General features: G+C 35.5%; 1 protein-coding gene and 1 pseudogene across 5 annotated transcripts; both read right to left on the bottom strand.

Moving 5' to 3' along the window:
- Positions 1-10524: 10524 nt before the first annotated feature.
- LOC142615842 (putative disease resistance RPP13-like protein 1) lies at positions 10525-16021 on the bottom strand (annotated as a pseudogene).
- Positions 16022-32792: 16771 nt separating this feature from the next.
- Positions 32793-69805, bottom strand: LOC142615840 (putative disease resistance RPP13-like protein 1). 5 transcript variants are annotated; one of them, XM_075788698.1, is made up of 7 exons: positions 41129-41264; positions 36438-40687; positions 36276-36338; positions 35537-35695; positions 34597-35298; positions 34454-34487; positions 32793-33011 (listed from the first exon to the last, which is right to left on the bottom strand). In XM_075788698.1, exon 2 carries the CDS (start codon positions 40673-40675, stop codon positions 36494-36496), a length of 4182 nt encoding a protein of 1393 aa, XP_075644813.1. In that variant the 5' UTR covers positions 40676-40687; positions 41129-41264; the 3' UTR covers positions 32793-33011; positions 34454-34487; positions 34597-35298; positions 35537-35695; positions 36276-36338; positions 36438-36493. The 5 variants fall into 5 exon arrangements, 4 of the variants coding, with proteins under 4 accessions (XP_075644813.1, XP_075644812.1, XP_075644815.1 ...); XM_075788697.1 differs by having other exon boundaries at positions 36438-40684; XM_075788700.1 differs by having other exon boundaries at positions 34454-34484; positions 36438-40684.
- Positions 69806-72089: the final 2284 nt, after the last annotated feature.

Below are 72089 nucleotides of genomic sequence, written 5' to 3'. Positions count from 1 at the left end.
TGGTTTGGCTAGAAATGGTGAGATAATCTTTATGAGATCCTTCTATTTCTGGTACTACAGCTGGAGCTATTTGCAGAAGCTGTTTCTACAGAAGCTATTGCTACTTTTGGTGGAGCTGTTGCAGCTTCTGCTGGGGCTATTGTGGGTATTTTTTTTGCTAAGATTGCTCTTTTGAAAAATTATATGTTTAGTCCATATATAATTATGGTAAGTAAGTAATAGACTAGTTGGTTGATATTTGATGAAGTTTTAGAGATGTAATTATGACTTTTTTGTATTTTAACAAAATCTTGGAGAGTAAGGAGAGCATTTAATGCTAAATATGAGATACTAATATGTATTTAGCCATGTGTTTGGAATTAATTTAAATGAAAATAATAATATAATTAATATAAAATGATATAATTATATTTTAAAACTTATATTGTATGATGGACATTAATTTTTATGTAAAGAGTATGGGGAGTTTTATCATGTTAAGTTTTATTTGATATGAGAGGCTTACTAAATGTTACTTATTGTATACTGACCCGTCAGAGTTCAGGGAATTGGTGAAGACATGCCAAGCAACATGTTTTCCTTTATCAACTTTGAACTATTGGAGTTTTACTAAATATACTTCTTGGCTTTCCAAACCACGACTCTCAAAATTCCCCTAACAGGACTCATGAGCTTGGATCACGACCCAAAAAAAAAAAAAGATGATATGCTATGAGCTTGAACTATGGGCTTTGACACATTTTTGTGTAAATATGGGCTCTTGTGGGCTTTAGAAGAGATTTTCTCAAAATCCACGATAATGTTGACGTGGTGTGAGTTGCTAATGAAATGAAGCCATGCGGTGTGAAAAATTTGTCCTTAACAAGAACGCAACAAAATGTTACAATATTTTCACAATACCTTTATTTTCAGCCATAGTAAGTTTCAGCCTGATTTATTATTATTTATTTTATAGATATGTTATCTCCATAATATTTTCATAACAAATTCTAATTGGCAAGTAGTTACTAATTTTAAAATAGACTCACAACTAATATCATTTTTTTATCCATCAATAGTAACTTTCCTATGATTTGTTGTGAAATTAATGTGAAGATGTTGTGGACTAAGCATTTTTTTTTATTTGATCTATAAGAAACTTAGATCTCAACAATTGTGAAAATGTTGTAACACTTGTGATAACAACAAGTGTTACAACATTTTCACAAAATATTAATTTTTAGTTGTGGTTGGTAATAGTTTCATATTTTATTATTTTATTTCAACTTAAAAAAAATTGACACCTCAATAATTGTGAAAATATTATGAAATTTATTGTATTAGTGTAACAATATATATAATAGCTCATATAAATATTTAAAAGAAGAAAAAAACACAAATTGATGACCAAAAAAAAAAAAAACCAACCGTAGCTAATGTGCCAATTGAACAAACCAAAGAATCAATGTTTGCCCATAGACACTTTTTATATATAGAAATGGAAATTTTATTTATTGTAATTAAAATAAATATGGTAGCATTTCATATAGGGAATCCACATTACCCTTAAGCATCTAGGTTCTTAAGAATCTAGATGCCCACAAATATAAGATTCTTATATTTAGTTTATTCCTATGAATTTTATGTGAATTTTCTTATTCTTTCAAAAATATCCTTCTAAGATTTATAAACACAATATCAACTGTGTTTTCCATCAATATTTTGACTGAACATGTTTTGCCATATTGCTTGTTAGTGCTCAAACTTGGAACTTTAGGCAATTTGACCAAGTCCAATGCATGCTTTGGAACCTTTCGGTAGACAATTGGAAATGGTCATCGTCTAGTAGAACTGTTGGCAACATTGTTGTAGGCAAATTCAGCATGTGCAACTGCGTTTTCCCATTGCTTTGGCTTATCCTAGCAAATACTACGAATTAAATTCCTCATATTTTTGTTCATAACCTCTGTCTATCCATCAGTTTGAGGATGCATTTTACTACTCTAATACCACCTAACGCAAAACAATAAGCTATATATTGTTGTAGCATTATGAAGCCTGGACGAATCAAGGAAAAGTATACCTGGAATCCACTAGATATTTGAGAAATTCTTGGAAAAGTATTTTGTTTTAGTCTATTAAAACTAGTCTAGAAAAAAAAAAAAATACATATAGCCTTTTAGCGTTTTAGAAAAAATTATAAATATTAACAAATAAAATAACTAAATTTGTGTCTCAAAATAGTAACAAACAAGAAAATTTATATGAAGATAAAATATTAGGGAGACATTACCCTTGATTACAAGAGATAAAGTGGCAATTTACTGTTCCCCAAAATAAGGGAAGATATGTTGGTTTAGGCGTTTAGCTGTTGAAATGGTAGATTAGAAGTTTTGGAAATTAGAAAAAAGGAAAAAAAAAATGACATGAAGAAGAGAGCTTCTCTTCAGTTTTGGGGCTACGTAGTACATACGGGTTAAGGACTTTGGAAATTAATATGGTTTTCCAAATAGATAGATTTGTGTTGCTTCCTAGTCCAAGCACAGCAGTAAAAATTATTCATAGCAGAGTTCCATGAATAGCTACGAGCAACAAACTAAGACCTTCAACATATTTCTTCAATTAGTGCAATATTGGTAAGGCACTAAATTTATTTAATACACGTTTATGATTTATATAAAAATTAGAGTTTTAGCTGTTGAATTATCGTGATAAAGAGTTCTAATTGAAAAACTTTTAAACTTTCAAAACATATAGCAAATCACAGTTATAAAGTGTTTTAAAGTTGTAACACACTTACACTTGTAACTTGTTTAGTAACTAAATTGATATAAAGTTTTTAGATGTCAGGAATAACAAAAGACGGAATATTAACAGTAATTTTTTTTTAAAACTATTTAGAATAAAAAATTATATTAAGTATTATTATTGTTCTTTAATTTATAAATTTAAGTGCTAATCATTTACTGGTATTGCTATTTTGTAGTATTTTCATTAATCCATTGTTTTCCTAAAAGTTAATTTATAAATTTTACGTGTGACATTTTTAAATTATAGAGCTATTTTTTATTTTTTTGCCCAATTTAGTTTTAAAATATTTTCTTCTCTGATAAATTACTGATTTTTTCAAGAGCTTAAGTTCTTAAAAAATAATGAAATTAATCATTTAACCATAATTTTAATATCTTCGTATCAAGAGCATCATTGAAAAGTTTGATGTTGCCACGTTAAAACAGGAGAACAATAGATCAAATTGTGCTTATATGAAATGTATCATGTTAAAATTTTATTGTATTAGGTCATATTTTATGTAATTGGCTAATCTTTTGACAAAATGCACTTTAATTAGGAGGAGAGAAAAAATGCTGTTTACACTAAGTTCGAATTAAAGGTCCTTCATGGCTCTTGGAAGGTGTTCTTTTTGTTGGTGGGTTTGTTGAGGTATGAGTCTTATTGTGGTTAGGCGTGCTGGCATGACTGATTGAAAGAAAAAATATTAGGCACATGACTCAAACCCTTGGCAATTAAGCAAAAGCCCAAGAGCCAATATTTGGAGTTGGACCATGATTTGGATCCTAAAGGAAGAAAAAAATAAAAAATAAAGAGATTGACTTCTAGCCCATGTTATGCCCTGCACACAAAAATTAGCATTAATCATGTTTAGATGCCCAGAAAATACAGAGGGAAGGATACCTCAATTTCAACTCTAACTCTAGCATAGTTCTGCCAAATCATGGACACTTCTACGGTTCTACCACCCTACCTACCATCCAACACTTAGTCCAAACGCGAACCATGGACTTGGATTCAGACCTCAATAGGGTTGAAATTAATTTCATGCACCATTAGTTGTGGTTGCATTCTATGATGATCAACAAATGACCTTTAACAGACCAAGGCCTAGCCTCAAAAACCTTCATTTTATTTTTTGAAATGGAACTGGCATCCATTCAATAAAACCGAGATTGAAATACAACAAAGGCCAGAAAACAAAGACCAGCGCTAACATTTTGATCTATCTAGCACAAAAAGACTATGAAGCATAGGGGGCTCAGCCCCAATCCAGGTCTGAGTCGTGGCAGTGTTTCTGGCATACTGAGCTAGCTCATGCGCCACTTTGTTATACTCCATTTTCAGATGAAGAACTTTCCAGCTACTAAACTGACTCAGCAAACTATGAGCACCTTGAATAATAGGGCCCATCATTAGATGGAATGACCTTGAATTCATGGTTTGGACAACAGCAAGGGAATCAGATTCAATAATTATCTCATGAAGGATTAAATCACTAGCCAACAGGATCCCATTCTCTAGAGCAAGAGCTTCAGTAGTCTCCACATCATAGAAAGCATCTAACAGTTTACTTCTTGCAACCACCATTGCACCCCTGCAGTCGTGTATCACCACACCAACACTAGAGGGTCTGCCATCCTCAGACGTTGCCCCATCTACATTGATCTTATATGTATCTGGAGGTGGAGCTGCCCAGCCAACATCAGGAGGTTGCTGCCTGAGATGGTATGCAGAAGTAGCTCCTTTATAATCACACCGCAGCCTTTGTGCTAAACCCCAAACTCGAGAAGATGGAAGGCAAGGATGCTCATGAATTATCTAGTTTCTATTATACCAGATGGACCATGCTGTGGCAAAAAAAGTCTCCAAGTCAAGAGATGTGCCAGCCTCCATAATTCTCAAGGCTACATCCATGATATCTAGGCTGTCTTCTCCCAGATTTATTGGACAAGTCTGCCAATTCCACCACACCTCCCAGGCCTTACTACAATGAATTAATGCATGTTTGATGCTTTCAAGACCTTTCCTGCATAGTGGACAAGAGGCATCAGTTCTGACTCCTCTTTTTTCCAAATTTAGACGAGTAGGCAGACCATTCATGCAGGCCCTCCAAGCAAAAATTCTGACCTTGGCAGGGAGCTTCAATTGCCACATTTTCTTCCAGAGGGGGGTCCTGTAATTCCCCGCCGAGCTCTCAGCTTCCACAGACTGGTCCACTATAGTCAATGCCACATAATACGCACCCTTCACAGAGAATACTCCCCGCTTATTTCCAACCCAAACCATAGAATCCTCTGGCAAGTTAAAACTCAGAGGGATATTTAGGATAGTTTCTGCTTCAAAGGGAAGAAAGAGAGATCTGACCAAGTCAACTTTCCAATGCCTTGTGTCCTCTCATCAATGAGGGAGGAAACAATGGGGAAATCATCAAAAAGTTGTGGTGGGCTGCATATTTTGTAGGTGGTTGGGGTAGGGAGCCATTTATCCTCCCAAATGTGTATTAGCCCAACTCTCCACCTTGTGCCTTTCCTTCTGTCCTCCAAAAACCTTCATTTTATCTACTTCGTGAAAAGAGAGAACAAATTCATTGAAATCCACTTCTGTAATATCAAAGTCATTATACATCTCTCAAGCAGCAACATTATAATGCATCTCTCAAGTAGTAAGAATTTTCACCACTGAATCATTTGAGTCAGGATTGCAAAGACTACAAGGTCCATCATTACCACGATCTGAAGCTCTAAAGTATGCCTAATAAGCCTTGTCGTTAATATACATGCTTAAAGGGATAGATATTACAATTTACAAGCAGGTCAAGCTGGAAAGGTAGATTATGATCCTCAGAACTGGGGCAGGAAATTCAAAGAAGACAGACAGGATTTTGCCATTATGGTGCTTGCTTCCAAAAACTTCTTATATTAATTGCAGATGCCTGTTGAGAAATTCAAGATCCAATCAGTTATCAGAAGTAAAGCAGTGGCACCTTATGAAATGAAAACAAGAAAAATATTTGTAATTATCAGACTTGCAAAATGAGTGGAAGCGCTTTGCCATTTCCTTGTTTTCAATGGTTTAGAATTTCTATAATAACTGATTACAAATAAATCAGTTAGAATGCCTCCTTTAGATTACATAACCAATGTAAAACTTGCCTGAAAATTTACAAATAAAAATTCAGTGACAACTAACACTTTGGTTTTTTGTTCTATACAGCCATGTGACATTTATGGAAATGAAGGTATCATAGCATACATTAATATAAAGACAAAACTATGAAAATGAAACAAATATTAGAATTCATCGCAAATTTCTAGTACTTATCTGCTGCTGTTTCAAAAGATAAATGAAAGGGGGCACTAATATTTTTGTTTGCATGAACACAAAAGAAAAGTCAATTAGGTGTTTGCCCTCTTAGACCTGAATAATTTCTTTCCTCAATCTTTAAGTTCACTAGAGATTCAGATTGGGCACACCATAAAACGGAAAGTAATAAAATCGAGAAGAAAAGGAAAAGGAAAGTAAACAATCAGCAAATAAGTTATACTTCAAAGCAATATACCAGATCTATCAATGATTTTTTATTTCTTAAAGATCAAATAATAAGAAGAAAGGTTGTTCCCACAGAAACACAATCAGGTGAACCATCTTGTCATACTAAAATTAACTCAAATCAAGACCAACAAACAGAAATAAGAATTTATAGTTTCCCATTTCTATCTAAATTTCACGTCTATCCCATAGTTCGTTTGTTTTGAAAAACATTGAATGTCAGCAAGATAAAATTCAGGTTCTTGAGTGTTGTTTTCAATATTATACCTTCTGTTGGAAGATGTATTCTTACAAAAAGGCTGCTCCGTTTCATTCAATACCTGCAACAAAGTCCCTCCCAAATAGCATAAGTCAGTCAACGCGTCTTCCTTACTGATTAGCTTCAGCTGACCTTCACAGTTAACAATGGTAGAAAACCAAAACAAAAGCTTTTACTACCAGATGCTAGAATTTTGCTAATGTCACCATTTTTGCAAGAATCCAATAATTCAATCTAATGCTGGATTACTGGCCCGCTTTGCATCCAACCATCAGTGATAAAGCTGAAAATTTGAAATGAAATTGAGTTAGATAAACTACAAATCTTTCTTCTTTTTTAATGAAAAGATAAACTACAAATCAAAGCTAAAATTTATGCACTCTCACTATCAAGAAAAATTCCAAAAGAGAGAAAATGATGGTCTTACTAGCTAGTATACTTAAGTATACACCATAGTGGTATATCTTAAAGCTATGATTTCGAGCACAATGTGCAATGCTGTCCAGATTATTCTTCAAGCCAGGATTTGATGGCTGAAAGTAAAGTTTCAACAACAATTTTCAACCCATTAGTCAAAATGGTGGTAAGTCAACAGCATCCTTAACTATACTTTTTAAACTGTTGAGCTTGAAATTTATCATCAGTACATACAATGTTAAACATAAAAGTTGCATACGAAGAAGACCAGGCTGTGTGCAACAAACAGGACTGAAGAATTAACAAGCTGAGAGCTTAGAAAATCGCAAACACAGTACATTAAGCAATGTCTTACTTAATAGCTTTTACCTCCTAGCTTGGTATTTGCTTTCCATAACAAAAGCTGCAAACCTAAGAGCTACTTTTAACTACAAGTGCAACCACTTTGCCTTTCATAATACAAAGGAAAAGGCTTCACAAATTGTCTGATAAAGGACTATGGATTTCAACTAAGCCATTCAACCATAGCAACCTATTGCAATTTGGTTCCCCATTCAATCATTGCATAGAAAGCTTGAACCTCACCAGCAAAATTCTCTTTTAGTATTTACTTACATTGAAATCAGCACTTGCTATTCTTGACAATCAACAAATCATGTCCAGTTGCAAACAGTAGGTTTACAGCATCTTAAAGAATGATTCCCAGCCATTGCTTCTATACATATCATGCCCATGAGCTTGCAGTAGTTAAAAGCTTGAGAAGTATTGATAGCCTTCCCTTCAACCATGCCCTCACTCCTGCATTTCCAAATTTCCCAATAGAGAGCCAATTAGTAATGGAATTTGATTCAATAAATTCAGATCTAACTGTGAGATCTTATTTAAACTAAATGGTTCTTGGAATTCTAATGGAAGGGTAAAAATATGCAAATTTGATGGAACGGTCAAGATCGTTAATAAGGTTGGTACACATTTTACAAAAACTACTATATTTCATTTTATACCATAACTTCTTAATGAAATACCTGTTAATCTGCAGTGCATTAGGGACAAAGCTTCGATCATATCTGCAAGGCATGATCTCTGATTTAAATGACATTCTACTCAGGCATAATGTTAAAAAGTCATTCTGCCATTCCATGCATACCCACTGATATACACGTTCCACAACATGATATATATATATATATACACACACACACACATACATATATATAACCTGCAATCATCAAATTCCATGTTACAATATTTCTTTCCAGAATTTTATCTAACAGTTATTTGCCTTAGGCATAAAGGTTCATATAATTTAAATAAATGGAAAACTATAAGATATACTGATGAGCTAAATCTTCAAAGTGGAAGAAGCACAATTGTAAGAAGAAAAAATGAATACGTAAATATATGTGTGTGTGTGTGAACACATACAAATATAAGCACTTCTTTACAACTATTTTTCACGATGAATAATGCAAAAGAAATTCCTAACTACACAACTGTTGCCAAAGAGTAAGGAGCCACACAAATGAAGACACAAGAAAATTTTCATGCAACAAAGAGAAATTAAAACCAACATGGCAGTATAAATACACCAGCAGTAAAATAGACTCGTGGCGTTTGGTACAGGGTAATGTTTTAGGATTCCCAAGAATGTTTAACGATTCTCATGTTTGGTTGCAAATCACGCTAGGGAATTAGATGCCAGGGGAATCTAGATTCCCCCCTTAAACCCCTCTCAGTAGGAATGTGGATTCCCTTTAAAACAGGTAAGAATCTAGATTCCCAAGCTTAAAAGAAATTGTATTTTTTATAAATTGACAATTTTATCTCTTTTTCCTTATCATTTAAGCAATTAAGATAAAATATAAAACTAATTATTATGAATTAAAATCTTTTAAAAATTATTATTAAGAATAAAAACATTTGAGAATTTAAATAGTTATTTTTGTATTGTACCTGTCATTTTGAAATGTTAGACTATAATTTTAATGAATTTGTCATAATTAATAGTTTATATTTGGTTTTTCATTATTTATTTAGATGAAATTTTTTTTTAAAAAAAGGCTTAATAATTCACATTCAAATCTAAGGATAGAATGAGAAAAATAAATAATTTATTTAAGATTCCTAGAAATAAACCAAACATTATCATCTCATATTCTTAGGAATCTTAAAAGATTCCTAATAAAACCAAACATAGGAATAGCTACATTCCTGGGAATGTGATTCATAGGAATCACATTCTTAGGAATCTGAATGCCGAAAGTAATGTGGATTCCCTCATACCAAACGCCACATTAGATTCTTAATAGATTTGGGATCAGTTTACCTAATAGGCTAATGTGAATCTAACACTGGCCAAGTTGACATGATTGATTGGACTAATGCCGTTTTACTTTTTGCATTCTTGCCTAACCAGCTGAATCACATAGTTGCAGTCCAAGCCACTTTACTTTAAACTCTTACCCTTCAAAAAGTTTACTGTCTAATTGATATCATCATTCCAAATTTGCATCTCTTCTGTTACCAAAGGAACATCCAAAGCAAATATGATCTCCATTACCAGTTTTACAGTAACTCCATCTTCTGTACTTTCAGCTCTCTGTTTTGCCCAATTATTGCTTCTCCTCCTCCACCTCAAAGATGGACCTCCTATCAATCTCAACGTGAGGCCTCTGCCTTTCTTGAACCACTCTCACCCTTTGCCTTTCTTGCAATTTTTTTTTTTTTTTTTTTTTTGGCACTGGACAGCCGTCGTTATAAAGTTGCAAAATTAGAAAGCTGAAAGGTTAGAAATCGTGAATGCAACACACCATGCAATGACTTTCTTAACAGCTTATATCTCCCAGCTTGGTGTTTGCTTTCCACAACAAAAGCTATAAACGTCAGAGATATTGGTAAATGCAAGTTCAGCCACCCTGCATTTCATAAGTACAAAGGATAAGGCTTCCCAAATTGTCTGAGGGACTATGGATTTCTCCAAAGCCATCAAACCATAAAAGCCTATTGCAATTTGGTTCCCCATTCAATCTTTACATAGAAAGCTTGTACCTCACCAGAAACTCTCTTGGTACTAACTTCCATTGATTTCAGCACTTGACGTTCTCAACAATCAAGAAACATGTCCACTTGCAAACAGGAGTTTACAACTTTTTAGAGAATGGATTCCAGCCATTGCTTATTGACAAATTATGACGGTTGAGGTAGTTAAGAACTTGAGAAGCCTTGACGGCCTTCCCTTCAAGCATGGCCTCACTCCTGCATTTTAAAATTGCCCAAAGAGTAATTAACCCAAAAAAAGAAAAAGATCCCTAAGAGTGGATTAATAACGGAATTTGATTCAATAAATTAAGATCAAATTGTGTGATCTTATCCAAACTAAAGGGTTCTTGCATTCTAATAAAAGGGAAAGTACATGCATAAGTTATGGAATGGTCAATATCATTAATAAGGATTTTACTAAAACTACTATATTTCATTTTACACCATGCCTGCTTAATAAAATACCTGCCCATCTGCAACACATAAGTGACAATGCTTCGATCATCAATGCAAGGAATAATGTCTAGTTGAAATAACATTCCAATCACAATTAGTATTAAAAAGCCATTCCTCCATTCCATACATACCCACAGATAAACATGTTCCACAGCACAATATATAACCTGCAATCATCAAATTCCATGTTACGATTTCTCTTTCAGGAATTTCATCAGACAGTTATGTGCCTCAGGCATAAAGATTCATTTAAAACTGTACAAGATATTGATGAGCTAAACTTCAAAGTGCTAGAAGTGCAATTTTTAGAAGGGAAAAAAATTGAACGCATATACATCTAAGCACATCTTTACAAGACCAAAATTCCTCACCACACAAAAGTCCAAAATTTATATCATGAAGGTACGTTCTAAACGGTCCCCAATGAAAATCACAAAAGCAATTCCTTTATATGGTTAAAGAATCTTGAACACACAAAAAAAAAAAAAAAAAAAAAAAAAAAAAAAAAAAAAATCTTTAAAGTTTGATTGCCTCTTAAAACTAGACCAAATTTCTGACACCCATTACCACGAATATGAATACCCACTTCAATGAACAATATAAATGCAAAATCTGAAGCAGCGCTCACAAAAACTTACAACTTAAGACCTGAGTTCCATTATAACTCCACACATTCATAAAAAGTAAAACCAAAACTAATAAATTAAAATGTATTGTGGAGTTGAGAAGATACCCTCTTCTGCAACACTAGAAGAATTAGCTTAAATTAGGGTTGGATATTTAAAATTCATATTGCATAAATATACACACGACAGAAGAGAGGTACCAATATCTAAATGTTGTACCTTGAGGGAGTAAATATGTATATTTCTGTACGTTTTGCTCTCTCTGTTTTACACATTTATTGTTGCTCCTCATCTTCTAGCTCATAGATGGACCTCAAATCAATTTGAACGCAAGGGATGTTGATGATATTCTTTAACCACTCTTTCCCTTTTCCTTTCTTGCAGTGTTGTTTCAACACTGGACATCCATAAATATGTAGTTGCAAAAGCGAGGGAGGCAGGCCATTCTCTGGGAGGGATGCGAGTCTAGGGCAATCCCAGATCCACAGTAGTTCAAGTGAAGAGAGGTTTTGAAATAACTTGGAGGATAGGAACACTATATCTGGAAATCCTGAGATCCACAGGGAGGTTAGAGAGGTAGGTAGCAGCAGCAGCATCTTCCCATCTTCCTCCTTAGGAAACGACTGCCAATCCTCAAATCCATTACCATAAATGGTGAGATCTCTAAGAGACGTGAGTCTGTGCAATCCCCATTCAAATACTTGCTTACAGATAGTCATCCCTCCCAACCTAAGTTCCTTTAGGTTTGTCGGCAAGCCCTCTTCTGGTAAGGATACTATGCTTGGACATTCATATATTTCAAGAGTAGTGGTGATATGCATTTGGGGCAAGGCCTCTAGTTTCTCACACCACCGGATCGAAAGATTTGTCAGGTGAGTGGGGAGAAACCCTCCATCTGGAAATGAATCAAGACTACAGTTTGATATGATTATGTCGTTCAAGTGGCAGAGTTTTTGGAGGCCCTCCGGTAAGAATTTGATCTCTTCACAATCACTGATTTCAAGACATTCAAGAGACAGATTATTGTGTAAGTTGTCCGCCAGTGACTCTAACTTTGGGCAATTACGTACTTCAAGTTTTTTAAGGGCAATAGGTAACTGATTACTTGATGATAATGATGTCAGCTCCGAGCAATTCCAAATCTCAAGGAATTTAAGCTTCACAAATAGGTCACCTCTTAATGGTACACATTTTAGAGATGGACAATCACTAATAACCAAGTGCTCAAGAAGAGATGTATTACTGTTAATACTCTCCTCTTTCATTAATAAAGAAGAAGCGTCTCCCTTGTCTATCAAAAATTGCAAATTCTCACAATTTTTTATCTCTAGCCTTTTCAAAGTTGGAGGCAACTGGCATTTTGAAATGAACATCAAAGAACTACATTTCTCAATGGTTGCATATTCCAAACATGTACAACTGGACATTGGTAGGAATTTTAAAGCACCCCAACCTTTAATATACAATGTCTTTAATGTAGACGCCAAGCTGATGTTGATGAGACTCGCGCATGACTGGATTCCTAGCATAACAAGGAACATGAGACTATCTTGCCACAAAGATGTTAGCTCATTACAATCATCTATCTTTAGATTTTTTACCTTTGCTAACCCTTCCATGAAGTCCTTTGATAAGCCTTTAAGACCTGGAATAGAAAAAGTAATTGACTCCAGCAAGCATAACTCTTCTATATTTTTGCTCGCAACCTCTTTTCACCCCACAATTTTTAATTCATGGAGCATTGGAAGGCTTGGAATTGAAACAACCAACTGTTCACAATTACTAATAGAAATTTTTTCCTATAATGGGAGATGGCGTGGCAATTTTCCTTGCAATTTAGGGCATTGAGAGATAATAAGCTCACGCAAGCAAGGGAATTCTCCGTGCTCAACTCCACAAGGAATCCAATCTTGCCATTCTTGCATATCCTCAAAGTGAAGATTTTCTAATAATTGAAAAGGTTTCAACCAACCTTCCCCATAAAACTCAGGACCAATGGTTTGCACCATAGACATACTCTTAATGACAAGGAATTTGAGGGAGGATAGATGTCCAATAGCAGGTAAGGATATGCATTGTTCACGTCCGACAATCTTTAGGTCCTCAATCTGAGAAAAGGAATGGTCTCCTAACCATGTTGGGAATTGCACACCAATATAGCCATCAATTGAAAGTTCTTTCACCGTTGTCGAAGGTCGTAGCATGTCGAGAACATTTATTGCAATGCTTGCATCTTGTAAATCACTAGGTGCAAACCCCCATTTGATCTCTAGTGCGTCTAAATTCTTCTTACCATTCAAATTGGCCAGTCTTGCATCCTTAGCATCAAACACATTCTCCAAACTTGAAATGCAAAGTCTTCCTTGAAGAAACTCCAAGTTCATCAAGTCTCCAATCTTGGATTCATTATCTTTCCCCACAACAAAATTAGATAGTGTTTGTACGTTCTTTAATTCTTCAATTCCCAATGGCATCTCTCTAATTGAATTCACATTTTTAATGTTAAGATGTCGAAGATTGACTAGATTCCTAATTTTCTCTGGTAACTTTGTGAGATTCCTACAATCTTCCAATATCAATGTTTGCAAATTGTATAGAGAACTTGTTGATTCTGGTAAATTTCTAATTGGAGTCTTAGAAAGGTTGAGATATCTTAGATGTTTTAGATCACTGATTGAGCTTGGTAGCTCAGTGATTTTATATCCACATAAAGATAATACTCTTAAGCATCTTAATTGTGGCAACAAACAATTAGGAACATAGTTTGTTAAGTAGCCTTATGACTTGATTGATAGAGGTAGGAATGTTCGTAGATGCCTATTTTTGGGGAAGTTTTCAAACTTTTTGATGCCATCATAATAACATCAAATGTAAGAGAAATGTCGTGCCTTTTTTGAAATCTCAAATTGCTTATTACTTCCCAATGTATCTTCTAATCTGTAGCACAAGTCTCTTGCTGCCCATTGAGCTAAATCATTGATAAGATCATGCATGACAAAGAATGGTTCATTATTGCTTGATTGTTGAAAGAATGATCTCCTAAGTAGATCTTGAAAGTATTCAACACCAAGATCTTCCATCTGCTTGCCTCGTTCTGTTTCTCGAACCAAACCTTTTGCCATCCATAACAAGACAAGCTCATTCTCCTCAAATTTATAATCTTTTGGAAAAAGTGAACAATACGCAAAACACCTCTTTAAATGTGATGGGAGGCATTGGTAGCTCAATTCAAGAACTGGAATAATACCGTTTTTTTCATTTGGAATATCCCAAATCTTACTATTTAACACATTTTTCCATTCATTAGGATTCCGTTTAGTGCGTAAAGCGCCTCCAAGTACTTTTGCTGCCAAAGGTGACCCCTTGCACTTGTCTAAAATTTCTCTTCCAATTTCTTCAAGTTCTGGATGCGCAACCGAATCTGTTAACCCCCATGCATGTTGGATAAATAGACGCCAACAGGCATCATTTGATAACTCTTTCAACTTGTAAGGCTCAGTAGTTCCCATTGTTGTTGAAACATCATGATCTTGAGTGGTGACAATAATCGTACTTCCAAGAGCCCCAAATTCAAATGGACAACGTAGTTTAGTCCAATCATCATAGTCTTTGTTCCAAACATCATCTAGAATGAGCAAAAACTTCTTGCCATATAATTTCTCCTTCAATTTGACTTGTATTATGTTTAAATCATTAGTATTACAATTCTCATCAGTGATAGATTGTAGAATTGCTTTTGTCACCCTTACAATATCAAAATCTTCAGAAACACAAACCCATGCTTTCAAATCAAAATAAGTGTTGACATCACAACTAGTTGGGCAAGAGTTGTCTTACCCAAACCTCCCATACCAACTATGGGAATCACAGAGAGTTTAGCATCACTAGATTCAAGCAACAATTTGAGGATAGCCTTTTTGTCCTCATCCCTGCCATAAGTATGGTTTTCATTCACCAGTGAAGTTGTGGGCACCCTTGATCTTTCTGTTCCAGTCCTTCCCCCAGTGCTTCCTCTCAAATCCAAATCATTCTTTTCTGTCACAATTCTTTGTAGTCTTGAGCCAATCTCTGCAATCTTGGACTGCATCAACCAAGCAAAACTTTGATTCGAACCAACCCAATCATCGAAGATCTTCCGGACCTTACTTTTGTGGGGTTCTGGGTTCAACTCACGTCGCAATTCTTCAGTATCAAACTCATCCAAGATGTCGTCCACATCATAAGCCAAGTCTACCAGCTCGTCCAGCCAGATCTTCACCAACTTGCTTGTCTCTCGCTTCTGTTCTGCGTCATCCAAAACTGCATTTATTTTCAGTAACGTTTTCTTCCAGTTGTTGAGGTCAGCATGAACTTGCTTTTGCTGAATGATCTTCGGCAAATTGGAGGAGGTTAATTTGTCAAACAACACCCCAAACAAAGAAGATAAAGCAGCCTCTCCGATTACGAACATGATTTGATCCAGCTGGGAAGGAAGAAATTATGAGAAATGAAATTAGCAGACACACTTCTAAAATTTGAATTAGGAGTGAAGAGGATTTCTTTGTTCTGTGAAAGTCATTTTTATTTATATTTTCATTTTTGATTTCTTCTTTTTGTTGCTTTATTGGTGATATGGCTGTATACGATTCATCTTCACCCTAAGCGATTCCAAACATCATAAAAAGTTGCATCTATCCAATTACAAAGAAAGTTTTCTAATACAAAAAGTATATAAAGAAACAAAATGAAGCACGCCAAAGGTAGACTCTGCAAATTCTTTCTGGAACTAATTATTAAATCACAAACTAAGCTCTGACGATTATTTTAATTAATGGAACCAAAAATAAAAAGGATAGATATACCTTTCTCAAGTCTGGTTGTTCGAAACTTTGAGGAGAAGCGTGGAATTGAGAGAGTGAGAGCAACTCTGTATCTGTAACACAAGCACCGTCCGGGATAGAGACTTTTTTTTTAGTAAAAGACAAAAGAATAGTTCGCTCTGTGCTTAAGAGACTAGAAACTAAAAAAAGAGAAAGAAACAGCAAAAAGATAGAGAGAACAAAATAATAAGTGCAACAGGTATGGGCGTTGGTTGGAGTGATTGCAACGTGGCTGTTGCCCGGTCGTATCTCATACATCTTTAAGTGGACTTCATTGAGGTTGACTTTTGAATAATAAAGATTAAAAAAAAAAACAAAAAAGTTAAAATGCTATATTTATCTTTTAAGTTTCATCACTTTTTATTTCAGTCCTTCGAGTTTACATTTTACCATCTTAATTCTCTAAATTTCAATAATTCTTAATTCAATTATCTGTTAACAATCCATCTAATGTTGCCATTAACTCACCGTGCCATTTTGCACTTTATTTTTCTATTTATTTCTTAATTCAAAAATTTTTTTAAATGTTAATTAAAAAAAAAGAAACCAGAAATTTAATTAGACTCCTCACATTTGAAGAACCCAAATTCTAACCCCAACCACCCAAATCCACAACTTTTACCAATGAATCACACGAACTGTAGAAAAAGCACTGATAGATGCAAAACGCCAAAACCCCATCCCTCTCACTCAACACCAACAACAAAATTCAAACCCCCATTAAGGAAAGTTTTAATCTTTATGTACAAAGGACCATAAAAATGAAATACCCAAATGGCAAAACCGATCAAATCAAGCATTAGAACAAAAATCACCCAAAGACAATCACAAATCAGGACAAAAAAAACCAAAACCCATCAATGTTTTGGACTTCAAATCAAACCCTAATAATATTTTCAACATCAAAAAATCAGTCTTACATTGTCAAAACCTCTCACTCAATCTCTCTTTTCTCCACCTCGATTTCTCTGTCTTTCTCTTTCTCCCGCTTTCTCCCTCTCAGCCTCTTATTTATTGGGTGGGTGGGGTTAGAATTTGGGTTCTTCAAATGTGGGGAGTTGTTTGTCTAATTAAATTTCTGGGCTTTTTTAAATTATTATTTATTAACGTTTTTTAATTAAGAATTAAATAAATAATAAAATAAAATATTAAATAAAGTGCGAAACTGCATCATTTAGGCGAGTTAACAGAAAAATTACCAATTGTTAAGGGAGGACTGAATTGAGGATGATTGAAATTTAGAGGTATAAAATGATAAAATGTAAATTAGGACCACTGAAATTAAAAATTGTAAAATTTAGAAGGTGAATTTTGTATTTTAATAAAAAAATTATGATTTTCAATCCAATCCACAGACCTTTCAATAATTCTATGTAGGATCCCAATCATGATACCCATGATCAATAAGCCTTTAGTAGGAGAAAGTCTTTATTAGGGGGAGAATTTAAACCTCTCCTTTTAATTAGGGACAATGGTTTAATTAATGATCCTCATGACATGATACTCTATAGATTGTTAGATCTAAAAAATAAAATCTGAATTACAAAGTGGACTCTCTCTCCATTTTAATGCAATGGAGAGGATCTTGTTCTAACATTAGAAAGATCATTCCTTATTTATAGGACTATAAATAAACCAAAGTATTTCTCAGCATTTTTATGTTTTTTTTTTTATTTACTATATAAGCCAAGCTAGCTAAGTTTTTTTTTTTTTTTTTTTTTTGAGGGTGAAAACTCAAAATACTTTAAATTAAATTAGCTAAGTCAGCCTGTAATACAAATTGTAAATTGTGGTGGAACATCCTCCATCCACACAATAAAGTCTGGTATGTCTATTGTATATCTTATCAGACTGTGAGCACAAAGCTAAGTTGATTCTCAAAAAAAAAAAAAAAAAAAAAAAAAAGAAGCTCAAAGCTAAGTTTAAGCTCAAATATTAAATAAGCTAAGCTTAAATATAATAATATGTTCATGAATAAACTTAGTAGCATGAGACTCGATCTAAGTATGCATATATAAGTTTGGTGAATCTAATTTTTATGAGTTCAGAAATATAAATAATTCTATTTAATTAACTCAAATTATGTAATTTCACCTATATTTTCATTATGGCTAAAATATTATTTCTGTTCCTAAAGTTTCTAGATGAAGTTCGCTTTTGATTCTAAGACATTAAAAAGTTCATTTAATTCACAAGCTATTGAAAACATTATATAGCTTTTTTTTTTTAAAAGAGCTTTTTATAATAGTTTAGGGGGTAAAATAAGGTTTTAAAAAAAAGACATTTTAAAGTTTAGAAGTGAAAAATTGAGATCCATGCAAATTTTAATGACGGAAACAACATTTTAACCTTTAATTATTAATTATTAGCATTGATTTCTGATGAGACAATCTTTTACGGATGTGAACAACCTCACATTTGTTCAACAAAAAATAAATGAGATTGAATAAAAAATTAATTTGTTGAGGAATTCAAAATTAATTTGTATTTGAAATAAAATTAGATGAACAATTCTAATTGAAATTGACTACGCTCGACTCATTTACAACTTTAGAGAGAGAGAGAGAGAGAGAGAGAGAGAGAGAGAGAGAGAGAGAGAGAGAGAGAGAGAATAAGAATATAACAGTCACCATTGGCAAAATTGGCAAAATTTGTAGTTGGATAATCAACCTTGTGTGATGGGTCCAATTTTCTATGATTTCTAAGTCCAAAACCATTGTGAGATATGCATGGATCAATTTGCAGAAATATTAGCAACGGAAATAGCTGTTTAAATTGTTTTTGTTGAGGAAATAATTGTTTAAATCAAGGAAGTCAATACCGTACCGGAGGCTGTACCGGTTTAGCCACCGGTACGATATATTTCGGATACCGGTCAATACCGGTGTACCGTTTCGGGTTTACCGCTATTTTATATATATATATATGTACACACACACACCAAAATCTCTAGAACCATATTTATAAACATATAATATTTTACTTATTATAGTAAATATAAAAGTTTATTATAAAACATTACCTCAATTCAGAATAAATTATTCATAATTTTAGACTTTAGTATCAAATAAAAGAAAAAAAAAACACAATATAAAAAATAGAAAACTTAGTTGTTCATTGCATACTAAGAAAACAAATAATACTAAGAAATTAATGTAAATAAGTTACCATTATGCTTTTACAAAAATTCAAAAATTATAAAACTAAAAATAAAATAAAAAAGTTTTTTTTTTTGTACCGGCCAGTATTGCCCGAAATTGGCCGGTATGGCCGGTACGCGGCCGGTATAACCGGTATTTTTTTCGGTACAATATAGAAGTATACCGGTACCGGTGCACTGGCCGGTACCGGTACGGTATCGACCACACTGGTTTAAATTGGACAAACAAGTAGGTCTACCAACAATAATTTAATTATTCTCATGTGGTAGCATATTTTATCTCAGCTTGATCTAAGGTGTTTTTTTTTTTTTTTTTTTTTTTTTTTTTTTGTGTGTGTGTGTTTTAAGGTTAAAAGGAAATTTTATTGATTGTAATAAAAATAGAAATGATAACATTTGGTATAGAGAACTCACATTACCCCTTGACATTCATTCAAATTCCTCGAATCTAAATGCCCGCATATATGAGATTCTTATATTTAGTTTATTTCTAAGAATCTAATATGATTTTTTTTTTTTACTTTTTTTTTCCCCAAAATATCCTTAAATTTATAAACACGGTATCAACTGTGTTTTTTATCATTATTTTGGTATATTCCTACAAATAAATAATGAGAAGTAGAACTAATTAAATTCAAGCTATGAAAATTAAAGTAAATAACCAATAATTTATTTGACTTAGAAGTGGAAACAAAGAACAGAACATTAGAAAGTCTAATCCTTGTATATTTAGCACCATTAAGGGCTCGTTTGATAAGAGATTTCTAGTAATGTTGCTTAAGTTTTGTGGAAATACGCATGAGTAAAAAAATATATGAAAATACGTGTTATGATGTTTAAATAATAGTTTTCGTTATATAAACACTCTTACCAAACGAGGCCTAAGCTTGTTTTAAGTGCCAATTGAAAACCTCTCTTTACAACCATGAGGGTTGTTCCCATCTTGAAAAACCTTATCCCTTTGATTTTTATCAGTTGCTGCCTTAAACTTTGCATTGCTTGAATTGACTAATCATGTTACGCCATATTGTTTGTCACAATTAATGCTCAAACCTAGAACTTTAGGCAATTTGACTATAGTCCAATGCATCCGTTGGAACCTTTCAGTAAACAATTGAAAATGGACATCATCCAATAGAACTGTGGACAACATTGTTGTAGGCAAAATGGCAAATTCAGCTTGTGCAAATGAAATATCCCATTGCTTTGGTTTATCCTTGCTAATAATACTACGAATTAAACTCCTTAGAGTTTAGTCATAGCTTTATCTGTCTATCTTACTGAGGATGCTACTTCGATATTATCTAACACAAAATGAAAACGCAATAATCTAAATGTTATTTTGCAGCTAAACGAAGCCTAAATGAATGAAGGAAAAGAATACCCTTGAGAAATTCTCAAAGAAATATTTATTTCAATTTATTGAAAACTAATTTAGAAAAATACTTATAAGATATAACCCTTTAGGGTTTTAGATAGTTTTCACTTAAAATAAAAATTAGGGTAACTTGTAAATTACACCCCTAAAATTAGGTAGTGTTTAAATTTTATACCCTTAAATTTCAGAATTTAGAATTTACCTCCTGAAGTTTGAGGGTATTTGAATTTTACACCTTGACATTTCATAATTTGGATTTAATCCCTTACAGTTTGGAAGTATTTGGACTTTACACCCCCAAATTTCAAAATTTTAAAATGTAAAGTCTAAACACCCAAAAACTCTAGGAGGTAAAATCTAAATACTTTTAAAATTAAGGGGATAAAATCTAAAAACTTTAAAAGTGTAATTTACAATTTACTCTTCAAAATTATAAAAATATCCTTAAATATCATATGACATCATAAAAGCCTAAAAGGCCATATTACACATATAAATTTTTTTTTTTTTTTTTTAGAAAAAACCAAATAAAATAGTTGAAATAAAATAACTAAATTTGGGTCTGGAAATAATAGTAACAAACCTAAATTATTTTATTTTATGTTTTTGATAGGACAGCCTAAATTATATATATGAAGACAAAATGGGAGTCATTACCCTATTATCACAAAAGATCAGGTGGCAACTTGTATTGGTTTAGATGTTTAGGGGCCCTTTGGTATTAGATTTTTTTGAGTAATAATTTTTAATTTTTAAATAGTATTATACATATTTTTATTTATTTTTTCACATACACGTATTTTATAAAAATACAAACAACGTTACTAAATCAACGTCATCAATTAGGCCCTTAGCTGTTGAAACTTGAGATGAACGGATGGCAACTTTCTTTTTTCATAAAAAAAAATAAAAAAACAAAAAAACTATTGAAAATGGTAAATTAGAACTTTTGAAGAAAAAAAAAAATTCCATGAAGAGGAGAGCTTCTCTTCAGTTTTGGGGGCTACGGCTTACGAAGGTTTTGGAACAATGGTATTCCAAATAGATAGCTTTGTGTTACTTTCTAGTCCAAGCATAGCAGTAAAATTATTCATAGCAATAGCAGAGTTCATTGAATAGCTACGAGCAAACAAACTAAGACCTTCGACATATTTCTTCAATTTTTTACTAGTACGTTCAGTACTGCTACCCATTTCGTTTTTCCATCAAATTCTATTCTCTTCTTCTTGTTGTTGTGTTTTTTCTTTTACTTTGTGGATCAGTTGGTGCTGTTTGATAATTTTGTTCAGTCATGTTTGTTTCTTAAGAATTTGTGACCCCAAAAAAAAAATCATCATTTCTTTTTTTTTTTTTTTTTGATGCTGCAATCACTTTTTTGGGTTTTTTTTTTTTTTTTTTCATAGAGAAAATGTTGAAAGAGATAAAGAATTCAATTAGTCTCATGTTATATGTCTTTTTCATGCTTTGTGGATCACTGTTTTCAACTTTCTTATTTCTTCTTTGTGTTTTCATTTTCTTTTTTTAAAATTTATTTTTGGTTCTCTTGAATCTACTTTTGTTCTCATAACTTCCAGTTCACTTACAAATTGCAATTTGTATGCATCTGTATATTATATATGCATCTGTTTAGTTGGTCTAATTCCTGACTACAAAAATTTTGGAACTAAGGCTTGGTTGTTGTAACTTGTAACACCTTATATAGGAAAATAGAAGTCACCTCATCTGTGTTGTATTTGCACCCATGACTTCACCCCTTCACTCCTAGTTTGTGGGACAAGGAGGTTCCATTTGGTCCATAGACTACTGGCATACAATTGCTACAAAATCTCCTCATAGAATTTTGGCACATGTGACATGATCTCCAATGGGTTTAATTTTGGAGACTAACAGACCACCCTCTTTGGTTGGTGGTCTTAGACAACGATTTTGGAGACATTTCCATTCTCTCAAGTCAGTCTGATGTGTTTTCAGCAGTTAAAAATCAAGAGATGAAGGATACTACATGGATTGGTGAACATTGTCAAACTCAGTTCTTTGAAAATGAATGATGCTAGTGTAATCACTGTAATGTATGTTAATGAGCACACCAGTAAAAGCAGTGCAACCCGAAATGTCTCAGTCCTTTGATTTATGTTTTTCATTTTAGTTCTGTTTCAATGGTTGAAATATTCATCTCTCTCTCTCTCTCTCTCTCTCTTACTTTTTTTTCTTTTAGGTGGACAATTAACTTAATATTTTTAAAGAAAATCTATAGGTTTGAATTTGATTGAGCTTTACCATGGTATTATATTATTATTCTTCATCAATCAACTGGCTAGGATCAGTATGAATGCATCACATTCTTTTCTCATGGCTTGAGGGTATTATATCTTGACATTCATTTTAATAATTTGTTTTTCTAGTTATCTCTTCATGATTTGGTTGTGATTTGCATATTCTGTCTTAATAGCGGGTAGAGAAATTGAAGGACTGTTCTTCCTGTTGCACTTTAGTTATATTCAGAGATCAAAACCACAAGCTTCAAATGGAAATACAAGCTACCAAAAAACACAAAACAGAGCTTCGATAGTAACACTGTATAAGTTTCACAGTAACACATACACTAAGTATACGTTCTGCATTTAGAGAAAGAGGTAATACTATTGCATTTGCTTTTATTCTATCTTCAGAAACAGTATATAAAATACAGGTGCAAAGGAATTGCATCTCACTTGCGCTTCAAAGAGTCTAAAAGTTTCCATGAAGTAGTTATTCCTCATTTTCAGAATTTGAGGTAACTAGGCAAGAGCAATTATATATGATTGCATGAGAAACAAGGAGAAACCGGAAGGAACAACCACGGTTGTAGAAAATGCATCAGTAAAATTGATTCATTCATTTCAATTTTGAACAAACAATACCCAGCCAGACTACTCTTTTGGAATAATGTTCATGAACATTAAGGATACATTTGTAAATAAATTCATATAAGGATACATATGTAACCAAACAATACAAGTCACATGGGCGCCAGTGCTCACAGTAGGTGAATAATACCAGTTTGAATGGGACCCTTAAAGATAATTTGTACCATTTTCTCACTGGGTGGTGTGGTAACAATTTGCCATAATGAAATATTTACTGAGTTTTCTTGCATTATCCTATGTGATGTTGTCTGTCATCTTTAGTTATTAGATAAATTTTGAGGGTGAATACTATTGAGTTTGAAAAGGTCATTGAGAATACTGTGTACCATTATCTCACTTGTGGTGCATTGTCAATTACAGTACCAGAACATTTATTTTTCTGATTTGCGATGCACTATTATATGTGATGTTGTCTACCATCCCTACTTAATGACACAGATGTCACCTGAATGTCTTGTGTAGTTCCTATGCCTAGTTGCTATCACCATCCATTCTTTCTCTACTATAATGATATTTATTTCTTCTTTATTTACAGCTTGGTTCATATGTAAAACATGTCGCTGCTTCAACAAGTTTGCAGGGAGCCTCTACTTCGGGTTCTCATACTGGCCAGATTAAGTAGTATTGGGGCATCTATGCAAAAGGAAGATTCAACCGGTGATTTGAAAAATAATCAGGGGTATATGGTGTTTCTATGTTAATAACTTGTATTCATAAATCTCTCTCTCTCTCTCTCTCTCTCTCTCAATGTGCAATTTTGTACATGAACATCTACATTTACTTCTTCAATGTGCTTGTAGAGTAGTCATTGTTTATATGTGCATGCATACTGTAAAGTTGTAATTTACAACCATTTTGTATTGATTTTAATTCCGTGCTAAATTTGGTTGTAATCTTGTTCAATCTTTTATACCCTGAACTTTATGTAGGATTTTATTATAAGGGTTGTGTGATAGAGAGAGAGAGTGTGTGTGAAGACTCAAGCATATGAAGACAGAAGTTTTCTCGCGGGTAGCTCACGACTAAGCATCCCTCGAAATGATGTATGTGCCCTGCACATGACTGGGATGCGAAGAGTTATGACAGATGGTGACAGCTGGTTTTCGTGAGTGTCTCGCGAGTAAGGCCTTCCCGCGAGATACCCGCAAGTAAGGCCTTCCCGCGAGATACCCGCGAAACAGTCTGTTTGTTATTTTGTCCTATCTGCTCCACTACATTCTCAATCACACTATATACCATCATTACCCACATATTGAATAGGGAGCTTTTCAGAAGAGAAAACTCTATCCTCAACCCTTGAGAGTGTGAGATTGTCATATCCACAATTCTACACACCATCCATTGTGATTTTCCTCTACTCTTACCTCTCCATTTCTAAATCCTTAAGAGGTTAATAGCCCAAACACTTACCACACCCATACTGAGTGTTGAGTGAGTTTTGATGCTGCTGGGAAGTATTGGAAGAAGCCAAGTTTTGGCAGATGCAATCGGGTGCATTGTGGGATCTGGAAAGCTAGACAAGACACGATTTTGAGAAGCCTTGTTGGAGTAGGAGCTTGGAGGGTTTAGGTGCATTGGGTAGACTAGGCTTGGAGGGTCTTTTGCTATTCGTGTATTCCAACTTATTGTCTAGTGGATCGATTTACCGCTTGGAGCGTGGTGGAGAGGTTTTTCGCCGAGTTCTTCGGTTTCCTCTTCGATAACACATCGACGTGTTATCTTATGTTTGCATCTCTCTTTCCTACTCTTATAACTTTCATTTTACTGCCATGCTTTATTGAATATGGCTTAGAGTAGTTGTTTTGTTTGTTCGCTCGCATTTACTCTATTTCACACTTAATTTAAGTTAGAGTAAAATCAACCGAGCCGTAATTTTTTATTTTGGGGTCTAAATAGCTCTTGTGTTTTTAACACAATTTCGAGCTTTCACATACAATGTACTTAGGTACTAAGATATCTTATCTATCTCAGGTGTAAGGGTCATGGTATGCTTGCACCTTTCACAGCTGGGTGATAGTGTGCTGATTTGAATCCTTTGGTTATAGAAAGGTCTGAGGTATTGTCAAATATTTGCCTACGCTATTAATAAGTACTATGTTCTTAGTTTGAGCTTCATGATTAAGGAAAAAGGACTAAGTAATCAATGAAACATTCGCTTCTCAGTTAATCTGTTGCTCCTGCATTTTGATGGTTAGTCTTTTCACTCTTTGCAGTGAGTTGGTCATGTCCATTTCAGTTGTTAAATCGTTACTTTCTCGGGGTAAAAAAATTGTTAAAGAAAGAAGGGGAAAAAAATGGGGGGGATGGGGGTGGAAAGCATTCTTTGTCTCGTATTACATGGGGATTTTGGTTGGAGAGAATCAATAGGGCTTTAGAAGGTAAAGAGATGTATTGGCAAGATTCAACTGAATCTCCTGCAAATCTGTATAAACAGGTTTTTCGATCATCCTTCTCTAAAAATTTGTATTGATGTTTAAAACTTCAGGAAATGATTTGTATTCCACTTCATTTTTCTTTCTTCCTTGTTTAGTTTGTTCCCTTCTGTATACTTCCTGTGTACATGGGTTGTTCCCCCATTTCTGGCACTTTCTAATATCATTTTTGCTGTTCAACTATGAAGAAAGGTCTGATGTGTAAAAAGAGCTGAGACACCTAATTCTGTTCATGTACATAAAAATATTCATATACACACATGTTATTCCTCATCTATATGATCAACTTGATTGGCAGTTTCAGGGTTGCTATGTTTATGACATCAATGGGAAAAAAAAAATATCTTGATTCTCTTGCTGGTCTGTGGTGCATTGCATCAGGTAAACATAAAATATTTGAAGTTATTGTTTCTCCCTTCCCCCAGTCATGTGTTGGAGGTATTTTCATATGCTTTTAAGACGTTGCAATGATTCAATATTAAAAAGGTGATAAAAGGGTCATAATAAGAACCAAATATGTGTTTAACAGTGCTGCTTTGACAGTCCCTTCATATATTACCATTTCATGATGAAGTTAAGGAAAGATAGGTAAATTGCTGAAATGTTGAGTTCTACATAAGTAGAAGTGAAATTTTTGTGTAACAAAGCATGTTGAACAAGATCATTGCAGTGACGTAACAAAGTAGTAGCAAGGTACATGAAGTGGTGAGTGCATTGGGGGTATTTATACGATCATAAAATACCAATTAAGTTGATGGGATGGAATTCTGGGCTTTAAGAAGCAAAATATTTAGAAAATGAACTTTGTCAAATTGAGTATTTAGATGGATGAGTGAGAATCCCAAGATGGATACGATAGGAAGCATAGTGGTTGGGTGCCCTTTCTCCACGTTTCTCTCTTCTTTGCTCACCCTGCTTATAGTTAGGAATTAACTTATGCTAGTTTCATACCATTTAGACACCTTCACCATCACCCTCCTGTTATTTCCATCAGAATCCCCACGTTGCTAATAGGTAATAACCTTTCTGACCTCACTCTAAGTTTTTTTTGATAGATAAAGACATTTCTGCCCATATCATGGCCTGAAAATTATTTTTCTTCAAAGTTTGAGTAAAAAAAAGGACAATGAAAGAAAAGAAAATATTTTTACTAAGAATAAATTTTAAGTAGTTATTTTAGTATACAATTGAGTAAACATAAGGTTCATCCAACAAATACTAATTCTAAAATTGCTTTTAACTTGTTTAGGGCTGTGCAATATTATTGTTTTTTTTTTTTTTTGGTAAAATAGTAACAGGGGTTTCACTCATTTTGCTCCTATTTCATAGTATCACTCCCCAACGTCCTCTTGAAAAAGAAAAAAAGCCGGGGTTCCACACTGGAAGTTGGATATATGTGATAAATATCCCATGCCCATAACCATTTTGCTTCTTACATCAAGACATACAGTCATTCCTCATTCGTACCTAATTTCACTTTGCCCATATGTGATTTGCCCGAAAACACTTTATCTACTCTTTGATTTAAAAATTGACATTTTACCTACCTGTGATTATGTCCATTAACAGTTGGTTGCTCACCTATCCACTTGCCGTTACTCTAACACCTTCTAACTAAAAAACAGATTACAAACTGAATCAAACACAATGAATCCTAGAGAAAAAAACCTGAGGCCACCCCTTCACCCTTTCTTCAATTGAGCCGCTCCATCAGGATCACCATGTGAAATATCCATCATCAATTTTGATTACCATTCCAATCAAAACTCCTGTGATAGATTTTGAGGAATTTCCCTCTCTAGTTAAATTCCAGGTACGTTCTCTAACCTAGATTTTAATTTTTAATTTTTTGAAATTGCAGTAATTGATGATAGATTACAAACTAAAATTTGAGGAATTTGTACAGGACAAGGTAGGAAATGTTAGAAACACAGCTTGTTTCTCTAGCTCTGTGAGGTTTTTAATGGAGAAGATGTTGGGATAGGCCATGGAGAGGAGTGCTGCAACTTCGTTGTATGTCTGGTTAGACCACTTTTGTGGGGTTCGGGGCTTTTGGGTTGAGATTGCAAGTGGAGAATTGCTGGACTCGGAGAGATTCCAAGAAGAAGAAGATGTATGTGAGTATGAGTATGAGTGTGAGATGTCCATGTTGATGTTGTCGATGGGGATTTCATGATTTCTAGGTCCAGTGCATAGGTTCTTCCACCCACTCCGGTTAAACACGAAGACATATTGGTGGACCCCAAATTTCAAATTGGAAGACAGGAATTGAAGAAAATCACTAAGAATTGTAGGTCTTTGTCTAAAATTTTAGATTGAATTCAATTAAGAAACTAGTGAAATGAATGAAATCAATAGCAATTGGAGGTCTAGAACCCAAAAAGCAGATTGAATTCAGGGTTTTCATTACAGAGAGATTGAGCAGGTACCATTCCTAGAGCTAGAAGAGACCAAACCCGTGAAAAAAAAAATAATTCAACTTCTAAGCAAATTCATTTGAGAATCAGACAGTAATTTAGAGACCCAATACCTGAAAGAGCTCAAACTTGCTGCACTTGACAGATAACTAGGAACGAACATATGGGGAAAAAATGTACAAAACCCTAAACCCTTAATCTATAAGCCTTATTTATTTATTTATTTTCTTTTTTGACATGAATCCAATCGTCCTTTAACTGGTTTTATTGCAGCCTTCTTGCTTTGCCTAAAAAAAAAAAAAAATGATCTACTAGCTCCATTTGTATTGCATACTGACTGCTCTCATTACTAGCGCTTTCATCTTTTAGGTTATTGATGATGCCGAAAAATCACCAGTAAGCTGCACGCACTCCCAGATCGAAACAACACCTACAAAAGAAAAAGAGAAGACCTAACAGAGAGCACCGGTGTGGTGCCGGCCAACAACCCTCCGAAGGTCAAGTTAAAGCTTTTCACAACCCTAAAGTGCCAGAGTTGAGTCAATTATGCGTACCTTGATTTATGAGGATTTTAAGGTATTTATAATAGTGTAGGGTTTTAACTTTCGTGCTTTGTTCATGAAGTCCTTTTCTTACAGAATTAAAACTCTTTCCTTTTACACATCTCCCAGAATTCTTTTCCTTGTAGGAGTCCCTTGATCAAGGCTTAAACGTGTGACGCAAGGATTCTTCTCCTGCACGTTTTCGCGGAGACCAAGCAAAGCCATACCAGACTTAGTCATAAAGTGAAAACCCTATTCTAGAATTAATGGAACCAATGACTAATTTGCTATATCTATCCGTCCACTGTGGATCCAAGCTCCCTGGCTGTTGACCATCAATTCGTCATCCCCGTGTCATCACATCCACCACGTAGACCCGTCGTGCTCATTTTATTCCTCTTCAGTTGCCCCCTCATTCCTTGAGACCGACAACTTTCCTCTGCGGTTTCATGGAATGACGGTTAATTTTGACACTTGATAGGTGTGTTTTGACGAACAGGCTGGAACGATATCATAAATGCGCCAGGGGCATGTGGTGGTACTCTACTGGTAAAGAAGTAAAGTTTTCCCATTTAAAAGTTTTTGGTTATGTTTCTTATGTTCATATTGATTCTGATGCTCGTAGGAAACTTGATGCAAAGTCTAAAATATGTTTTTTCATTGGCTATGGTGATGAGAAATTTGGCTATAGATTTTGGGATGAACAAAACAGGAAAATCATCAAAAGTAGAAATGTGATATTTAATGAGTAGGTTATGTATAAGGACAGGTCAACTGTAGTGTCAGATATTACAGAGATAGATTAAGATAAATATGAGTTTGTCAACTTAAATGAATTGACTGAAAGTACTCTCCAGAAAATGGGTGAAGAAGATAAGGAGAATGTAGATTCACAGGTAGATCAGAGTACACCTATAGCAGAAGTTCGCAGATCTTTCAGGACCATTAGACCTACACAGCGTTATTCACCCGCTCTAAATTATCTCCTATTGACTGATGGTGGTGAGCTAGAATGTTATGATGAAGCCTTGCAAGATGAGAATTCAAGCAAGTGGGAGTTAGCCATGGAGGATGAGATGGATTCCTTGTTGGGGAATCAAACATGGGAACTAACTGAATTGCTAGTAGGAAAGAAGGCTTTGCACAACAAGTGGGTATACAGAATAAAGAATGAGTATGATGGTATCAAACGTTACAAGGCCAGATTAGTTGTTAAAGGGTTCCAGCAAAAGAAGGGCATTGATTACACAGAGATGTTCTCTCCAGTTATGAAGATGTCAACAATTAGACTGGTACTGGGTATAGTGGCTGCAAAAAATTTACATCTTGAGCAATTAGATGTGAAGACAGCTTTCTTTCATAGTGACTTGGAGGAAGACATTTACATGATTCAGCCAGAAGGGTTCATTGTTCAGGGACAAGAGAATCTAGTTTGCAAATTGAGAAAGAGCTTGTATGGCCTAAAACAAGCTCCTAGACAGTGGTACAAGAAGTTTGACAGTTTTATGCATAAAATTGGGTTCAAGAGATGTGAAGCTGATTATTGTTGTTATGTTAAATTTTTTGACAATTCTTACATCATTTTATCGTTATATGTGGATGATATACTCATTACAGGGTCTAGCATTGAGGAGATTAATAATCTGAAGAAGCAATTTTCAAAACAGTTTGCAATGAAGGATTTGGGAGCTGCAAAGCAAATCCTTGGTATGAGAATCATTAAAGACAAGGCTAATGGTACATTGAAGCTTTCATAGTTAGAATATGTGAAGAAAGTTCTCAACAGATTTAACATGAATGAAGCTAAACCAATGAGCACACCCTTGGATAGTCATTTCAAACTGAGCAAAGAACAGTCACCGAAGACAGAAGAAGAAAGGGACTAATGAGCAAGGTGCCCTTTGCCTTAGCTATTAGCAACTTGATGTATGTTATGGTGTGTACAATGCCAGACATTGCACATGCAATGGGAGTTGTGAGCAGATTCATGAGTAGGCCAGAAAAGCAGCATTGGAAGGTAGTCAAGTGGATTATGAAATATTTGAAGGGTTCATCAGATACATGTCTTTGCTTCACAGGTGCAAGTTTGAAATTGTAGGGTTATGTAGATGCTGACTTTGCTGGTGATATTGATAGTAGAAAGAGTACTACTGGGTTTGTATTTACTTTGGGTGGTATAGCTATATCTTGGGCCTCAAATTTGCAAAAAATTGTTACTTTGTCTACTACAGAAGCTGAGTATGTTGCAGCAGCTAAAGCTGGAAAAGAGATGATTTGGCTACATGGCTTCTTAGATGAACTGGGTAAGAAATAAGAGACGGACATTCTACATAATGATAGTCAAAGTGTAATTTTTCTTGCTAAGAATTTAGCTTTTCATTCAAAGTCGAAGCATATACATACAAAATACCACTTTATCTGATACCTTGTTGAAGATAAGCTGGTAATACTTGAGAAGATTTGTGGACCTAAGAACCCAGTAGACATGTTGACTAAGGGTGTCACTATAGAGAAGCTGAAGTTGTGTGCAGCTTCAGTTGGCCTTCTAGCTTGAGGACAGGAGGATGAGTTACAACAAGTTTACTTGATCGTGTGTTTACTTGTTACATTATACTTGTCCTTTTATCACTTGATTTACCTTGAGGGTCTAATGTGTTTTGTGCAAGTGTTTCAAGTTATAGGTATATATGCTCCAAGTTCATCATAGCTTCTAGATTTAGGTGTGAATGAGTTTTACCATTGTTCCCAAACTCACATTTAAGTCTAGAGTCTATTATAGGGTGTTTTGTCACGGAATAGCCAAATGAGGAGATTGTAAAGTTGTGATTTGCAACTATGTTTTATGTTGGCTTTATTTCATGACAAAAAGTGTTGTATTTTCTTTATTTTGTTCCTTGTATTTTCTTTATTTTGTTTCTTGTATTTTGTGGGATTTTATTGTATTGAGTTTAGCATTTAGTTGGTGAAGAATCAAGCATAAAATGAAGAATCAGTGTAGTTTCGTGATTGGCTCGCGAGAAGGGTTCCCGCGAAAAGGGCACGTAAGAAGCACATGCTGAAAGCTGAAGAGTCATGCTAGGCTATCAATTTCGCGAATATCTCGCGGGTAAAGCCTTCCTGCGAAGTACTGGAGAAACAGTCTGCCTAGTCGATTTTTAAGTGTGACTTTCTTACCCTTTACCCATACTATATATACCATCATTACCCACAAAAGTATAAAAAGACCATTTAGAGAGGAAAACCATAGATAGGTTTTCTACAACACACACACACCCATCTTTTAGAGAGAGAGCTACTCATTCTTAGTGAGAAATCGTTCTAGCCTCTTCTCTTTCCCTCTTCCATTTTCATACCTTGAGAGGAGATTAGTATCCAAATACATCCCACACATTTTCAAAGTGTAGAGAGTGTTTTGGAACTTGAGAAGTTTTGGAAATTTGCCAAAAGAAGCCAATGAGGCTTGGAGGATGCAATCGGGCGTATTGCGAGATCCAGAAAGCTAGAGAAGACAAAGTTTCGTTAAGTCAGTTAGTAGCAAGAGTTTGGAAGGCTCAAATACATTGGGTAGACTAAGCTTGGAGGGTCTTTTATTATTCGTGTACTCCAACTTTATTCTCTAGTAGATCGATTTACCGCTTGGAGGGCGGTGGAGAGATTTTTCGCCGAGTTCTTCGGTTTTCTCTTTGATAACGTCTTGATGTTCTCTTATGGTTGCATCTCTCTTCCCTACTTTTTTAACCTTTATTTTATTGTTGATATTTGTTAATTATAGCTTAGAGTAGTTTTATTGTTTGTACGTTTGCATTTACTCTATTCCGTACTTAGTTTGAGTAAAATCAACCAAGAAGTGATTTTTAATCTGGGGGTCTAAACAAACTCGTGTATTCACACAAATTCAAGCTTTCAAATTTTAACTAAGACATCCAACCATAACAGCCTATTGCAATTTGGTTCCCCATTCAATCACTGCATAGAAAGCCTTAACCTCACAAGCAACATTCTCTTGGTAGTATGTACTTCCATTGAAATTAGCACTTGCCATGCTCGACAATCAACAAATTGTGTCAATTTAAAAGCAGGAGGCTTACAGCTTCTTAAAGAATGATTCCCAGCCATTGCTTCTTTACAGATCATGACCATGAGTATAATTAAAAGTTTAAGAAGCATTGACAACCTTCTCCTCAACCATGTTCCTAGTCCTGCATTTCCAAATTGCCCAAAGAGTTATTAGCCAAAAAAAAAAAAGGCCTAAGAGTAGCCTCAATAATAACAATAATGGAAGAAAAAAAATCAGCATCCATTACCAATAGTGAGCAAATTCATTATGTGACTTAGGCATAAAGGTTCATTTAATTGAAATAGATTGAAAACTATAAGAGATATTGATGAGCAAAAACTTTAAAGTGCTAGAAGGAAAAAAAAATTTAACACTTACTACTATATATATATATATATATATATATATAAAATTTTTTTGACAGGTGAACAAGTACAAATAGAAGAACTTCTTTACCACTATTTTCCCCCAAAGTAATTTTTCCCAAGGAATAATACACAAAAAATTCCTCACCACAGATCTGTTGCTAAGGAGCCATGCTAAGGAGTAAGGAACCACACAACTGAAGACACGCAATGTTCTTTCTTTCTTTTTTTAATGATTAAGAAAATTTTCATTCAAGAGAGAGAACTACAACCGACTTAGAGTATAAACACACCAGAAGTAAAATGGACTCAGATTCTTATAAGATTTGGGATCAATTTACCTAACAAGAATCTAACACTGGTCAAGTTGCCATGATTTACTGGACTAATGCCTCTTTACTTTTTGCATTGTCTTTATATACTCGAGCAATCCTGTCTAACCAGCTGAAGAACATTGTTACGTCCAAGCCAATTTACTTGAAACTCTTACCCTTCAAAGAGTTTATTGTCTAATTGATATCATCATTCGAGCTTTACATCTCTTCTGTTACCAAAATAACATCCAAAGCAAATATGATCTCTATTACCAGTTTTATAATAAGTCCATCTTCATACTAACTAGTTACTACGTTTTCAATGAACAAACTAAATCTGAAAGAAAAAGAAAAATGATATGGAAGCACAAGAAACTGAGAAACAAGCAAGAAGAAAAACAAGAGGTGGGGTTATAAAGTATAAAGTATTACGTATGAGATCATTATAATCCGGTGTTGGGACCAAAATTTACCTTACTAAGGCACATTCTAAATAGTCCCCAATGAAAAAAACAAACGCAATACCTCTTACAGTTATAGAATCTTCAACAACAAAAAATTTATTATATATATATATATATATAGATGGAAAAAAGAAATTGCTCAAAAGTTTGATTGCCTCTTCAAACTGACCTAATTTCTGACACCTATTGTCATGAATATGAATCCCACACCATATATATGCCCCCACAATACCCACTTTAATAAACAGTATAAAAACACAATCTGAATCAGCACTCACCAAAAATTACAACTCAAATTTCTTTATGACCCCACACATTCATAGGAAGTAAAAGGAAACCAATAAATATAATTGTTGAGCTGAAATTCAAAGTGGCAGAAGTAGAATAGTAAAAGGGAAAAAAATTAAAATTGAACATGTACAACCAAAAATTTTAACGTACCTCCAAATTTTGTAATTTGAGAAGATAGCTTCTGCTGCAACATTACAAGCATTTGCTAGGGTTAGGGATCAGATATTTAAAAGTCATATTGCATAAAGATAAACACCCGGAGGATGAGAGGTACCAATTTCTAAATGTTGTACCTGGAAGGAGTTAATATGCTTATTTTTGTACATTTTTCTCTCTGTTTTACCAAATTATTGCTGCATCTCCTGCTCCACTTCATAAATGGACCTCCTATCAATCTCAACTGCGAGGCCCTTTGCCTTTCTTGAACGACTCTCACCCTCTGCCTTTCTTGCAGTGTTGTTTTGGACTGGACAGCCGTCAATATAAAGTTACACAATTAGAAAGCTGAGAGCTTAATAATTGCAAATGCACCACATCAAACAATGTCTTTCATAACAGCTTATATCTCCCAGCTTGGTGTTTACTTTCCAAAACAAAAGCAACAATCCTCAAAGCTACTGGTTAGTACAAGTGCAACCTCCCTGCCTTTCATAAGCACAAAAGATAAGGCTTCCCAAATTGTCTAAGGAGGGACTATGGATTTATCCCAAGCCATCAAACCATAGAAGCCTATTGCAAATTGGCTCCCCATTCAATCTTTACATAGAAAGCTTGCACCTCACCAGCAAATCTCTCTTTTGGTACTAACTTCCACTGAAATCAGCACTTGGCGTTCTCAAAAATAAAGAAATTGTGTCCACTTGAAAACAGGTGGTTTACAAATTTTTAAAGAATGAATCCCAGCCATTGCTTCTTGACAAATCATGACCATGTGGTTGTAGTAGTTAAGAACTTGAGAAGCATTGACAGCCTTCCCTTCAAGCATGGCCTCACTCCTGCATTTTAAAATAGCCCAAAGAGTATAAAATGAAAAAGATCCCTAAGAGTGGATTAATAATGGAATTTGATTCAATAAATTAAGATCTAATTTTGGATCTTATCCAAACTAAAGGGTTCTTGCATTCTAATAAAAGGGTAAATATATGCGTAAGTTATGGAATGATCAATATCATTAATAAGGATTTTATTGAAACTATTATATTTCAATTTACACCATGACTGCTTATGAAATACCTTCCCATCTGCAGCACATAGGTGACAATGCTTTGATCATCTATGCAAGGAATGATGTCTAGTTGAAATATACATTCCAGTCAGGCATAGTATTAAAAAGTCATTCCTCCATTCCATACATACCCACAAATAAACATGTTCCACAGCACGATATATAACCTGCAATCATCAAATTCCATGTTACTATTTCTCTTTCAGGAATTTCATCGAACATTTATGTGCATTAGGCATAAAGATTCATTTAAAACTGTAAGAGATATTGATGAGCTAACACTTCAAAGTGCTTGAAGTACAATTTTTAGAAGAGAAAAAAAAAATTGAACACATACACATCTAAGCACCTCTTTACAACTGTTTTCCCTGAAAACAATTTTCCTAAGGAATAATACAAATGAAATTCCTCACCACACATGTGAAACCACACAAAAGACCAAAATTTATACCATGAAGGTAAATTCTAAATAGTCCCCAATGAAAATTACAAAGAGACCAAAAAATTGCTTCAAAGTTAGAATACCTCTTAAACTAGGCCATATTTCTGACACCCATTACCAAGAATATGAATTCCACACCATATACATGTCCCACAATACCCACTTCACTGAACAATATAAATGCAAAATCTGAAGCAGCACTCACAAAAAATTACAACTTAAGTTCCTTTATAACTCCACACATTCCTAAGAAGTAAAAGAAAAAACTAATAAAATAAAATGTATAACCCAAAAGTTTAACGTACCTCCAAATTTTAGGAATTTGAGAAGAACTTTTTGGAGTTGAGAAGATAGCCTCTGTTGCAACACTAGAAGAATTAGCTTAAATTAGGGTTGGATTTTTAAAATTCATATTGCATAAATATACACACAGAGAGAAGAGAGGTACCAATATCTAAATGTTGTACCTTGAGGGAGTAAATATGTATATTTCTTTACGTTTTGCTCTCTCTGTTTTACACAATTATTGCTGGTCCTCCTCCTGCAGCTCGTAGATGGACCTATCATCAATCTGAACGCAAGGGATGTTGATGATATTCTTCAACCACTCTTGCCCTTTTCCTTTCTTGCAGTGTTGTTTCAGCACTGGACATCTAATAATTTGTAGTTCTAGAAGTGAGGGAGGCAAGCCGTTCTCTGGGAGGGATGCGAGTTTAGGGCAATCCCAGATCCACAGTTGTTCAAGTGAATAGAGGTTTTGAAATACCTTGGAAGATAGGAACACTATATTTGGAAATTCGTCAATCGACAAGTAGGTTAGAGAGGTAGGTAGCAGCAGCATCATCTTCCCATCTTCCTCCTTAGGAAACGACTGCCAATCCTCAAATCCATCACCAAAAATGGTGAGACGTGAAAGAGACGTGAGTCTGTGCAATCCCCAATCAAATACTTGCTTACAGTTAGACATCCCTTCCAACAAAAGTTCCTTTAGGTTTATTGGCAAGCCCTCTTCTGGTAAGGATACTATGCTTGGACATTCAACTATATGAAGAGTAGTGAGCATTTGCATGCGGGGCAAGGCCTCTAGTTTCTCACAGCGACAGATCGAAAGATTTGTTAGGCGAGTGGGGAGAAACCCTCCATCCGGGAATGAAACAAGACTACAACAGTCTGATATGCTTATGTCATTCAAGTGGCAGAGTTTGTGTAGGCCTTCCGGTAAGAATTTAATCTCTTCACAATTAATGATTAAAAGATATTCAAGAGACACATTATTGTGTAAGTTGTTCGCAAGTGACTCTAACTTTGGGCACTTACGTACTTCAAGTTTTTTAAGGGCAATTGGTAATTGGCTATTTGATGATAATGATGTCAGCTCTAAGCAATTCCGAATCTCAAGGACTTTAAGCTTCACAAATAGGTCATCTCTTAATGGTACACATTTTAAAGATGGACAATCTCTAATAACCAAGTGCTCAAGAAGAGATGCATTACTGTTAATACTCTCCTCTTTCATTAATGAAGAAGAAGCCTCTCCCTCGTCTATCAAAAACTGCAAATTCTCACAATTTTTTATCTCTAGCCTTTTCAAAGTTGGAGGTAGCTGGCATTTTGAAATGAACATCAAAGAACTACATTTCTCAATAATTGCATATTCCAAGCATGTACAATTGGACATTGGTAAGGATTTTAAAGCACCACAACCTTTAATATACAACATCTTTAATGTAGACGTCAAGCTGACGTTGATGAGACTCGGGCACGACTGAATTTCCAAACTAACAAGGGAAATGAGACTATCTTGCCACAAAGATGTTAGTTCATTACAATCATCTAACTTTAGATTTTTTACCTTTGCTAACCCTTTCATGAACTCCTTTGATAAGCTTTTAAGACCTAGAATAGAAAAAGTAATTGACTCCACAAAGCATAACTCTTCTATATTTTTGCTTACCACCTCTTTGCACCCCACAATTTGTAATTCACGGAGCATTGGAAGGCTTGGAATTGAAACAACCAACTGCTCACAATTACTAATAGAAGATTTTTCCAATGATGGGAGATGGTGAGGCAATTTCCCACGCAATTTAGGGCATTGAGAGATATAAAGCTCACGCAAGCAAGGGAGTTTTTCGTGCTCAACTCCACAAGGAATCCAATCTTGCCATTCTTGCATATCCTCAAAGTGAAGTTGCTCTAATAATTGAAAAGGTTTCACACAACCTTCCCCATAAAACTCAGGACCAATGGTCTGCACCATAGACACACTCTTAATGACAAGGGATTTGAGGGAGGATAGATGTCCAATGGCAGGTAAGGCTGTGCATTTTTTACATTTGACAATCTTTAGATCCACAATATTAGAAAATGATTGATCTCCTATCCATGTTGGGAATTTCACACCAATATAGCCATCAATTGAAAGTTCTTTCACAGTTGTCCAAGGTCGTAGCAAGTCAAGAACATCTATTGCAATGCTTGCATCTTGCAAATCCTTAGGTGCAGACCCCCATTTGATCTCTAGTGCATCTAAATTCTTCTTGCCATTTAAATTTACCCTTCTTGCATCCTCAACATCGAGCACATTCTCCAAACTCGAAATGCAAAGTCTTCCCCGAAGAAACTCCAAGTTCATCAAGTCTCCTATCTTGGATCCATTATCTTTCCCCACAACAAAATTAGATAGTGTATGTAGGTACTTTAATTTTTCTATTCCCACCGGCATTTCTCTAATTAAATTGGCATATGTAATGTCGAGATAGCGAAGATTAACTAGATCTCTAATTTTCTCCGGTAACTTTGTAAGTTTGCGACAACCTTTCAACATCAACGTTTGCAAATTGTATAGAGAACTTGTTGATTCTGGTAAACTTCTAATTAGAGTATAAGAAAGGTTAAGATATCTTAGATGTTTCAGATTACCGATTGAACTTGGTAGCTCAATGATGTTATATCCAAGTAAAGATAATACTCTTAAGCATCTTAATTGTGGCAACAAACAATTAGGAACATAGTTTGTTAAGTAGCCTGATGAATTGATTGGTAAGGGTAGGAATGTTCGTAAATGCATATTTTTGGGGAAGTTTTCAAACTTTTTGATGCCATCTAAATAACGTCGAATGTAAGAGAAATGTCGTACCTTTGCAGAAACCTTGGATTGCTTATTAGTGCTTAATGTATCTTCCATTCTATAGCACAAGCCTCTTGCTGCCCATTCAGCTAAATCACTGATGAGATCATGCATGACAAAGAGTGATTCATTATTGCTTGATTGTTGAAAGAATGATCTCCTTAGTAGATCATGAAAATACTCGCCACCAAGATCTTCCATCGGCATGTTTCTATCCGTTTCTTGAACTAAACCTTCTCCCATCCATAACAAGACAAGCTCATTCTCCTCAAATTCATAATCTTTTGGGAATAGTGAACAATACGCAAAACACCTCTTCAAATGTGAAGGGAGGTATTGGTAGCTCAATTCAAGAACTGGAATAATACCATTTTTTTCCCAAATCTTACTATTTAACACATTTTTCAATTCTTTAGGATTGTGTTTAGTGCGTAAAGCACCTCCAAGTACTTTTGCTGCCAAAGGTAACCCCTTGCACTTGTCTAAAATTTCACTACTAATTTCTTCAAGTTCTAGATGCACAACAAAATCTATTGACCCTCGTGCATGCTGGATAAATAGACTCCAACAGACATCATTTGATAGCACTTTCAAGTTGTAAGGTTGAGTAGTTCCCATTATTGTTGACACACTATGATCCCGAGTGGTGACAATAATTGTGCTTCCTAGAGCCCCAAATTCAAATGGACAACGTAGTTTAGTCCAATCATCGTAGTCTTTGTTCCAAACATCATCTAGAATGAGCAAAAACTTCTTGCCATATAATTTCTCCTTCAATTTGACTTGTATTAAGTTCAAATCATTAGCATCGCAATGCTCAAAAGTGATAGATTGTAGAATTAATTTTGTCAACCTTACAATGTCAAAATCTTCAGAAACACAAACCCATGCTTTTAAACCAAAATAACTGTTGACATCATCATCATTGTACACTAGTTGGGCAATAGTTGTCTTACCAATACCTCCCATACCAACTATGGGAATCACAGAGAGTTTAGCATCACTAAATTCACTACTCATCAATAACTTGATGATAGTCTTTTTGTCCTCATCCCTGCCATAAGTATGGTCTTCGTTCACCAGAGAAGTAGTGGGCACCCTTGATCTTTCTGTTCCAATCCTTCCCCCAGTGCTTCCTCTCAAATCCAAATCATTCTTTTCTGTCACAATTCTTTGTAGTCTTGAGTCAATCTCTGCAATCTTGGACTGCATCAACCTAGCAAAACTTTGATTCAAACCGACCCAATCATCGAAGATCTTCCGCACCTTACTTTTGTGGGGTTCTGGGTTCAACTCACGTCGCAATTCTTCAGTATCAAACTCATCCAAGATGTCGTCCACATCATAAGCGAAGTCTACCAGCTCGTCCAGCCAGATCTTCACCAACTTGCTTGTGTCTTGCTTCTGTTCTGCGTCATCCAAAACTGCATTTATTTTCAGTAACGTTTTCTTCCAGTTGTTGAGGTCAGCATGAACTTGCTCTTGCTGAAAGATCTTCAGCAAATCAGAGGAGGCTAGCCTGTCAAACAGCACCCCAAACAAAGAGGATAAAGCAGCCTCTCCGATTACTGACATGATTCGATCCTGCTGGGAAAGAAGAAATTATGAGAAACGAAGTTAGCAGACACTCTTCTGAAATTTGAGTTAGGAGTGAAAAGGTTTTCTTTGTTCTGTGAAAGTAGTTTTATTTTATTTATTCTTTTTGTTTCTTTATTGGTGATATGGCTGTATATGATTCATCTTCACCCTTAGCGATTCCAAACGTCATATATAGTTACATCTATCTAATTATTAAATTACAAACAAAGTACATAAAGAAACAAAATGAAGCACGCCAAAGCTGAACTCAGCAAATTCTTTCTGGCGTTGGTACGTAATTAATTTGTTTCATCCATCTAATTATTAAACCACAAACTAAGCTCTGATTATTTTAATTAATGGAACCTAAATAAAAAGGGTAGAAATAGTGCTTCACTGCACAATCCCAACTCAAAGAGCGAAAGAAAGAGTGAGAAGATCAAGATGTACCTATTTCCAGTCTGGTTGTTCGAAGCTTCGAGGAGAAACGTGGTACTGAGAGAGTGATCGAGCTACTTTGTAAGATAGAAACTAGAGAGGAGAAAGAAACAGCAGAAAGATAGAGAGGAGAAAGTAGTAAGTGTTGGTGGTTGGGGGTAGTTGATGAATTTGCCTTTGTATGGGTGTGTTCAGATAGTGTTTATTTGTTAAAAATTGAAAACTAAAAGCAGAAAATACTGTAGTAAAATAATTTTTAAATATGTGAATAGTACTGAAAAATCTGTTTTTAATGAAATATTTGATGAAAAAAAAAAAAAAAAGGTTTGTGAGTCTCGTGAACAGTGCACGAGAGCCACTGAAAAAGCATAAACTCTCTTCTTAAAATAAAAAAAAAAAAAAGGAAGAAGAAGAAGAAGAAAACGTGAAACGTAGCCACTATCCAAACGGGTACTAAGGTAATGTTTGGATACGGATGATTCAGCTAGCGTTTGCGTTTTCCTTTTTCTTTTTTTCCTTTTTTTTTTCATGTTGCACGCGTATCAGCTTTAGAGGACAAAGTTACTATTCACGCATTGTTCACATTGTTCTCGTACTATTCACGCACTGTTCATGCACTATTCACGCACTTTTCATCCACTTTTTCATTAAAAATGGGTCCCATGACACTATTCACACATTTAAAAATTTGTCTATAGTGTTTTCAATTTTCAGCTATATTCAAACGAATCCTAAAAGTGGAAAGTAATGACTTTTGAATAAATCTATATTGAAAAAATATATAAAATTGTATAGTTAGTAGGTATATATAATTTTATCCAATCTTGATTCCTAAAGACCCTTCCGATGATTCTTCAATCATGATATTATGACTAAAATTACAAGATCAATGGTTTTTTTATTTTAATAAAACTTTTTAAAAAAATTTGTAGTATATTGGAAACCCCTGGGCCACCATAGGATACTTTTTAAAGAATAAAAATGCTAACGGATACCTTTAGAGCAATGACTAATAATCTATTTAAAAAAAGTTTTATGAGGAAAAAAAACAATTAATATTTTGACAGCTTTTTCCATTTTTCATAAAAGTTGTGTCAAAACTTTCCTAAAATAAATTGTTAACTATTACCTTAATTAAGGACACCTATTAACATGACATTTTAAAGAGATAGTCTCATACTCCCATTGTTAGTTTTATACTAATACAAGTTTCTTTAAAAGTTTTTTTTTTTTTAAAGATTAGTAAGGTTCCCACAAAATGTAGAAACTTTCGTAATTATTTCACTATTACTCTAATCATAATTATTTCAGTAGTACTCTAACATTCAAAACAAAATTCTTTAATATTTTTACTTGTTTTCATGTTTTTATATTTTAAAAATAGTATGTCTTCCACATGTTTTGGTATTCAAAATTAGGGGTTCTATTTTCGCAGCACCTAAAATATTTAAAATGAATCAACCTAAGTGACATGGTATTACTATTACAGCAATTTTCATAATTATTTCACTAATACTCTCATCTTTATGTCAAATTCTTTAATATTTTTTTGTTTGTTAATTAGTTAATGATTTTACATTTTTAATATAAACTATTTCACATTTTTAGTATTTAAAGTTAGGGATGTTATTTCGTCCGCTATAAGATTTAAAATGGATCTACCTAACTAACATAGGGGTACTAAAGCAGCAAACTAAGAATTTAATCCTCTTCTTTTGATTAGGGAAAATAGTTTAATGATCCTAATGACTTGGCACTCCATAGATGGTCAGATCCAAAAATAAAATAAAATATGAATTATGAAATGGACTCTCTCTCCATTTTAAGTGAAATGGAGCGAATCTTGTTCTGACATTAGAATGATCCTTCCTTATTTATAAGACTATATATATATAAACCAAACAATTTCTCAACATGCTTATGTTCTTTTATTTACTAATATGAGATGATGTCAAAGTTAAGTTTAGGCTCAAATATTAAACAAGTCAAACTCAAACATAATGATGTATTTATGAATAAGTTTGTTAGCATAATACTTGATCTATATATATATATATATATATATATATATATATATATATATATATATATATATATATATATATATATATATATTGGAAACAAATACGCACACACACAAGAGATAGAGAAAAGAGGTTTTAACACAAAAGCAAACTACAAACTCCGCTCAAAAGTTATGGTATAAGTTTGAAAAATGAGTTTATAAGATATCAAATTATTATTTAAAATTTATTGATGATATAAATAGTTTATTTTTAGTAATTATATATGATTTTTAAAAATATAAGTTTGGTGAATTTAATATTCATAAGTTCATAAATATAAATAATTCTATCTAATTAACTCAAATTATGTAATTTACCTATTTTTTAATTATGGATAAAATATTATTTTCATCACTAAAGTTTGTATGAAGATCCTAAAACATTAAAAAAAATTATTTTTCATTCATATACCATTGCGAGCATTATACTGCTTTTTTTAAAATAAGGTTTAAAAAAAATTTCAAGATTTTTAGGGATGAAAACAGTTATATTTTTAAAGTATAAGGATAAAAAGTATAATATTTTCGATAGTTCTAAGGACAAAAAATATATATTTTAAAGTTTAGAGGTGAAAATTGAGATTCATGCAAATTGTAATGATAGAAATAACCTTTTAACCTTTAATTATTAATTATCATTGATTTGCGATAAGATAAGAATCGTTAAAGATGTGAACAAGCTCAAATTTGTTCAACAAAAAAAAAAAATGAGGTTGAACATTAAATTAATTTGTTGATGAATTCAAAATTAATTCGCATTCGAAATAAAATTAGATGAACAATTTTAATTTAAAATGATTAGGCTTGACTCATTTGCAACTCGAGAGAGATAGAGAGAGAAGAATCAATATAACAGTCGCCACTTACAAAATTGGTAGTTGGGTAATCAACCTTGTGTGATGTGTCCAATTTCTATGATTTCTAAGTCCAAAAAAATTGTGAGATATGTATGGATCAATATAATGTACAGAAACATTGGCAACGGAAATACTTGTTTAAATTTTCTGTTGAGGAAATAATTTTTTAAATTGGACAAACAACTAGGTCTACCATTACCAACTGTAATGTGATGTACTCAATGATGCGGACAGATGCAACCCCTTGCCCTAAATTTCTTTTATTACCAAACCTCTAGCTCTAGGACATATAGAAATGGCCTGCATATTTAATTATTCTCACAAGGGCTGAACAGTGATGGGTAATGAAATCTTTAAGCAACAAAAGAAAAGTGGCCATTGCCAAGCTTTTTACCTGATGATGCAAGGAAAATCAGTAGGCTGGATGCTCTGGGCTTCAAAAGGGCTAGTGATTATTTGGAAGACCCGAAAAAAAGAACACATGATCAAAGGTGACCGGGATGGACCAGCTAAGAACTCTCTGATGCCAAAGTTAGTTTCTCTCTTAAATTCTAAAGTTCCAACTTTTCGGGAGTTGTTAAAAACTTACCTTCACTTGATGTGAATGAGTATTTATATAATGTGATCTTGGAGCGGTTATTTGTCTCATAACTTCCCCTACAAATGAGAAAGTCAGAGGTTTCAAGGTTAACTTCCATAATTGCTATTGGAGTTAGAATATTCTATCTTCTGAAACTATCGTGGAAGTGAAGTATTGACGAGTAAGTTATAATGATGAACTAGGATTTAACTCAGGCCTCAGGATAATAACACGTGGTTTAATTTAGCCCTTGTAAATAAGTTTCTGGAATTTTTCCCAAGTGTCAGGGGTTGTCCAAGTGTTTTCCTCATGGACGACCCATATGCATATGGACGACCGCCCTGATAGGTGAAGCCATTTCTATCTTCTTGACCTAGACAACTTCTATGGACGAGTTGGAGTTCAATTTTTAAAGTATAAGGACAACTTCACCGTCACTACTTATCGCATGTTTTATCTCAACTTGACTTAGGTTTTTTTTTTTTTTCTTTTTTTGGGTAACTAGCTAGTAAGGGTTGCACATGCTACCCCTTGACTGAGAAAATTTTATATAAATTTTTTCATGAAGTAGTATCAAACCATATATTTAAATTTAAAATAGTTATTTAACATATAACTATCTATTTAATACGATAATTTCTTAGGATAAGATATTTGGTATAAAATGATACCATGTCAACATTAACCAAATCCAATAAATGTGAGACATGTTAGAAAAACATAACTAGTCCACTAACAATTGAAATACATGTGTTAGTAGGTAGTTATTTTTGCACACATATATCTCGTATATTGGATTTTAATACAAATGACGTGGTATTATTTGATACAAAATACTTTTTCATTTCTTAGAAACTATTTACTAAAGACAGTATTTACTCACAAAAACAAATCTACTAAGAATGATAACAAATTAATGTCGTCATCTTCCAACAATTAACAACTAAGTTTTGATAAAATATTGTCACAATATTCAAATTTTCCCAATAAATTATGACATATGTTATAATTGAAACTCTTCATCAAATTAAATACCAACAACCATTTGCAATGAATATTTTTTTATTCATATTTACTTCTTTATCATTTTATTTTATGAGCCTAACTACGATGCTTAGTTTACTTAATTTTCAATAAACACCTTTTTAAGAAAGAAAACAAATAAAAAAAGAACAAACTAACAAAAGACATACATCATTGAAGTTTCAATTAAATAAAATTATAAATCTAGAAGATTTAAACCACTAATAAATTAGTGTTCTCTAGGTAACATATAGGATACCATACATCACCATCTTTACTTTCTAAGTATGACTAACACATAAAACTCAAAATACACAAAGAAAATTTTTGGGACATTAAAATTTAATAAGGATTTTTAGATATTGCACAATGAAATATTCTAAGAATCATAAGATTTTGTTAGGGTTTAACTAAGAGAGTAACAGTAGGGACTATATAATAGTCTACAAAATATAAAGAAGGAAATTATTCAACTTTAAAGTTGGGGGATGAAACTATCCCAAACATAAAGGGAGAAAGTACTTTTTTCCATAATATTTTTTTGTTGGTAAAACTATGTGTTCAAAAAAAAAAAGTTAGCCTAAGAAAACTGTCTATAAAACTATGAATTTTGACTCAACAAATTGGCTAAAAAAAAAAAAAAAGGCAGGAACACAATAAACGTTACAATATTTTCTCAATACCTTTATTTTAGCTATGGTGGGCCCTGATATGATATTTTATAATTTTATTTTAGAGTAATGCTACATCTACAATAATTTCACAACAAATCCTAGATGGTAAATTGTTATTGATTTTTAATTGGGACAACCACTTTAAACTATGCATTAAATAAAAAACAACAAACAAAAAACAACAAAAGAAATTGTGCTAAAACAGTGAATTTTTGCTTACCAAATTTGACTAAACCAAAAAAGAAGTTTTAGAACTGTCGGGGGCAATTTTTTGCGCGTAGGCACGTGTCTTCTACTGGAAGTGTGACTTTGCTAAGCCCGAATTTGTTTTAGGGAGTTCAACCTAGAACTCGACATTGGGCTGCATAGACCAATGGCTTCTGGTGTATTTTTAAACCTACAAAATAAATAAAACCCAAAGTTTTAGAATCATGATAATGGTTGAAATAAATAAATAATATATTTAATTGAATAGCATGATAGCTTTGATTAAATGGTGAGTTGATATTGAAAGTTCAAAAACGTGTAAAAACACCCTTAAACGTTTAGACCCCCAAAAAACAAATTATCAATTCAAGCTCATAAACAAACAATGTATGTGCGGAAAATGTAGACAAGCTAAAACAAAATTGATAACACAATCTAAACCAAGTAAAACCACATCCACAGCAGAAATTAAATGGCAAAAATTAAGGGAAGAGAGATACAAACACAAGGACAACACAGCAATGTGTTATCGAAGACGAAACCAAAGTCCTCGGCGTAAAACCTCTCCGCCACCCTCCAAGCGATCAATAATCCACTAAAGAATGTAGTTGGGATACATGGATAACAGAATACCCTCCAAGCCTAATCTACCCAGTGTACCTAAGCCCTCCAAGCTCCTACTCCAACGAGGTTGCGCCGAACCTATCTCTTATTTAGCTTACCGGATTCCGCTACAACCCATAGCATCAACCAATATGAAATTGGTCCATTCTTAACTGCTTCCCAAAGCACCAATCAGCCTTCTCACAGATACGGGTATGGTGAGAAAAGGTTTTGGTAATGTACCTCTCAAGGATATAACAATGGAAAGGAAAAAGAGTAGAGGAATTTGAAGAGTCTCTATATGAAGATTGTGGATGAGTCAATCTTGTTTTTTTCTAGGGTTTCTCTCTCAAAATTCTCTCTGGAAGCTCTCTACATTTCGTGGGTATAAGGGGGATTTATACTGAGGTGAGAAAGGAATGTGAAGAGTCAGATTTTCCCAAACAGGGCTAGCTGGCGACTTGACCTCGCGACTTAACTGAGTCACGAGTTCAAGTCGTGAGCAAACAGAATGGCCAGATTGGACCTTTTATCCTGTAGTGCTACAACTGGCGTGACTGTTCACCTTCTCAGCATGCTTCACTCGTGTGCGTCATCCGGCGGCTTGCAAGCCGCAAGCCACCCGCGAGATCCAGACGCGAGTCCCTGCTTTACAGCACATTCTTAAGCATTTCTTTACACTCTCTCACACACTACCCTTACATGAATCCCACCTAAATACAGGGTTTCTAAATACTGAATTACAAGCAAATTGGCACGGAAAAAAGTCAACACAATGGTTGATAAATTTCAACCTTACAGATACGTTATTATTATGTTTATTAAGTGATGTCCAATATTAGAAAATAATTAATTAGGTATCAAATGTCCAATAATGGGATGAGTCCAATAGTCCATATCCAACTGCGGTTTATGGTTCATGTTTAACATAATAAGGTATGTCTAGCAATGGTCCATGTCCAAATAATATATGTCCAACAGTAGTTCATTTCCAAAAAATACATGTGCAACGGTGGTAGATCGATTCATTAATATGTATGTTCATTAATGAAGTATCAGTGAGATCATGTTTATTAAATAGTGAGATAATACTAAAGTAACTTGCATCCAGCGGTGCAATAACAATGAATTAACATGTACTTAATAATGTAATCTTGAATATAGAGAGATTTTGACTTATCTTGACAATTTGTAGCTCTAGTCGTAGAACAACAGTGGACTTATGACATTTCAACAGCACGATAAAATGAGTTCAGCGGTACAATATGATATTATGAGTCCTTCCATGGTGACTCCATGATTGAAGGGGAAAAATGGGTGCAATTGGAGGAAGAGAGAATATGTCTAGCCGTGTGATAGGTTAGTTAAGTTTATCCCCTTCTGTCATACACTTAAATTACTTTCCCCATGTAATGCTCTTTTAGTTTTTTAGTCAAATATGAGTGATGTTGCCTTCCATGAGAATGACTTTTAGTATTGTAAGTTTTTGCCTTTCATAAGAAGGGGTTTTAGTATTATAAATATATGTCTTCCATTAGAAAGGGTTTTTAGTAATAAGTTCTTGAAAGAGTACTTGATATGTTTTAAGATATGTGGAGATGGTAAGAAATATACATATATATATATATATATATATATATATATATATATATATGAGTTCTTGAAAGAGTACTTGATATGTTATAAGATATGTGGAGATGGTAAGAAATATATATATATATATATATATATATATATATATATATATATATATATATATATATTGTGAGATATGGTGTTTGTAATATGTATAGGAATTATATGTAGATACTTTGTTGGACATGGATCTTGTATATGTATACTTTGTGAGACATGGAGTTTAAAGATATATGAGAAGTATGTATGGGTATTTTGTGAAGAATGTGTTTGTAAAATATATGGGAGTATAAGGTAGATAATATGAAGGTTAAATGTAGTAAAAGTTGCTACTGAAGTTGTTTTTTTGTGTTATGACATTGGTTATGTTGCTTTCTAAGAAGTGAGGTATTGCAAGAAAAATAGAGAAACAGGTGAAGATGTGTTTATGAGCAGCAAAATGATGCTATTTCAGAATAATGGAGGGTGGGAAAGATGGGTAATGGATAATGGTGTGTTGTAATATGTGTGTTATGTTGTTATCTATGAAGAGAGGTTTTGTAAGAGAGATGAAGAAGTATGAAAATATGTATGTGGCAGCAAAATGAATGAAGTTTCAAAATAAGGGGGTGAGTGAGAGATGGATGGTGTGTTAATATGTGTGGCTTGGTCCTCTTTATATAGAGCCAAATATGTAACTAGATTAGAATTAGTTGAAGGGAAATTCAGCAAATAAAGAAATGTCTTTGACAAAGTAAGTGGTTTCATTACTGGGTTTTTGTTTTTTAGCCAAAAGAAGAAAATTTGAGATTTTAATGCTTTGTCACAGCTATTACAGCTAGGTAATGTCATCTGAATAACATCATTTGGTATTAAATTCATGGTTTGGCTAGAAATGGTGAGATAATTTTTATGAGATCCTTTTATTTCTGGTACTACAGTTGGAACTATTTGCAATTTTTGCAGAAGTAGTTTTTGTAGAAGCAGTTGCTGTTTTTGCTAGAGCTATTGCTGCTTCTGCTGAAGCTGTTGTTGGTATTTTTTTGGTTAAGTTTGCTCTTTTGAAAAATTATATGTTTAGTCCATATATAATTTTGGAAAGTAACATAGTTTTGAAACTCGGACTAGACCGGACCGTACGGTTCGACAAGAAAAACTGTGAACCTCTCAGTTTTGCGGTTTTTTTAGTTTCAAGAACCACTCTATGGGAAAAAAGTAGGGACTTGTGCGAACCGTAGTTGGATCGTCTGGTTTTGAGAACCGTGATCGGTTTTTAAGGTTCGGACAGTTTCTTTTTGCTTTAGCTTTTTCGTTGAATTTTGGGTACACTGGTATGAAGTTATGATCAGATCTAGAAGAAATGAAAGAACAAGACGAAGAGTAAAGATCAGAAGGAGACCTGATAATTTTTGGAGGTGCTTAAGCTTCACTGATTCACAATCTTCAAATCTGTTGCAGAGACACAAACACAAATACAAAGAGACCACTGATGAAAGAGCAAATTATTGATTGTGGAGAAGAAACCCAGCAAATAGATGTAGGCTACTCTAGGACGAAAACCAAAGTAGAGACAGAGAGCTCACAGAAGAACAAAAATGAGAAAGATTGAATAATGAATTATGGCTTCACTGCTTCAGGGGCCAAAAGTAAAGAAAGAGAAGTGGTCATGATAGTAGGTGGGGTAGGTGGGAGAATTTATTGAGTTGCCACGTTTTGCTTGGCTAGTGGTTGAAGTTTTTAACTTTTTATGTTTTACTTTTATTTTAAAGAAAATAGTTGATTCTTATATCCATAGTGGGCCACGTTGTAGACATGCAATGCAATACAAAAATCATCCGTTCATCACTTAAAAAAAAAGTGTTACATTCACAATATTTTCACAATAAATTAATAGTGGTTAGTTGTTATTGGTTCAAATTTGAACTTAACGCTAATATTAGTTTTTTGCTCTAACAATAACAACTAGTAACAACCTGCCACTTAGGATTTTTTGTAAAAATGTTGTGAAAATTTTGTAAACATATTATTTCTCTTAAAAAGAGGTGTTACGTCCACAACAATTTTACAACATTCTCACAACAAATCATAGGTGGTTAGTTGTTATTGTGCAAATTTGAACTTAACGCTAAGATTACTTTTTTGCTCCAACAATAACAACCACTAACAAGGATTTGTTGTAAAAATGTTGTGAAAATGTTATGGACATATCATTTCTCTTGAATAAAAAGAATTAATGCATTCGTAATATTATAAGTGCCACGTTGCTGACATGCAACACAAATACCATTATATATATATATATATATATATATATATATATATATATATATATATATATTATTCTAATTATTATATTATTAGATGTTATCACAAATTTAACTAATCAACGTAAAAAATACTAGGATTTAATATTTCTTAAAGTTATGAATTATGATGTAGAAAATACATTTGAAAGATAGATCTCTTTGTTTCTATAAAGGAATAATAGATCTCTATATTTAATTGCACTATTTTAGTTAATTTTTTAAATATTTGTACTAATTCAATATAATTATTTATATTTTAAATAATTATTAAATTAATTATTACGTCATCACAGTTCGACTCCAGTTCAACCTCGGTTAGACATCAAAAACCTTGAACCTCTCCCTTTCACGGTTCAATGAATGGTCCGGGTTTCAAAACCTTGGTAAGTAATAGACTAGTTGGTTGATATTGTAATTTAACCAAATCTCGGAGAGTGAGGAGAGCATTTAATGCTAGATATGAGATACTAATATATATTTAGCCATGTGTTTTGAATTGATTTAAATGAAAATAATGATATAATTAATATGAAATGATATAATTATATTTTAAAACTTATATTATATGATGGACATTAATTTTTATGTAAAGAGCATGATGAGTTTTATCATGTTAAGTGTTATGTGATATGAGAGGCTTACCAAATGTTACATATTGCACACTGACCCGTCAGAGTTCAGGGAATTGGGGAAGACATGCCAAGCAACATGTTTTACTTTATCAACTTTGAACTACTAGAGTTTTACTGAACATACTTCTTGGCCCTCCAAACCACGACTCCCAAAATTCCTCCAATGAGACTCATGAGCTTGGATCACGAGCCAAAAAAAATGAGATGATGTGCTATGAGCTTGAACTATGGGCTTTAACACATTTTTGTGTAAATATGGGTTCTTTTCGGCTTTGGAAGAGATTTTCCCAAAATCCATAATAGTGTTGATGTGGTGTGGGTTGCCAATAAAATGAAGCCATGCGATGTGAAATATTTGTCCTCAACAAGAACACAACAAAATGTTACAATATTTTCACAATACCTTTAATTTCAACCATAGTAAGTTTCAGTCTGATTTATTATTATTTATTTTATAGATATGCTATCTCCATAATATTTTTATAACAAATTCTAATTGGCAAGTAGTTACTGATTTTAAAATAGACTCACAACTAATATCACTTTTTAATTTATCAATAGTAACTTACCTATGATTTGTTGTGAAATTAATGTGAAGATGTTGTAGACCAAGCATTTTTTTTATTTGATCTATAAGAAACTTAGATCTCAACAATTGTGAAAATATTGTGATAACAACAAGTGTTACAACATTTTCATAGTTTCACATTTTATTCTTTTATTTCAACTTATAAGAAATTGACACCTGAATAATTGTGAAAATATTGTGAAATTTGTTGTGTCAGTGTAACAATATATATAACAGCTCATATAAATATTTAAAAGAAGAAAAAAACACAAATTGATGACCCAAAAAAAAAAAAAACCAACCGTAGCTAATGTGCCAATTGAACAAACCAAAGAATCAATGTTTGCCCATTGACACTTTTTATATATAGAAATGGAAATTTTATTTATTGTAATTAAAATAAATATGGTAGCATTTCATATAGGGAATCCATGTGGGGGGTAAAAAGATCTTAATAGGGATATGGGCCGTTGGGCCTTACTAAGGAAGGCCGACCTGCTCTTGGGTTTAGGGCTTGTTGGTACTTTAGGTCGGCCCATGCGCCGAGGATCCGAGGATCCAGCCGAGGATGTTTTTCTCCTCGGACTAACACCAGAGAACCCGGGACTTCATGGTACAGGTTAGTGAATGACACGGTCAAGACCAGTGGTTAAAGGGGGTGAACCCTTGAATGTCCTAGAAGCACCGATGTTGGGAAAGTGTCAAAAGTAAAGGCTGCTACCTCCACATTAAAGACCCTGCACCTACCACCCTGGCCGCATTAATGGGGAGGTGACACTTGAACAGTGGAAGGGAAACTTCTAGTTACTGTTCAAAGGCACTAAGAAAAGAAATATCTAGGCTAAGGGAGGAGTTGGGGCAACACGTGTATAAAGTATTAAAAAGAAGAGTATTTAAGGGGAGATCTAGAACAGAAATGACGACGGACTTTTTGTAACCTAAAAAGAAAAAGGACAAAGAGAGAGAGATAATATAAGAACAGCTCTCGGCCTACGTCCGAGGAGACCTATTTATATTACTTCTTGCTGTTTCCAAATACTGGCAATCTTTAGTTTGTCATTTAATCTTCACTCACTTCTAACCTGGGTTTCAAGCCCACTCTCTACAAATTTTTATTGTTTAAGGCTCATTGGGCCTGAGCCCATAACTGTTCTTGGGTCCAGGTGCAATTGTGCACTTACAATTGGCGCCGTCTGTGGGAACCTAGTCTAGAAGTAGTAGGGATATTATGGCAGGTTTAGGCTCTCACCATGCAGAGTCACAAGGATCACAACCGGAAGATCATTTCGAACGTCTTGAACATCTTAGGGATCGTGAGGGAAGCGTCCATACAGAATACCCAGGGGCTAGCCATACTCAAGGAGGGGGTAGCACTACCCACTATGAGGGCTCTAAATCCATGCAGAAAGAAATTAATCGTTTGAAGAGGAAGTTACGCCGTGCTAAACGTAAGGTTTCCCCGTCCTCATCTAGTTCTTCCTCAGAGAAGGATAGGGGAGTTGGCTACAGTTCAAGGTCATATTCCCCCACTAGCGCAACATCCTCCGGCGAGGAGGACGACCAATCAACTCGCAGACGTAAGAAGCTTCGTTCTAGGGGCTTAGGCAACGATACCATGAGTAGAGCGTTGCACCAACTCTCTAAATCTCCGTTTTCACGGAGGATTGAGAGGGGGAGGCTTCCCAGGAGGTTCACCCAGCCCACCTTTACCATCTATAATGGCCGGACTGATCCGGTGGAACACGTGAGTCACTTCAACCAAAGGATGGCAGTGCACTCTCATAACGAGACTTTGATGTGTAAAGTCTTCCCCTCCAGCTTGGGACCTGTGGCTATGAGATGGTTTAACGGTCTCAAATCGGGGTCTGTGGGCTCGTTTGGGGAGTTAACTAGGGCATTTGCTTCGCGCTTCATCACGTGTAGCAGAGTCCCTCGGCCATTGGATTCGTTGCTATCCATGGTCATGAAGGAAGGGGAGACACTGAAAGCATACTCCGACAGATATTGGGAGATGTTTAATGAAATAGATGGCGACTTTGATGAGGTGGCGCTTAATACCTTTAAGGTAGGCCTCCCTACTGATCACGACCTAAGAAAGTCTTTGACGAAAAAGCCCGTCCGCAGCGTACGCCGTCTTATGGATCGTATTGATGAATATAAAAGGGTAAAGGAAGACCAGCAGCAAGGAAAAGGAAAGGAGAAGGTTATCCCGCAGGAGAGAAGGGATTTCAGGTCGGACAGATATCACAACAACAAACCAAGGAGGGATTACTTCGGACAATCCGGCTCGGCAGCACCCCAGGCTGTAAATACTGTGTTCCGAGAACCAGTGCATCAGTTATTAGAAAAAGTTCGTAAAGAGCCCTTTTTCAGATGGCCCGGCAAGATGGCAGGGGACCCTGCGAGAAGAAATCAAAACCTTTTCTGTCAGTACCATCAGGATGTGGGCCACACTACTGAGAACTGTCGGACCCTGTGGAACCATTTAGAGCAGCTCGTCGGTGAGGGAAAGTTGAAGCAGCATTTGTGTCAGCCTACTGGGCAGGTCAGTCAAGTTGGTTCAAACAACCAGAGGAACAGTTCATCTCGGCCAGCATTGGGAACAATTAATGTTATCTTTGCCGCACCTGGTAGGACCGGCTCAGGTCCCACTAGGGTCATGGCGGTTTCCCAACCTCAGGCCGAGGATGTGGGTGGCAGGCCGAAGAGATTAAAGAGCACTTTACCTGTCTTGGGTTTCTCCGAGGAGGATAAAATAGGGACTATCCAGCCCCATGACGATGCTCTTGTGGTTACCCTCAGGATAGGGAATTATGATGTGAGAAGGGTGATGATAGATCAAGGCAGCGGTGCAGATATCATGTACCCTGATCTATTTAAAGGACTGAGGTTGGAGTTGGAAGATTTAACTCCTTATGATTCTCCACTTATAAGCTTTGAAGGAAGGGCCGTTGTGCCGAAGGGACAAATCCGTCTACCCGTTCAATCCGGCACAGAAACGGTTGAGGTAGATTTCATTGTGGTTGACGCGTACTCTCCATATACAGCCATCCTTGCCAGGCCATGGCTGCACGCTTTGGGAGCTGTTTCTTCCACCTTACATGTTAAGGTGAAATTCCCCTCGGGGGAGCATGTTGAGGAAATCCTCGGCAGCCAGGTAGTTGCTAGGCAATGCATATCGGCTGCGGTGCTTCGTCAGTCAGAAATGGAGTCATCAACCTTGCCCATCCAGGAGTCATAGCAATTAACAGCTCCAGAGGCACCTGGAGCGATGACAGAGGATGAGGCTGTCTGCGAGGAGTTAGAGAAGTTTGTAATAGCAGATGATCCAGAGAGGTTCTTCCAAGTTGGCATACTTTTGCCATACCAAGAGAAGATGGAGTTGTTGGAATTCCTGAAGGACAATATAGATGTCTTTGCGTGGGACCCTTATGAGGCTCCAGGCGTAGATCCGAGCTTTATTTGTCATCGTTTAAACGTCAATCCGGCCATCGTTCCGAGGAGGCAGCCACCTCGGCGATCATCCCGAGAACATTCTGAGGCTGTGAAGGAAGAGGTTCTTAAGCTCAAAAGGGCGGGGGCTATCAAAGAAGTTTTCTACCCTGAATGGTTGGCTCATACTGTTGTCGTTAAGAAGAAGAACGGCAAGTGGAGAGTATGCGTAGACTTTACTGATCTGAACAAGGCCTGTCCTAAAGATTCGTTCCCAATGCCACGGATTGATCAGCTGGTAGATGCTACTGTCGGACATCCTCGGATGAGTTTTTTGGATGCCTTCCAGGGTTACCACCAAATTCCCTTGGCGCTAGAAGATCAGGAGAAGACTGCTTTCATTACACCAACCGGGAACTATCATTATAAGGTCATGCCATTTGGGTTAAAAAATGCGGGGGCTACTTACCAAAGAATGATGACCCGAATGTTTGAGCAGCAACTGGGGAAAAATATAGAAGTATACGTGGATGATATGGTGGTGAAGAGTAAGACGGTACCTTCGCACATGACAGATTTGGCCGACACCTTCCAGATGCTGAGGAAGTATAAGTTGCGCCTTAACGCCTCCAAGTGTTCTTTTGGCGTGGGATCTGGAAAGTTCCTAGGATATATGATCACTCATAGGGGCATAGAGGTGAACCCAGTGCAGGTTAAGGCTATTCAGAATTTGCAGCCGCCTCGGAACCCAAAGGAGATTCAGAAATTGACCGGAATGATTGCTGCGTTGAACAGATTTATTTCTCGATCAGCTGACCGGTGCCGTCCTTTCTTTCAGTTGTTGAACAAGTGGAAAGGGTTTCAATGGACCGAGGATTGTGAGTCAGCTTTCCAACAGCTTAAGCAATATCTTTCTCGGCCACCCATTTTATCTCGCCCTGAGGTGGACGAGGTTTTATTTGCTTATCTGGCCGTGGCTATTCATGCGGTGAGTCTAGTTCTTATAAGGAATGAAAGTGGAGTGCAGAGGCCGGTCTACTATGTTAGTAAGTCCTTGAATGAGGCCGAGGTGCGCTATCTGCCCTTGGAAAAAGCGCTTCTGGCAGTAGTCCACGCCACGCGTAAACTCCCTCACTATTTCCAGCCTCATACTGTGGTTGTTTTGACCCAGTTGCCTCTCAAGGCTGTGTTGCGTAGTGCTGATTATTCTGGCAGGGTGGCAAAATGGGGAACCATCTTGGGAGCCTTTGATGTTAAATACAAGCCTCGCACCTCGGTGAAAGGTCAGGTCCTCGCTGATTTGGTGGCAGAGTTTGCTGAACCATTGTTAGAAGAAACTTCAAAGGAAGCACACATGGGTGAAAAATCAGTTGGCGTGATCACAGCCGTATCTCCCTCGGCTTGGAAAGTTTATGTGGATGGGGCTGCTAATCATAAAGGTTCTGGCGTTGGACTTGTTCTAATGTCCCCTGAAGGAATTGTCTTTGAAAAATCTTTGAGATTGGCCTTCTCGGCTACTAATAATGAGGCTGAGTATGAAGCGGTCTTGGTAGGCATGCAAATGGTACGTAAGATGGGTGGCAAGGAAATCCATTTGTTCTCGGACTCTCAGTTAGTAGTCGGCCAAGTCGTGGGTACCATGGAAGCTAGAGATTCCAGAATGAAGGAATATTTGGCCCAGGTCAAGCGTCAGCAGGCTGAATTCGACTCCTTTGCCTTAGCTCATGTCTCTAGGAGTGGAAATACTCATGCAGATTCTTTGGCTACGTTGGAAACATCCTCGGCTCAAGGTCTACCAAGGGTTATTCTCGTTGAGGATTTGGTAGAACCTTCTCTTATAGCTGCTAACGCACCTCGCATCCATCTAATAAGGCCTGGTCCTAGTTGGATGGATTCGATCATATCTTTTCTCAAAAATGACATCCTTCCCGAAGACAAAGTTGAAGCAGAAAAGGTACGTCGAAAGGCGCCGCGTTTCTGGTTGTCCGAGGACCAGAAGCTATACAAACGATCCTTTTCAGGACCGTATTTGTTGTGTGTACACCCTGAATCGACAGAATCATTGCTGGAGGAATTGCATGAAGGAATTTGTGGGAGTCACACTGGGGGAAGGTCCTTAGCCCATAGAGCCCTGACTCAGGGTTATTGGTGGCCTAATATGCAGAGGGAGGCTCAGGACTATGCCAGAAAATGTGATCAATGTCAGAGATTCGCCCCTAATATCCACCAACCTGGAGGGGTTCTTAACCCTCTCTCCAGCCCTTGGCCTTTCGCGCAATGGGGCTTGGACATTGTAGGGCCATTCCCGAGAGCTGCTGGAAACAAAAGATGGCTGCTCGTAGGGACAGACTACTTCACTAAATGGGTCGAAGCTGAGCCCTTAGCCAATATCCGAGATGTTGATTCCAAGAAGTTTATTTGGAAGAATATTGTTACTAGATTTGGTATACCACATACTCTTATCTCAGACAATGGCGTTCAATTTGACAGCAACGCCTTTAGGCAGTACTGTGGTGACATGGGCATCACAAATAGATACTCTACCCCAGCTTATCCTCGAGGAAATGGACAGGTCGAGGCCGTTAACAAGGTCATAGTCAACGGGCTCAAGAAGAGGTTGGATGATGCGAAAGGCAGATGGGTAGAAGAGCTCCCTCATGTCCTGTGGACGTATCGGACCACACCGCGCAGATCCACTGGAGAAACACCATTCTCCATGACTTATGGAGCCGAGGCGGTGATACCTTTGGAATCTGGTTTTCCTACTCTGAAGACAAGTTCGTTTAGCCCAGAGAATAACGAGGGACTTCTAGGGAGAGATCTTGATTTACTTGAAGAACGGCGTGAGGCAGCTATGGTCCAAATGGCTTATTATCAGCAGAAGCTAAAACAAGGACATGATGCCCACGTGAAGCTAAGGCCACTTGCGCCTGGTGATCTTGTATTAAGAAAAGTTGTAGGCACTTCTAAGAACCCAGCATGGGGTAAGCTAGGACCTAACTGGGAAGGCCCCTATCGCATTGTTTCAATAGCAGGCATAGGGTCGTATAGGCTAGTTGACCTGGATGAACGAGTTGTACCACGTCCATGGAATGTAAATAATCTTAGAAGGTATTATTACTAATCAAATAAGCTTTTGTCAAGTAATGTTTCAAAGTTATGGCTAACTCTCGCATTTGAAGTTACAATTTTTAAAGAATCAAACAGAAACTTGGTTAAGTGCAGTCCTCGGACCACAAACCTTGTGGAAATTGATGTCTTGTCATTTGTTAAACAGAACCTTAGTTATGCCGGGTCTTCGGACCTCCTACTTTGGGAAAATTAACATTTGAAGTTACAATTTTTAAGAATCAAACAGAAACTTGGTTAAGTGCAGTCCTCGGACCACAAACCTTGTGGAAATTGATGTCTTGTCATTTACAGTTACAATTTTGAAGAATTAAACGAAAGATTGCTTAAGATTTAGCTTCGGACTATGACTTTGATTAAACTTAACTTCTGATTGTGTCTGGATGTTAATACCTTACTGTTTATTAACTCGGATCTTACGTCTTATATCTTTAAGTATTGAGCAAATTTGTGTAAGGAATGGTCCTCGGATATTACATCCTACTAGAAACGGTGTTATGCATTATAAGGGCTTAATCGTTATATGAAGTCCTCTTTCCTTTTTAATCAAGGCATTGTTCAAACGTATTAACTATGTCATCTTGTATTAAATCTTTAGTGATATACGCGTGATTATGTGGAAGTTATGATTGTGCAAGCCTTCGAGTTAGATTTTTATACTCTGAGAAACTTTTGATATGACTTAATGGGAAACTTTTGTAATAAGTACAAAAAAAGAGTAAAGTAAAAACAGAGACAATCCAAGTGAAAAGTAAACGAAAGCGCTCTTCATTAATCAATTGAGTATGTATTACATATAATTCAAAAAAAAAAAAAAAAAATGGAAAAAGAGAAGCCCTAAGCTAAAGTCCTATGCTGTTGGAGGAGGATCTTGCTGAGAGGTACTAGTGCCCTCGGTCTTTCTCAACTCCAGCTCAAAAGGAGTCATAATCTGCTTTCCTTTATCCACTGTCGTTGTTGAAAGGACGATGGGTTCCGCTGTCTGGCTCAAGTCCTTCTCTGCATCCACTCCTCCTTCCTTCTCTTTATTAGAACCAGAAGGTTCTGTAGGATCAGGAATTTGCTGTGGGACAATCGGAGGTAGGGCAGGAAGAGTTGTCTCAGGGGTAGGAGTAGCAGCAGGAGCCTCTTCAATCTCTTGTATTTCTAGGGGAAGCCAAACGTTCTCGGACTTCCTCAAATCCGAAGATTGAGGAACTCCTGCTACGTTTAAAGCTTCCCCCCATACTTTTTGACAGTATTCGCGGCATAAAGCCGCGAACTCCTCTGTCAGCTGCTCCTCGGTGGTGGCTACCCCTTCATCGAAACTTGCCTGCTTGGCAGCTCGAAGAGAGAGTTGGAAGGAGCTGGCTTCTTCCTTCATCAGCGCCAGTTGCTTCTTAAGATCCGAGCACTCCCTTTGAGCTTGGGAGAGCTCTTCATCTCTTTCATGAAGGAGCTTGCGCTGTCCTTCTATTTGGGTCTTCATGGTCTTTAAGTTTGACTCGACCCCATTCTTCTCTCTCCTCAGCTCTGCTACCTCCGAGGTCAGCTTCTCGTTCTCGGCAAGGGCTGTACCTAAGGTTTTCTCAGTTTCCAGCCTTATTTCGAGCTCAGTTCTGGCTACTTTCCGAGCGTCTTCAATAAACTTTTCAGCTACAAAGACCTCCTGAATAGCCTGTAACAAAGTATAATGGAGTTAGGAATAGCCAGAGCAAGCTTACTTATAAATATTGTTAAAAGGAGAAACACTTACCAGCGCTAAGTCTCTTTTTAGGGAAAGGAATAGCTGTGGCTGGCCCATCTTTTCCAAGGTCTCCATGTCCGTGGGCAGCAGAAGAGGGCGTTCTAGGGCCTCGGCCAGGTGGTGGGCATGGCCTTGTTGAACCGCCCTTATACTGGACTGGCAGGAAATGGGAGCGCCGTCCAGCCTTAGCTCGGGGGACCAGGTGGTCGGTGCTCGGCGCACTACAGCCTCATCCCTGATTTCCCCAAGTTCAGCTGAACGGGCTCTGCCCTTGCCTTTGTCCAGCTTCTGCTGCTGGGCCGGTGGGAGTTGTTGGCGTGGTTTCTTGGGGTCTTTAGTAGTCGTCCCCTCATCATCCCCCTTCCTCTTCTTCTTGGGATCCTCGGCTGGCGCTTTGGCTCAGCAGGAGGAGGAGGAGGAGGTAAAGCTGGGGGAACTTGGGACGTCCCCGTTTTCTTTTTCGCTGCAACTTTGGCAGCCCTGTTGGTAAGGAGACCCTCCATTCGTCCCATGTTTTCTTCTTTGTCGTCCTCGGGAAGGGCAACTACAAACCCTGCAATTCCAGAGGTCTCGGTGGCTTCTTCTTCCTCGTCGGAAATTACCACAAACTGGTTCCCGCGAGGTCTTTCGGTGTCTTCGAGATGGAATTGATCTATCTCGTCGTCAAGTGTGTGTGAAGAAGACACCTGCTCTTCTGGAATGACAGTTGTTTGTGAGTGCACGGCAAGGGGGACTGCTGCTATCGCCCGGTTGTACAGAATGGTGTTAGGAGCGTCTGGGAGGTCACGGTCGTCCAAAAAATGGGGCCGCGCTACGTTTATCCTCTTTCGTCTTCGGTCGCCTGCAATAATGGCGTCCTCTATCTCCTGGAAGTCTTTGGAAAGGGGGGAGTACCCTAGAATAAGATGAGCAGCTCGGAGTTGCAGGTCTTCACTAACGAACACCTCGGAGCGAAGTACCCGGTTTAGATCTGCGACGTTACAGTGACTTAGACGAGGACGCACGTGTTGCTTATCTGCAAAAAAGACATCAAACAAACAAACTTGGTCAGATTTATATAGAAGTTTAACAAATTTAAGTAAGTGTGAATACGCATTTCTATGTGTATGTGTTAAGAGAAGTTGTGTTGTGGGGAGATTAATCCTATGGCGTCGCACCTGGATCGCCCCACTGAACTGGGCAGTGGAAGCCATCGTGCCAGTTCCCAGACACGATCAAGTAGTCGTCCTTCATGCCTTTGTTTGATTTGGGCAGACAGGAGATTAGCCTAACGGTACTGGACCGAGATTTCATGTAATAACCTACCTTAGAGAGTTTGTGGGACTCATATAGGAACACGACATCGTGCCATGTGAGGTTTAAACCCATCTGCTCGTTTAGAGCATCTACACTACCTAGAACTCTAAAAACGTTTGGAAGGCATTGGTCGGGGCACAACCGGTGGTTGCGAAGATACTCCCTCATTACGGGTTTCATTGGTAGGGTCATCCCACCCTCTATGAAGGCTATCATAGGAATGATAACCTCTCCTTCTTTCCTAGAATCAGCCACGGCTGTTGCCGGGCAGTATTCTAACCCTACGTCGCTGGGAATATGGTATTTGGCTCTAAAGCCCTCCATCCCAGCGGCGGTATCCACTAGACACTTGAATTTTCCCATTACAGAAAGACGATAGACTAAACTCTAAAAGGGAGAGTGATTGTAGTGATAGCCGAGGACTGTATCCGAGGAGAAAAGGTCAAAGACTAGAGAGAGCAAGAACTTACAAAGTTGAAGGTACGGGTTTCCACGGTTTTCTGCTGGTGAAGAATGATTGTTGTTGTTTTGATGGGATTGATCCCTGATGACTTAAATGAAAGCGCAAGTTCCCGAAGCGTCAGGACGTGCGAAAAGGCGGCCTCGAAATTATGTCTGTCCCGCCTAAAATTTTGTGGAGTAATGAGAACCGTTGGATGCCCATCTCACCGTTGAACGTGGGGGACAAAGAGTAACTTACAGTAATAAATGCGCGCGTTTTTGAAAATAAAACCGCCAAGTGTCATCTTCTGGGACGCGAAATGATTTCCACACGTGCCATCACTTATAAAGTGTGTGGAGAGGCTCCTCGTCAGATCAAAACCCTATTTTTCTCCTCGGATGTCGAAAATTAGAGTTTTGAGGGGCTATTGTGGGGGGTAAAAAGATCTTAATAGGGATATGGGCCGTTGGGCCTTACTAAGGAAGGCCGACCTGCTCTTGGGTTTAGGGCTTGTTGGTACTTTAGGTCGGCCCATGCGCCGAGGATCCGAGGATCCAGCCGAGGATGTTTTTCTCCTCGGACTAACACCAGAGAACCCGGGACTTCATGGTACAGGTTAGTGAATGACACGGTCAAGACCAGTGGTTAAAGGGGGTGAACCCTTGAATGTCCTAGAAGCACCGATGTTGGGAAAGTGTCAAAAGTAAAGGCTGCTACCTCCACATTAAAGACCCTGCACCTACCACCCTGGCCGCATTAATGGGGAGGTGACACTTGAACAGTGGAAGGGAAACTTCTAGTTACTGTTCAAAGGCACTAAGAAAAGAAATATCTAGGCTAAGGGAGGAGTTGGGGCAACACGTGTATAAAATATTAAAAAGAAGAGTATTTAAGGGGAGATCTAGAACAGAAATGACGACGGACTTTTTGTAACCTAAAAAGAAAAAGGACAAAGAGAGAGAGATAATATAAGAACAGCTCTCGGCCTACGTCCGAGGAGACCTATTTATATTACTTCTTGCTGTTTCCAAATACTGGCAATCTTTAGTTTGTCATTTAATCTTCACTCACTTCTAACCTGGGTTTCAAGCCCACTCTCTACAAATTTTTATTGTTTAAGGCTCATTGGGCCTGAGCCCATAACTGTTCTTGGGTCCAGGTGCAATTGTGCACTTACAATCCACATTACGCTTAAGCATCTAGGTTCTTAGGAATCTAGATGCCCACAAATATAAGATTCTTATATTTAGTTTATTCCTATGAATTTTATGTGAATTTTCTTATTCTTTCAAAAATATCCTTCTTAGATTTATAAACGCAATATCAACTGTGTTTTTCATCGATATTTTGACTGAACATTTTCTGCCATATTGCTTGTTAAGTGCTCAAACTTGGAACTTAGGCAATTTGAACCTTTCGGTAGACAATTGAAAATGGTCATCGTCTAGTAGAACTGTTGGCAACATTGTTGTAGGCAAATTCAGCATGTGCAAGTGCATTTTCCCATTGCTTTGGCTTATCCTAGCAAATACTACGAATTAAATTCCTCAGATTTTTGTTCATAACCTCTGTCTATCCATCAGTTTGAGAATGCGTTGTACTACTCTAATACCACCTAACGCAAAAAAATAAGCTATATATTGTTGTAGCATAATGAAGCCTTGACGAATCAAGGAAAAGTATACCTGGAATCCACTAGATATTTGAGAAATTCTTAGAAAAGTATTTTTTTTTTAGTCTATTAAAACTAGTCTAGAAAAAAACAAAAAATACATATAGCCTTTTAGCGTTTCAGAAAAAATTATAAATATTAACAAATAAAATAACTAAATTTGTGCCTCAAAATAATAACAAACAAAAAAAAATTATATGAAGACAAAATATTAGGGAGACATTACCCTTTATTACAAAAGATAAAGTGGCATCTTACTGTTCCCCAAAATAAGGGTAAATATTTTGGTTTAGGCGTTTAACTGTTGAAATGGTAGATTAGAAGTTTCGGAAATTAGAAAAAAGAAAAAAATGACATGAAGAAGAGAGCTTCTCTTCAGTTTTGGGGCTACGTACGGGTTAAGGACTTTGGAAATTAATATGGTATTCCACATAGATAGATTTGTGTTGCTTCCTAGTCCAAGCACAGCAGTGAAAATTCTTCATAGCAGAGTTCTAATTAGAGTTTTAGCTGTTGAATTATCGTGATAAAGAGTTCTAATTGAAAAACTTTTATAAATAAATCACAGTTATAAAGCGTTTTAAAGTTGTTACACACTTACACTTGTAACTTGTTTAGTAACTAAATTGATATAAAGTTTTTAGATGTTAGGAATAACAAAAGGTGGCATAATAACAGCAATTTGTCTTTTAAAACTATTTAGCATAAAAAAATTGTACTAAGTATTATTATTATTGTTCTTTAATTTATAAATTTAAGTGCTAATCATTTGCTGTTATTGCTATTTTGTAGTATTTTCATTAATCCATTGTTTTCCTAAAAGTTAATTTATAAATTTTATGTGTGAAAATTTTAAATTATAGAGCTATTTTTTATTTTTTGTCCAATTTAGTTTTAAAATAATTTTTTTCTCAAATAAATTACTGATTTTTCCAAGAGCTTAAGTTGTTAAAAAAAATAAAATTAATCATTTGACCATAATTTTAACATCTTCGTATCAAGAGCAGCATTGAAAAGTTTGATGTTGCCACGTTAAAACAGGGGAACAATATTAGCTGCCTAATAGATCAAATTGTACTTATATGAGATGTATCATGTTAAAATTCTACTGCTTTATTGATTGGAAAGAAATTATTTATAAGAAAATATGCAAAACAGACCACCACGCCAAGAATCAGAATGAATGCTTTATTATTAGTGCTCAACACATTTTGGAAGGAAAACCATTATTAATTCCACCTTATGGAATCAGCTTAATACTATGTCAATTCTCACCCAAAAAAAAAAAAGAAGAAACAAGAGGAGGCAAGCTTAATATTATGTAAGAAAGATATTTCGAACACCATTTGGGCTCAACTCCCTCTGGCCCGGTTCACCAGATGGGTTTACTTCTACAAAGCTTGCGCAGCTCTTCAGACCCCTGTGTTGGTGAAAAAAAAAACGCTGTTTACAATTGGTTGGAATTAAAGGTCCTTTATGGCTCTTGGAAGGTGTTCTTTTTGTTGGTGGGTTTGTTGAGGATTGTTTATAAGTTTTATTGTGGTTAGGGGTGCTGGCATGACTGGTTGAAAAAAAAAATATACGAGGCAAATGACCCAAACCCTGGCAATTAAGCAAAAGCCCAAGAGCCAATATTTGGAGTTGCATCATGATCATGATGTAACTCCATGATTGACTTCTAGCCCATGTTATGCCCTGCACACAAAAATTAGCATTTATCATTTTTAGATGCCAAGAAAATACAGAGGGAGAGAGAAGGATACCTTAATTTCAACTCTTAACTCTGGCATATTTCTGCCAAATCATGGACACTTCTACCACCCTACCTACCATCCGACACTGAGTCCAAACGCGAACCATGCACTTGGATCCAGACCTCAATAGGGTCGAAATCAATTTCGTGCACCATTAGTTGTGGTTGCATTCTTTGATGATCAACAAATGACCTTTAACAGACCAAGGCCTAGCCTCAAAAACCTTCATTTTATCTACTTCATATAGAAAAGAGAGAACAAATTCATTGAAATCCACTACTGTAATATCAAAGTCATAATACATCTCTGAAGCTGCAACATTATAATACATCTCTCAAGTAGTAAGAATTTTCACCATTGAACAGTTTGAGTCAGGATTTCAAAGACTGCAAGTTCCATCATTACCACGATCTGAAGCTGTAAGTAAGCCTAATATGCCTTCTCATTAATATACATGCTTAAAGGGATAGATATTACAATTTGCAACCAGGTCAAGCTTGATAGGTAGTTTATGATCCTCAGAACTGACGGGCAGGAAATTCATAGAAGGCAAAGGATTTTGGCACCATGGTGTTTGCTACTGAAAGCTTCTTATAGGAATTGCAGATGACAGTAGAAAAATTCAAGATCCAATCAGTTATCAAGGGAGTAGAGGCACTACACTATTTACAAAGACCAAAGTAGAATATACAGAACAAATAAAGCAGTGGCACATTATGAAATGACGATAAGAAAAATATTTTTAATTACCAGACTTGCAAAATGAGTGGAAGTGCTTCGCCATTTCCATGTTGTCAATGGTTTAGAATATCTACAATAACTGGTTAGCCTCCTTTAGATTGCATAACCAATGTAAAACTTGCCCGAAAATTTGCAAATAAAAATTCAGTGACAACTAAGACCTTGGTTTTTTGTTCCATACTGCTATGTGACATTTATGGAAATGAAGGTACTATAGCATACACTAATCCAAAGACAACTTTGAAAATGAAAAGAAACATTAGAATTCATCATAAATTTCTAGTATCTCTAACTTACTGCTGTTTCAAAAGATAAAAGAGAAAAGAAAGGAAAAAGAAAGATTAGGAGTTTGCCCTCTCAGACCTAAATAATTTCTTTCCTCAATCTTTCAGCTCACTATAGATTCAAATTGGGCAAACCATAAAACAGACAGTAGAGAGAAACAAAAAAATAAAATGTAGAAGAAAAGGAAAAAGAAAGATTGAACAATCAGCAAATAAGGTATACTTCAAAGCAATATACCAGATATATCATCAGCAATGATTTTTTAATTCTTAAAGATCGTATAATAAGAGGAAAGTTTGTTCCCACAAAAACACAATGAGGTGAACCATCTTGTCATACTAAAATTAACTCAAAATCCAAATCAAACAAACAGAAATATGAATTTATAGTTTCCCATTTCTATCTAAATTTCATGTCTATCTTAATTAGAGTTTATTTAGAAAGACATTGAATGCCAGCAAGATATAAATTCAGGTTCTTGAGTGTTGTTTTCAATATTATAACTTCTGTTGGAAGATGTATTCTTACAAAAGGCTGCTACGTTTCATTCAATATCTGCAACAAAGTCCCTCCCAAATAGCAACTTTAGTCAATGTGTCTTCCTTACTGATTAAATTTTGTATTTCTGTTGACCTTCACAGTTAACAACGATAAGAAATGAAGACAAGGTTTTACTACCTGATGCTAGAATTTGGCTAATGTGACCATCTTTGCAAGAATCCAATAAATCAATCTAATGCTGGCTTACTGGCCCGCTTTGCATCCAACCATAAATCATAAAGCAGCTGAAAATTTGAAATGAAATTGAGTTAGATAAACTAAAAATCTTTCTTCATTTTTTTGAATGAAAAGATAAAATACAAATCAAAGCTAAATTTTCCGTGCTCTCACTATCAAGAAAAATTCCAAAATAGAGAGAAAATGATGGTCTTACTAGCTTGTATACTTTAGTATTCACTGTCGTGGTGTATCTTAAAGCTATGATTTCAAGTACAATGTGCAATGTTGTCCAGATTATTCTTTAATTCAGGATTATTTGATGGCTGAAAGTAGAGTTTCAACAACAATTTTCAACCCATTAGTTAAAATGGTGGTAAGTCAACAGCATCCTATACTATATTTTTTTAACGGTTGAGCTTGAAACTTGTCATCAGTACATACAATGTTTAACATAAAAGTTGCATAAGAAGAAGACCAGGCTTTGTGCATCAAACAGGAAACTGAAGAATTAGCAAGCTGAGAGCTTAGAAAATTGCGAACACAGTACATTAAGCAATGTCTTTCTTAATAGCTTGTATCTCCCAGCTTGGTATTTGCTTTCTATAACAAAGGCTGCAAACCTAAGAGCTACTCTTAAGTACAAGTGCAGCTACTTTGCCTTTCATAATACAAAGGACAAGGCTTCACAAATTGTCTGATAATGGACTATGGATTTCAACTAAGCCATCCAACCATAACAGTCTATTGCAATTTGGTTCCCCATTCAATCATTGCATAGAAAGCTTGAACCCCACCAGCAACATTCTGTTTTAGTATTTACTTACATTGAAATCAGCACTTGCCATTCTCGACAATCAACAAATTGTGTCCTATTGCAAACTGGAGGTTTACAACTTTTTTTTTTTTTTTTTTTTTTTCTGTTAAGTACAACTTCTTAAAGAATGATTCCCAGCCATTGCTTCTTTACATATCATGACCATGAGCTTGCAGAAGTTAAAAGCTTGAGAAGCATTGACAGCCTTCCCTTCAACCACGCCCTCACTGCTGCATTTCCAAATTTCCCAGAGAGTTATTAGCAAAAAAAAAGCCCTAAGAGTGGCCTCAATAACAACAATAACAGAAGAAAAAAAAATCAGCATCCCATACAAATAGAGAGCCAATTAATAATGGAATTTGGTTCAATAAATTCAGATCTAACTGTGAGATCTTATCCAAACTAAATGGTTCTTGGATTCTAATGAAAGGGTAAATATAAAGGTTGGTTGTACACATTTTACTAAAACTACTATATCTCATTTTATACCATAGCTGCTTAATACAATACCTGTTAATCTGCAGTGTATTGGTGACAATGCTTCGATCATCTCTACAAGGCAAGATCTCTGGTTGAAATGACATTCTACTTGGGCCCAAAAAAATTGACATTTAGATATTGGTACCTATTTTACTGAAACTATTATATTTCATTTTACACCTGCCCATCTGCAGCACATAGGTGACAATGCTTCAATCATCTGTGCAAGGAATGATGTCTAGTTGAAATATACATTCCAGTCAGGCACAGTATTAAAAAGCCATCCCTCCATTCCATACATGCCCACAGACAAACATGTTCCATAGCACAACATATAACCTGCAATCATCGAATTCCATGTTACTATATCTCTTTCAGGAATTTCATCAGACAATTATGTGTCTTAGGCATAAAGATTCATATAAAATTGTAAGAGATATTGATGAGCTAAAACTTCAAAGTCCAAAAGTACATTTTTTAAAACACACACACATCTAAGCACATCTTTACAACTATTTTCCCTGAAATAATTTTTCCCAATGAATAATACAATGAAATTCCTCACCACAGATGTGAAACCACAGAAAAAGACCAAAATTGATATCACTAAGGTACATTCTAAATGGTCCCCAATGAAAATTACAAATGCAATCCCTCTTTAAGGTTAAAGAATCTTGAACCCAAAAAATAAATGGAAAAACAAACTGCGTCAAAGTTTGATTGCCTCTTGAATCCAGACCAAATTTCAGACACCCATTACCAAGAATATGAAAAATTATACCTACAGAGAGAAGAGAGGTACCAATATCTAAATGCTGTACCTTCAAGGAGTAAACATGGTATATTATTGCTGCTCCTCCTCCTCCAGCTCATTGCTGAAGCTGCTGCTATCCAGTGGGCTGCCCAGTTAGCTATTTCTGAAAACTGGAGACGTGATTTTAGAAGGTGACTCTAAAATTTGCTTCGACCCAATTGCTGGAAATAATATGGTACATTATTGCTGCTCCTCCTCTTCCGTAGATTGGTCTATCTCAGCTATTATTGTCATTTAACTTATTTCTTCTCTTTTAGTTTCACTCTTATCTTTCTATATCGTTTCCTTTTATGTGGCGTTTGATACGGGAAATCCACATTACTCCTGACATCTAGATTTTTAGAAATGTGATTCCTAGGAATTACATTCCTAAGAATGTAACTATTCCTATATTTGGTTTCATTAGGAGATTCCCAGGAATGTGAGATGATAATGTTTGGTGTATTCCCAGAAATCTTAAATGAATTATTTGTTTTTCCCATTTTGTCCTTCGACTTGAATGTGAAGTACCAAGCCCATTAAAAAAAAATATTCCTTTAAATAAATAATGAAAAAATATATATAAACTATTAATTAGTCCTTTAAAAAATATCTTACTCTAAATAGATAGATAAAAAACATTATATAAACTATCAATTAGCAACACATTCATTAAAACTGTGATATAACATTTCAAAATGACAAGAATAATACAAAAATAACTATTAGCAGAGTTATTTATCCTGTTTATGTTGTTTTGGCGGGAAAAGATAAAGACAAGAGAGAAGATATTGATAATTTGTTTTATAGTTTATCTTAATTGCTTAAATGATAAGGAAAAAGAGTTAAAATTGTCAATTTATAAAAAATACAATTTCTTTTAAGTTTGGGAATCTGGATTCCCACCTGTTTTAAAGGGAATCCACATTCCTACTGAGAGGGGTTTAAGGATTCCCCTAGCATCTGATTCCCTAGCGTAATTTGCAACCAAACATGGGAATCTTTAAATATTCCTAAGAATCCTAAAACATTACCCCATACCAAACGCCACCTTAATGCTTGTTTATTTATATTATAGCCTTTTAGAAATCTGTGCTAACAATTATTGACTTTTTTTTTTTGATGAGTAATTATTGACTAAATTATAGTTGAAATCAAATTATTTGGTTTACCAATAAATATCAAATTATTTGAGTTAATTAGATATATAGAATAATCTTCATTAAGAAACTCATAAAAATTAGTTTTATATTAACCTTTTATAATTAAAAATTTTCGATATAATTATTACAATTAAAATGGACTAAAAATGTTATATACACACTTAATTAAATTAAGTTTCATACTTGGGAGTTTGTTTGCAAATACATAATTGTGAACTTATTTTTCAAATAAACAAATATAAACAAAAATATTTCTAAGTTAAGGTTTGAACCAGTTATAAACTGTTGGGTTCATTTTTATGAATGGACTATTGGGGGGCTTGTTTTATTGTATGGGACTGAATGCGCCTACGAGTAGATATTAATTAGTTGGATTCACTAATTGCCAATGGATTTTGCATATATTGATTAGCTCGGAGACATGGAACATGTACTACCGGCTTTACATGCTTGGTTATTGCCTTATTGGTGTACCATGTATGCTGTATCGGATTGATTTCTCATGTAGGTCAAGACTCAAGAAACAATCCAGGCTTGAATATAATAAAACGACCCCCTAAGCATGCATGCCTAGCTGAGTTTGTTAGCTTTAATTACTCCATTTTAAGGCCTTTGTTCATGATGAAGCACCAGAACTTGAGTTTAGTGCAGCTCCTAAATCTTGTTACATAGATTTTATAGCTTGCTTTTTTTTTTTTCTTAATTATATTTTTTAGGCTTCAAAAAGATGAAAGCAAGACAAACAATCTAAGAAGGATCTTCCAAAAAGGTTGGAGAAAACTTCACAAAAAATACCCTCAAAGAAGACAAGTAGACAACCACCTAAGTTATGCTTAATTTTGATTTCGTATCCCTATTTACCGAAAAAGAAAATTACTTGATTTATTATGTTATGTAAACGAAATTTTATCAATTTTTTTTTGGTACAAAGGGGAAGTTTAATTTATTCAAACAAACAGTTTAAGAGAAGTACATAGTTTGTTACAGAGCACTTTCTAAAAGTGCCCATTTGACAAACATCCTTAAGATACTTTTCATACACAAAACTCGGGGACTCATATACAAAAATTCTATCCATTTGCAAGCTTCCCTTTTAGCTAGTCCATCAGTCACTCCATTAGCCTCCCAGTATATGTGTGCAAGAAGGACGATCCACTCGCAAGTAATAAGGGACCTGCATTCATTAATTAATTAAAATATAAAGCTGTAGCGCATAAGTACCATTATGTGTTAGTCATTGCATAACCAATATAGAATCTATTTGTAAATTAATATGTTTAAACCTCAGATTCCAAACCAGATTTAAACCAAATGAATAGCTTCTAATTTATGCTATGTTATTGGTAGTTGTTTCTAGATGAACAGAGAAACTTTTTAACCACAATCAATTAAAATCA

This window comes from Castanea sativa, chromosome 11 (assembly GCF_040712315.1).
Source record: "Castanea sativa cultivar Marrone di Chiusa Pesio chromosome 11, ASM4071231v1".
NCBI lineage: Eukaryota > Viridiplantae > Streptophyta > Magnoliopsida > Fagales > Fagaceae > Castanea > Castanea sativa.
The sequence above is the reverse complement of the archived record's forward strand: the minus strand, read 5'-3'. Positions and strand labels throughout refer to the sequence as shown.

What these genes read in the sequence shown, in the direction of transcription:
- LOC142615840 (XM_075788698.1), bottom strand. Translation starts at nt 40,675, where the DNA reads ATGTCAGTAATCGGAGAGGCTGCTTTATCCTCTTTGTTTGGGGTGCTG.